The sequence below is a fragment of the Hippopotamus amphibius genome, chromosome 2 (genome assembly GCF_030028045.1).
Source record: "Hippopotamus amphibius kiboko isolate mHipAmp2 chromosome 2, mHipAmp2.hap2, whole genome shotgun sequence".
Classification (NCBI taxonomy): Eukaryota; Metazoa; Chordata; class Mammalia; order Artiodactyla; family Hippopotamidae; genus Hippopotamus; species Hippopotamus amphibius.
In genome coordinates this window covers 116000929-116073017 of record NC_080187.1, presented here as the reverse complement: position 1 = coordinate 116073017, position 72089 = coordinate 116000929, and the positions used below count along the sequence as shown (strand labels likewise).

Genomic DNA, 72089 nt, shown 5'->3' with positions numbered 1-72089 from the left:
AGACACTTCAAGAGACAGCCAATAACTAGGACAGGATTTAACAATAAAGCTCATTGCCTACATGGGGCCACCTCTTCCAGACTGGGAGAGATAGCTGTCTTACCTAACACACAGAAACAAACATGAAGAGTCAAGCAAAATGAGGAAATAGAAGAATAGGTTCCAAACAAAAGAGCAAGATAAATCTCCAGGAAAAAAAAAATGAAATGGGAAGATAAGTAATTTACATAATGAAGAATTCAGAGTAATGGTCCTAAAGATGCTCACTGAACTCAGGAGGAGAATGGAAGAACAGAGAGAACTTCAGCAAAGAGATAGAAAATATCAGTGTAAGTACTAAACAGAAGCCACAGAACTGAAGAATACAATAACTGAACTGAAAAGATACATTTATAGGGGTTCAACAGTGGGCTTAGATGAAGCAGAAGAAAAAAATTAGTGACCTGGGAGACAGGACAGTGGAACTTACCCAAACAAAGCAGCAAGGAAAAATAAAAGATGGCTTAAGGGACCTGTGGAACAACATCAAGCAAAGTAATGTTCATATTATAGGGGTCCTATAAGGACAAGAGGCAGGGAGAGGAGCAGGAAACTTATTTGAAGAAATAATGGCTGAAAACTTCCCTAACCTGGGTAAGGAAACAGATGTCCAGATCCAAGAAGCCCAGAGAGTTCCTAACAAGAGGAACCCAAAGAGACCCACACCAAGACACGTTGTAATTAAAATGCCGAAAGTCAAAGAGAATCTTAAAAGCAGCAGGAGAAAAACAATTTGTTATGTATAAGGGAACCCCCACAAGACTAACAGCAGATTTCTCAGCTGAAACCTTGCAGATCAGAAGGGATTGGCATGATGTATACAAAAGGCTTAACGGAAAAAACTTCCAACCAAGAATACTTTACCCAGCAAGATTATCATTCAAATTTGAAGAAGAGATCAAAAGTTTTCTAGACTAGCAAAAGCTAAGGAAGTTCATCAACACTAAACTGGCTGTACAAGAAGTGTTAAAGGGTCTTCTTTCAGGTGAAAAGAAAGGTTACTAATTAGTAACTAGAAAACATAGGAAAGTAAAAATCTCACTAATAAAGGTAATATATAGTAAAGGAAATGGATTAATCACTTATAAAGCTAGTATGAAGGTTAAAAGAGAAAAATAGTAAAAACTATACAATAATTAGTTAATTATGGATACACAAAAATTTTTTAATGTAAAATGTGACATCAAAAATATAATGGGGAGTGTAAAAATGTAGACTTGTATAATGTGTTCACATTTGCTATCAATTTAAAATAAACTGTTATATATAGAGACTGTTATATGTGAGCCTCATGGTAACCTTAAAGCAGACACCTATAATAGATACACAAAAGGTAACGAGAAAGGCATCGAAGCGTAACACTACAGAAGATCATCAACAACAAGAGAAGAAAGCAAGAGAGAAGAAACAGAGAGGAATTATGAAACAGCCAGAAAAAAAAAATTAACAAAATGGCAATTAGTACATACCTATCAATAATTATTTTAAATGTAAATGCACTAATTTCTCCAACCAAAAGACATAGGGTGGCTGAATGGATAAAAAAACAAGACCCACCTATATGCTGCCTAATCTAGTAAGAAAAAGAATCTCATCTGTCTGGGCAGGTTATACAGAAGGTAACAAACAACTACTTCTTCTGAGAGCAGACTGAATACTGCTACACAAATTTGTCATTTTAAATAGAGAGAAAATGACATTCTAGTACTGTGTTAATGTAATATTTTAGCAGTGAAGAATTCATGAGGTTTTTCTCTTTATCTTACAAATAAACTCATAAAAGCTGAGCCGACTTTGCCAACATTTTAATGGCTTTCATTGCTTCTCTTCCGACTCATCATTTGCAGTTATTATAAACTAAGACAGTTAATTTTCTTGAAACCGTCGAAACTTTCTCTGCCCATACAAGTTTGCTACTGTCTTCTTTAACTTGCTGTACAGAATATTTGCTTTAAGAAGAAACTACTCTTTTTTCCCACTGATAAATAAAAATACATCCCGTTACTTTGTCTACATATTTAATCTTTTAATCATTGTTCCCAGAATAGCTTCAACACTCATTTTAAACCAAAATGTCCGATTTATTTTTCGCAAAGAAAATTGAAAGATAAGTAATAACTGTTTCATGCACAATCTTGTTAGCATACCAGCAAATTTCATGAACACACAAAAAACAACTACCTACAGCTACAAGCACCATTTTTACACCTTCAAAAAGTGGCAAAAATGAACATGTTAAGTAAAGAAAAAGTATTTATGTGAATATGAAAGAATATGTGAATAATAAGAAAACATAAATATGTAACTAATAAGCAAATACTGGTGACCAATATTTCAGTATTCTATTTTATATAGAAATTATCCAAGTATTCAAAGATTATTTATTAATTAATCCAGTGTAATATTAGTACAGTGTTTTAAAGTTAACTAAAAAACTTGGAAACGATGTCTAAGCAGATATGCCACTGAGTATAATTACTATTGACAAAAGAAGTCTGTTAGAATTATATTTCAGTTTAATTGAATACAACTTTTTTTTTTGCATTGGTTTCACCACACCCCCCGCATGCTTCTCAAACATGTAATCTCAGAATTTACAACCACACAGCAAAGTAGACCCTATTAGCCCTGTTTAAAGATGAATTAACTGAAACACTTGGATGGTAAGTGGTGGAACCTGTATTCTATCCTCAATCTATCTTGCTTTCCAACTTGCCAAGCTACTTCTGAATGTCTGCGTAACTTGAAAGCTCATATTCCACATTTCACACTTCAACACTTTATTATATATCCTGCCTTATATTATTCACTGATTCATGTGACCAGTCTTAAATAAGTCAGTGACATTTAGTCTTTAGAATACATTAGGATCACTTAAGTGCTTACTTAAAATACATGTTTTTGTTCTCCCTACCACACCCAAGGTTCAGTTTAGTAGGTTTATGGTAAAGCCAAGGGATGTGCATTTTAACAACTTCTTTCCTTTCCCCACCCCCATGATACTAATTCAAGTTTCTTTTTGAGATACATTGAATTAAACTAAATTTGAGGGACAGAACCATTATATATTGTGCAAGGACTCAACTGTTGGCAAATACTGATATATTTCTATTTTCAACTGACAGTTTATTGGTAGGTTATTAGATACATTGTTTTCAGCTGCACAGAACAACTCCAACCAAAGTGACTTAAATGTAAGGACATTGATTAGCTCACCTAAAAAAAAAAATCTACAGTTTGGTTAATTTCGAGGCTTAACAACATCAAGCTCCCGGTTGTTTCACGGTCCCTCCCTCCCTCCCTCCTTCCCTCCCTCCCTTCCTTCCTACCTTCCTTCCTTCCATTCTTTTTTTTTTTTTACCTTTTCACAGCCTTCACTCATTTCTCACACCCCTGCCCTTTGCCACCTACCAATCTGTTTTCTGTACCTATGAGCTTGATTTTTATTTTTAAATTTTTATTATCATATTTTTTAGATTCTACATATGACAGGTCGCATGGTATTTATTTGCCTTTTTCTGCCTAACTTAGTTCACTTAGCACAGTGCCCTCAAGCTCTGTCCATGTTACCCCAAATGACAAAATTTCATTCTTTTTTATGGCTGAATAACATTCCACTGTATATGTATACTACCTCTTCTTTATCCACTCATCCATCTGTAGACATTTAGGTTGCTTCCATGTCTTGGCTGTTGTTGATAATGCTGTAATGAACATGGGTATGTAGATATCTTTTTGAATAGTGTTTTTGGTTCCTTCAGATAAATACCCAAAAGTGGAATTACTGGATCACATGGCAGTTCTATTTTTAATTTTTTGAGGAATGTTCATGCTGTTTTCCATAGTGGCTGCACCAATTTACATTCCCAAAAATAGTGCACAAGGTTCTCTTTTCTCCACATCCTTGACAACATTTCTTATTTCTTGTCCTTTTAAAAAGAGCCATTCTGACAGGTGTGAGCTGATATCTCATTGTGGTTTTGATTTGCATTTTGCATTTGATTTGCTTTAATGATTAGTGATGTTGAGCATCTTTTCACATACCTGTGGCCATCTGTATGGAAAATAAATATTTAGATCTTCTTCCCATTTTTAAAATTGGATTGTTTGGTTTCTGTTTCTGTTTTTTTGCTATAGGATTGTATGAGTTCTTTGTGTGTGTGTATATATATATGTATATAGGATATTAATCCCTTATCAAATACATATTTGTGAATATTTTCTCCCATTGGGTAGGTTGCTTTTTGATTTGGTAATGGTTTCCTTTGCTGTGCAGAGCTTTTTAGTTTGATGTAGTCCCACTTGTTTATTTGTGCTTTTGTTACCTTTGCTTTTGGTGTCAAAACCAAAAAATCATCACCAAGACCTATGTCAAGGAGCTTACCTCCTATGTTTTCTTCTAGGAGTTTTGAGGTCAGGACTTGATGTTCAGATCTTTAATCTATTTTGTGTTTGTTTTTATGTATAATGTAAGATAGCGGTCAAGTTTCATTTTTTTGTATGTGGTTGTCCAGTTTCCCCAACACCGCTTATCAAAGATATTGTCCTTTCCCCATTGTATAGTCTTGGCTCCTTTGTCATAAATTAACTGACCGTACATGCGTGGGTTTACTTCTGGGCTGTTTATCCTGTTCCATTGATCTATGTGTCTGTTTCATGCCAATTCCATACTGCTTTACTACAGCTTTGTAATAGAGTTTGAAATCAGGAGCATGACGCATCCAGCTTTATTCTTTCTCAAGATTGTTTCAGCTGTTCTGGGTCTTTTGTGTTTCCATACAACTTTTATAATTTTTTGTTTTAGTTCTGTGAAGAATGCCACTGGTATCGTAAGTCCCCTACATATGAACCTTCAAGTTGTGAACTTTGAAAGATGCAAACGTGTTCGCATGTCCCATCACATAAGTTAGTACAGTACTATATAGCTGACTGTGTTAGTTGGGTACCTAGGCTAACTTTGTTGGGCTTATGAACAAATTGGACTTACGCAGTCTCTGAACGGAACTCATTCGTATGTAGGGGACTTACTGTATTTTGACAGGGATTGCATTGAATCTGTAGAATGCTTTAGGTAGTATGGATATATTAATATTATTAATTCTTCCACTCCATGAGCATGGAATATCTTTCCATTTGTTTATGTTTACTTCAGTTTTTTCCTTAATGTTATGTAGTTTTCAGTGTGTAGATCTTCCACTTCCTTTGAGAAATTCACTGAATAAGAGTGTTTCTCTTTGCTGGTATTTTTATAGGTAGTTAACTCTGCCTGTTGAAGCAAGTAGCGTGGGTTTTATAGTGAAAAAAAAGTACTGTCTTTCTCATCCCATATTTAATATGTTTAGAAACATATAAAAGCCTAATATTACTGACAAGTTTAATATCTTTAATTTTTAAATTTAAATCATAAACTAGGAATCTTTAGGTTATTTGCAACAGATATCCACTTCTGCTTGCTTAAGTTGAAAGAGGAAATTTACAATGAGGATATTCAGATATGTTGAGAAAGCAAGGAGATTTGAACAACCAAGCCTCGGGAAGAGTGAAAACCAGGGTAACTCGAGGGATCTCCTGTGGTTTCTTAGTTCCAGTTGTCTCTCAGAGTCCAGTTGACTGTTGGATCTATATGGTCATCCTGGCAGGTTATAGAACAGAGCAGTAGGGGCTTACTTCACAATCAGTGTACATGGGTGAAAATATAAAATTCAGGAATGATCCTTCCTCCAAATAGATGTTCCAAAGAATTAAAACATTTTGTTTTATACACAGGTGAATGAGTCTAAGGGGATACCCTTTTTTTAAAACTCACTGAACTTATGCATCCTCTTTATCCTAGTACTTGGCTATAAAGAAAAAAGTATACAAAAATAGAACAGGCTGAGTTCAACATTTTCTTTATATTTTGTTTGGGAAAATGTCGGACATAGTGTTTGTCAGAGGCAAATGTTTCCAGAGAGCTACAGTTAGTGGCTATAAAAAGATTAAGAGAAGCGTCATATTGAATGTTACCCTTAGCCAGTAGATCTAGCTGAAGAAGAAAATGACAAAAGAAAGGGATGTTCTAGACTACAAAGGATATGATGAAAAGTCAGAGCTCCCAGTTTGGAGAAATCAAAAAGGCTGTGTTTGAGTTTTAACGCCACCTTTCTATTTGTACTAGCAGAGGGAAATGGATTTGACAGAGCCTAGGGCGAGCCGGCCTGAAGCACTATAGTAGGTACCAGTCCAAGAAAGGTTAAAAGGATCATGTTACCTGAGGTCTCTGGAAGGGCCCAGAGGAGAGAACATTGTGCTTCATACCAGACGCTAATAGTAGCTAATGATAACTGAGGGCTTATTATGTGCCAGATACCTACGTTCTCTTGCTTTATTTCACTTAACATTCAAAATAACTTAATGAGATAAGCACTGTACTTTACTCCAGTTCACTGAAGTGGCCTCACAGAAAGCCCAAGCTTTTGGACCATGTGTATTTATTCTGATTTTCCCTATAAACAGATGTCAGCATAAAGAATTTAAGAGGAAAACCAGTCCCTTCCTTGTTAAGAGTTTACCCTAAAGTATACTAAGTGATGACAGTTTCTCAAGCAGCACCCAACCTTAGTGAAACACTAACTTTGTGCCATATTAAAGATGTGTAAGTTTGCTGGGGTTATGAATTTGATTATTTTTTAAATGGCTGGCAGTTTAGCAGATCTTTTTTGCCAAACCCCTCAAGGCTTCTCTTGCAATTATAGAAAAGGGTGCCTCACGCTTTGGCAAGTGTGAATAGTGCTCATTTGTAGGCTTATCCAAAACAGGGGATACAGCTATATGTTCTCATTTCTATTTCTATATATTAGAATCAGCAAGGCTATTCATTATTATTCTGAGCATGTGTAATAAAATTACTAATGATAAAATTATAATTGTTAATGAATTTGATATTTCTGTAATTTATGTATTATAGCTTAAGTAAAATATATAACGAATGTAATTATTAATTACAATTAATGAATTTAATAATAACAAGGTAATTAATACTTTGTAGAACTATGAATTTTCACATCACATGTATTTTTTTTCCCTGTGCGCATTTTGTGTTTCCTGAAACCTAACTTGTACTCGGATTATTTGAGTATCTCCCCCACTATCTTTTAGGCACAGTTAGCCAGGGACTATAACTTAATTGTAGACCCAGCATTTGTATCAGTGGCATCTTCCCCAGTTATGCCACGAGTTAGTAGTCTTTAATTTTTTGTGCATCAAGTACACCACTTTTACAGTAGCTTGGGGGTAATTATTCTCCATGTCTGTTTCCCTATCACAACAATGCCTTCTATTGCTTGTTTCTATTCCAGGGCCTATAAATTGCTCCGCCGTAGTATTTTTGAAACTAGACGTTGTGTACCACCTCCACAGTTTTTGCCAAATATGTCATCTATACTGTTAGCTAATTAATATTTTCTTTAAACAAATTCAAGACTTTTATCTAAAATTTATTTGCGAAGGAATGATGTAACTACTGCAAATGGGAAGCCAGAAGAAGGCAGGTGATTCTGGTTTCCCATTTGCAATAGTTATATAGTTCCTTTATAAACAGATCATATTTATGTAATTTATAAATATAATCATCTATCTGATAATCAGATAAACATGATACACTGAAAACAAAACTTTGACTTTATTTTCTTACCTGCCCTTAACTGAAATGAGGAGAGAGAGAGTAGCAATTATCAGAGAAGCATTAAATATACACTGACACTGAGACTTTATCTTTGATGTAATAAGGTTAGTCAGAAGGAAATTTTTAAAGGAGTAATTTTCTTATGATCTAATGCTATGTTATTTAATGCCACTTTAAAAAATACCCATAATCGTCTTGTTTCCAGCCATCGTCCACTTTGGGAAACATGCCTTATAACATGGTGCACAGACAGAATGTGCATCAGCCCTAAGCTTAAATCCCCTCTTTTTAATCGCTTGCTTTTTGACAAGTGACTTAATTCCTTTAAACCTTGATTTCTTACTGTAAAAGAAGAAGAAGAATATTTGCATTTCAAGATGATTTTGAGAATATATGATGTAATATTCGTAGTGTGTGTAGACTTGTGCCTGGAATTTATTGAAAAAAAACGTGAACACCTACTACGTGCCAAGCACCCACCTTTGGTGCTTCAGGATCTAGAAGAGCACATGACAGAAAAGAGCTCTGCTTTCATAGAACTTAATTCTAGTAAGGGAAAATCAACCACGAACAACTCAAGGTCATTTCAGGCAGTGACTAAAGCTCTGAAGTAAATGAAACAAGGCAAGATGAGGTTTTTTTAGAACACATGATCTTCTTTTAGAAACAGGGGACATTTAATTGATCATGTTACACAAATTAAATGCATTTGGGGCTTTATCACCTACTTTTGGGGAAAATTTTAGGAATTTTTGTATGAAATCCATATTATATTTATACATAGATTAATTTCAGTAGGTAATTTCTTAAGAGAAATATTTTTTTGGAAAAAATTCTAAATTTTTTTTACAGTATAAAAAATAGTGAACCACCATCTTAAACTGAACTAAATGAACCTTTTATAGACTATCCAGAAGTGGGAATTTACTGCTGAATTCAACAATCAGCAGATTTCCTGAGTGGTGCAGAGCTCCAGGTCAGAGTGCTAACGATGACAGAATGGAAAACCAAGATGGAATAATTAGATTTTGCATGTAAAGCACAGGATGGATTTATACAGATAAAGAGAAACAAGTTCTGAGAGTTCAAAGACATATTATTTGTCCTGTGAAAGATAAATTTGAGGCATTGCAGATTAATTTTGGAGGGCTAGGAAAAAAAAAGTATCTTCCAATTCCTTTGTCACTTTTCCACTTTTGTCATTTGCAATGGCTTTGAGTTGTATTGCTCTTACTGGACTCTGTTAACATCTTTCCAGTGTCCCAAATGGCTTAATATTGGAATTAAGATTTTGAAGATCGACTCGAGGATGGAAGATGCCTTAGAGGACTGGGACGGGGAGGGTGGGGGGGACTTGGGGGAGGGTGGGGGGCAGTCAAGGGAGGGAGGGAATACGGGGATATGTGCATAAAAACAGATGATTGAACTTGGTGTACCCCCAAAAAATAATAAATAAAAAAAATAATAATAATAAAAAAAAGATTTTGAAGAATCAATTAAAAGAGTATCTAGTTGGAGACATGATACCCAATTAGGAATATTGAAAAGGCAGCTACTCTGCTCCTGGTGTCTTTCATCTCAGCCATTGTTGAATCTTGCTTCTCCTTCTCAAGTAACAATAACTCTTTTGATCTCTATGAAAGAAGGGAGGATCAAGTTGATCCTCAGAATCCATAAATGAATCTCTTACCCGCTCTACTTCTTCAAAGATCCAGCTAAAGTTGACCTGCAGTCAAGTTTTCACTGTAATTACCAGGCACAAAAGAAAATTGCTTCCTTTATTATCATAACTGAAAAATATCATTTCTTTCTTCTTCCATTTTTTTTAATGTTACATTTTAAATCAGTGAGATTCATGTAAAGTTTATTTTTCCTCTGGCAATTCACTATAAGAGACTTTCAAAGTAATGCCAGTTTTTGTTTTTTTGGTTTTTTTTTCCTGTCAAAACCCCTACCTCTAGAATAAGTAGTTCAGTGCTGCTTGTCCATAATTTACTTTAGAAACATAATGATTTCTATTTCCCAGAACAGTAATTATGAGTGTTTAACAGACTAGATGATGTAGTGGAAAAAGCTCTGATCTAGTTCTGACCCTAGTATTTACTATTTGTCCTTCAGCATGTGAAATCTGAATTCCGAACCTCCAGTTACGTATCTGTAGGACAACAGTATTTTGTTTTAGTGTTATTTGGAAGGAGAATCAAATGTGGAAATGCATATGTGCTGCTTTTTAAACAGACATGAATGCTACAAGTAAGTTTCCTGTTACCATGGCACTAGAAGAAAAACTCAAGCAGCACACAAAGGCTCATAAAGCATTACTACAATGGTTAACCTCATTTTTTAGTGTTCATTTTATGAGGCCGCTTGTGTTCATTTGGACAAATGTCATTTTGGGAGCTTGAATTATGGTGTTGAATACCTCAGTTCTGCTCTAAACGAATCCATGGAGATGACCACTGAGATACCAAACACAGGATGAAAGAGCTGTTCGGATCCACACCTACCCCCACTCTTGACTTATGTACCTTACCAGTGGACTGCCTCAAAGGCTTCATGAAAATTTACTTACAGCAATAATGACATAAGTGACATACCGTCCATAATCATACTGATTCAGTGACAAGTCTGTATGAAAACTGGGGGGTCGACCTGCCTCACAGAACCCATTTCTGTCTCTGTTTTCTCTTCCACCAAACATACCAGCCAGGAAAGCCTCTGATGCACAAGGCCACCGGGGATTTTGTCTGTGTAGCTGTATCATCCAGAAGCTCTCTGAAATCCAGATGAATTCAGTGATTTCAAGTCTATAGCAAACTGGAGACCCTTAAAAGGCTAATATTAAGTTGCATTTTACTTTGTGGAGTAAGGTGGAATTGAGCAGAGCTGACTGAGGAAAAGATTTCAGAAAACAGAGCCTAACAGGTAACAAGCCACAGTGATGGTTAATTTTACGTCAACTTGACTAGGCTGTGGTGTACAGTAGTTTGGTCAACATTAGTCTAGATTCCCAAGCAGAAGGATTTCAGCCTTAAGACTCCAGTGTAGAAGCCCTGCCTGAGTTTCTCACCTGCCTGACCAGCTTTCAGAATTTGGACTCAAGACTGTGACATTAACTCTTACTTGAATTTCTAGCCTGTTCGCTTGCCCTGCAGATCTCAGACTTGCCAGCCCTCATGAACATTTAAACTAGTTTCTTATGACGAAGTGCTTGTGTATGCTTTCTCTCTCTCCCTCTCTCTGCCTGAAATAAACAAATAAATAAACAAATTTCAGTACAACAAAATGAAGGGGGGAAAGTAGACAACAGTTTAAGGTGTAAATTCACTCACTACATAGTCTCTTCAAATTTCATCTACTTCTAGTTTTCCAACCTTTACTTCTTGCATCCCAAGTGTCTAACTTGAAATTCTGCCTCACTAAAATTCTATGTTCAAGATGCCAAGTTTCTAAATAAAAGTTGTGTTTTTTTCCTGCCAAATTCTAATCTTATCTCAAGGATAGTACCCTCTGATCTTAAATTATAACCATTTGCAGATCTCCTTAAAATCTATGTGTGTGCTTTGGCAAGAAAGCCAAAGTTGCTATCTATAAAGACATAATGAAGCTGTAATTCATGTTCATTCTGGCAAGCCCAAGACACCATTTTTTAAGAAAATGAGAGAACACAGAAAGGAACTAACATTTAGGAGACTGGCATAGAGTTGTTTGAAAAGATGAAGAGAAATGATCACTGTGGGTGTAGTCTGCGTGTTGCACATGAACCCGTCAGGAACAAGCTGACCCAATTATCTGGCCATAACTGTGCCAGGCTCTTTGGGTGCAGAAGCCTGGAATCTAATGAGAGAGACCAAGCTATCACATACTAAGCATTTACATAAATATTTTCAGGCTCACAAAACCTTTTGTTCAGATGCATGAATAAAATAGTAAAGAAAAAACCACCAAAAGAAAAAAAAAAAAAAAAGAATAAGTTGAGCTGCTTGTTCAAGGTTGTAGGAGTGACCAGAGCAGGGCCCCACTGGTTTCCCTCAATTTCCTACTGCTTCAGCCCTGCTCCTGGGGGCTCCGGAGGTGCTGTGGAGGGGCTACCTGAGAACCATTGAGAAATCAGTATTTCCTATTTTCTCCATTTCTAGAACCCAAGAATTGTACGTGTGTTATTTCATTTAAACACATTTGGTTGAATCACTAGGGGAAGAAAAACAAAACACATATATACACAGAGAAGTACTTCAGTTTCAGAAATTTTTAAATTAAAACGTGCGTGGCTTAAAGACTCCATTGCACAAAAATTATGCGAAAATGATTACAAGGCTATAGAAATTCAGAAGAGTAAATGACAGTGTGACTGAACAAATCAAGACAGCCTTCACTGGGAAGCCAGCACTCAATATGTCGGATTCGGACAAGGAAAAGGACAAGAAGGGAACCATCTAGGAGTGGTGACAGCGTGAGCACACGTGCTGGAGCAGGAATGACAGAAATTGACATTGGGAGACTCACCAGTGTGGAGTGAAGAGGCTGTGTGATGAGTAGTTGAAATAATTGGATAGATTGAGAAGCATTACTGGGGGCAGGACACCGGACGTGTTGGATCACCTCTGAACATTAAGCGTTTAGAACTTTCCCCAATACATACTGGGTGTTTAAAATTCAGTGTAAAATGAGGAAGTTTTATTGGATTCAGGAGTTAATGGGAGAGCTCTTTTTTTTTCAATTAGAAAAGCGCCCTGTGCTGTTTGCTCCTATAGACCTCATATTTAAACTATGTATTGTTAATGCAATTACATTTTTTTTCTTTTTACATTTTGGCTGTGCCACAAATTGAACCCACACCCCCTGAGTGGAAGCACGGAGTCTTAACCACAGGACCACCAGGGAAGTTCCAATGCAATTATGTTTTTAAAGTAATAATCCAATGTTGATTTGAACTATTGGGTTCACAATATTATAAAAGCACACATTCCCAAACCCCCAAAACTTTGCAGTTATGGTGTTAAATGGACTAGAGTTAACCAAGTACAGAGACATGTGTTTTCCACTACCGCAAGTTACTTTATTTTTCTGTCATTCAAGTAGTTCATCATAGCCTTGATGGTACTTGGGATTTATTTTAATAAGGTATGGTAAGACATGCAGACTAGGAAATGAATGTTTATGAAGCAAGAACTCTCACAGATCCCTAGAAAGAGGAGGCACAGCACACCCTGCAGGGGGACCGCACAGTTGGTCAGGAGGCAGAGGGCGTGGAGGACATCATGGGCAGGAGCCTTTACTGTGGTTTCCAAGGGAAGGCACAGGTGAGGCCGTGTAAACAGGTTCACGATTGGCTAGTTTGAAGAGGCTCAGCAGTCCCTGGGGGCGTAGGGCTTCATTGTCTAGTACAGTAAATCCCCTATTTATGAACGCGTCCCCTTCTGAGAGAGCGTTTGTAAGTCCAATTTGTTCGTTAGTCCAACAAAGGGAGCCCAGGTACCCAACTAACATAATACTATACTGTAATAGGTTTATAATACTTTTCACACCAATAATATATAAAAAACAAACACAAAAAATGAAACATTTTTCATCGTATAGTACAGTAGCTTGAAAAGTACAGGAGTACAGTACAACAACTGGCGTACAGGGACTGGCATCGCGTGAACAGGCAAGAAGATTTACCGACGGGAGGAGGGAGAGGAGGTGGGAGGTGGTAGAGCTGAAGGATCGTCCGCAATAGAAGACGGAGGGCAAGCTGCAATTTCACTCATGCCTGATGTTCATGGCACAGGTTCTGGTTCCCTGCTGGATTCAATTCTATCCACCTTCTTAAAAAAACGATCCAGTGACGTCTGGGTAACAGCTCTTTTTTTCTCATCATAGATGACACGGTAGCACTGTATTGCATTCTGACCAGCTGCTGCAGCCTTCGTGTACCATTCTGTGTTTGGGTTCTGTGCCTCCAAAACTAGCAGTCCCTCCTCAAATAAAGAAAACCCCCTTGCCATTTCCTGTGTCGTGAATCTCTTCAATTCTTCAGTTACCTCTTCCTCTTTTCTCTCTTCGTCCTTTCTCTGGGCCTCCCATTCCATCAGGTCTTCATTAGTAAGCTCTTCCTGTTGCACAGCAAGGAGTTCAGTGACGTTGTCCTCCTGCAGATCTAGCTCCAGCTTCTCACTGAGGGTCATTAAGTTGCTGAAGACCTCTTTGGACTCCTCATCCACCTTCTCAAATCCAGGAAAATAGTGAACAAACTGCAGGCAAAGGTTCTTCCAAACCCCATTCATGGCAACAGCCGTAACCTCACGCCAAGCAAAGTCAGTGTTTTTATGGCCTTGTAGATGTTATAGTCCTTCCAAAATTATCACAGGTTTGTTCCCGATTCATCACTTGCCTTTACTGCCTGACGAAAAGTGTGACATCAATAATATTTATTGAAAGTCGCTATAGCTCCCTGGTCCATAGGCTAGATGAGTGATGTAGCATTCGGTGGCAGATGCGGTACTTTGACACTGGGATGAAAGTTGTCCATGAATTGGGGGGCAGGGGGAGGTGGCCCGGAGATTGTTGAACAGCAGAAGAATGTTGAATGGGACGTCCTTCTCCAAGCAATATTTCTCTATCTCTGGGATGAAGTGGTAGAAAAACCAGTCCTGGAAAATGGCCTGTGTAACCCAGGCTTTGGGGTTACTCTTCCACACAACAGGGAGAGAGCCCTTGGCTGTGTTTGTAAGGGCTCTTGGATTGTCTGAATGATGAACTAAGAGAGGCTTCAGCTTCATATATCGCTGGAAGCATTGCCACCAAACAGTTAGCCTATCCTTTGCTGCTGTATAGCCCGGCATCAGCTTTTCCTCCTTACTGATGTAACTGTGGTCTGGATTCTCTTCCAGGACAGACGTCTCTCATCCACATCAAAAACCTACTCAGGTAAATATGTGCCTTCATCAATAATTTCTCAAAGCATTTCAGGAAATTCTTGGGCAACTACAGTATCTGCACTTGCTGCCTCACCACCTACTTTTACATTGGGAAGTTTGGCTGTAGGCTTGAACCAATGAAACCAGCCATGGCTGGCATCAAAAGATGCGCCCTCTGATTCTTCGCTGTGTTTCTTCTTCGAGTCTTCATAAAACCTTTTAGCTTTCTCTTGAAACAGCATTAAGCTGAGCTGGACTCGATGCTGATGCTGAACCTGCATCCACACAGTGAGAAGTGTCTCCATCTCCTCCATCACTTTTCCACACTTCTTTGGTATTATTGCCGACATCATCGGCACAGCAGACTTCACATGTTCCATGATCTTGTCTTTGTTCTTTGGAATTGTGCCACTAGTCGAACGATTCATGTTATAAAAATGAGCGACGTCTACCATCTTTTCATCTCACTCCACTCAATTTTTTTCACTTTTGTTTCCATCGTTATGTATTGGCGCTTCTTAGCAGTACCAGCTACATCACCATCGCTTTTACACTTGCTTCTGGACATCCTGGGCTTGAAATAAAGATACTGTACTACTGTACTCTATATAGTACTGTATGGTAAGGTACACAAAAGTACAACCACTTGTAGAGGATGCCCGCACCTGAAAATGTACGCCAGACACGTGAACTAACGTACGTGATTGGACGTGTGAACGCATGTTTGCATCTTTGAAAGTTCGCACTTGAAGGTTTGTATGTAGGGGACTTACTGTACCTAGCCTTTGGAGGAATTGGGACAAGGGGATATCGGTCTGGAGTGTAAGAGCCCAATAAAGGAAGTCATTGGGGATGTGGGCTCTGGATTGTTTGGTTTACATTTGAAAGGTGCATGCAAGGGAGAGGTTTTTTTTTGGTTTTTGTTTTTGGTTTCCTAAGAATTGGCTAACACTGGGAGGGGCAGTTCTTTCACGCTAGCAAGGTGTCAGATGTCAAAGCATCAGAATGCAAAAAAGAAAGACGTGATTAATACAGTCATATAATGATGCACGTGTGCAGTCCAGGAGTTGTGACCACCTAGTCTATAGCTCTGATCTACTAACTAGAGACCAGAAAATCCCAAGTTGTTATACATGAAGTAGGCCCAAAACACTGAAAAACTGCCTAGGGAACCATTTATAAGGCATGAAATAGACCTAGCCTTGAAGCACTGGGACTGACTCCGATATTCCCAATATTCGTGCTGATGAAGCTCTGTGCTACTGATATAAAAGTCTTTCTTTAGGCTGGTAGCTTCAGGGGGCTAGATAGGGGGCAGCTGAAGAACATGAAATGAGAATGACAAGGGCAGGAAAAGAGCTTTAAAAATGTTTATTCAAGGGGAGCCATCAAACTAAAAATATAGGAGCTATGAAGACAGTAAAAAACTAACCATTCAGAAGATGAATTCATTCCAGATAAAAATGAAAAAAATGAGCAGTCTTAAAATGACTTTGTCTGTTTAAAATGCTGTCTTAGTCTGCTCAGGCTGCCATAATGTAATACCAAAGACTGGGTGGCTTAAACAACAGAAATTTATTTTCTCACAGTTCTGGAGGCTGGGAAGTCCAAGATCAAGGTGCTCGCAGGGTCTGCTTCTGGTGAGGGCTCTCTTCCTAGCTTGCAGAGGGCTACCTTCTCACTTTGTCCTCATATGTCGAGAGGGAGGGGGTGTGGAATCTGATGTCTCCTCTTTCATAGGGACACCAGTTCCAGTGTATCAGATTACCACCCTTCTGACTTCATTTAACCTTAATCATCTTCTTAAAGGCTCCATCTCTAATACAGTCACATAGGGGATTAGGGTTTCAACATATAAAATTGGGGAGGGGACACAATTCAGTTCAAATATGCCTCTAGCCACTCCAAATTCATGTCTTTATCATGTGCAAAATACGTTCATTCTGTCCCAACAACCCCCAAAGCCTTAACTCATTCTAGCATCAACTCTTAAGTCTAAAGTTCACAGTCTAATCTAAATATCATCTAAATGAGATATGGATGAGACTCAAGGTACAGTTTGTCCTGAAACAAAAATTCCTCTCCAGCTGTGAACCTGTGATACCAGACAGTTTATGTGCTTGTGAACTACAGTGGTGGGGCAGGCATAGACATTCCCCACTCCAGAAGAAAGAAATGGGAAAGAAGGATGGGGTGACAGGTCCCGGGCAAGTCCAAAACCTAGTAGGCAAATTCCACTAGATTTTAAGGCTTGGGAATAATCCTCTTTGGCTCCATGCCCCACCTTCTGGACCCACTGGGGTGGCAGTCCTGTGGCTCTCTGCTGGGTGGGGGTCTCATCTCCAAGCCTTCAGTTGGAGGTTGGCTGGCCTGTTGAAACCAAGGTGATGGCCCTACCCTTCGAAGCTGAAGAGGCAGCGCCAATGATCTCTGAATGGCCTTTGGAGTAATGCTTCCCTTTTCTTAAAGAATAGTGTACATTTGCACCCACATAGCTCTGCGGTCCTGTCTTGTAGAATCTAAGGTTGACAGCCTTCTTTCATTTCATCCTGTCTCAGTCTCCTTAACTGGCAGTGTTTCTGCTAGTAGAGTCCCATCTCTATCCCTTGTTTTTGCTGAGGTAGCTGAATAAATTTGTGATTCTAATCCCTGCTAATCTTCCTTTCAAATGGTTGTTTAGCCATATCCTCAGTGTTTTCTTCAGTACAAGCTTTCTCATTTTTTATAAAATGGGTAGACTGAGAATTTTTTAAGTCTTCAAGTTATGGTTCCTTTTTGCTTAACAATTCTTTCTTTAGTTCATCTCCCTCTTCTTGCATTTTACTGTAAGCAGTCAGGAGGAACCACACTCTTCCTTTAACGTCTTTGCTGAGCAAACTCCTCAGCTAAATACCCATTTTTTTAGATTTTATTTTATTTAAAGAAATTATTTTTAATTTATGTTTTATTTTTGTGTTGGATCTTTGTTGCTGTGAAAGGACTTTCTCTACTTGTAGCAAGCAGGGGCTACTCTTCATTGTGGTGCTGGGGCTCCTCAGTGCGGTGGCTTCTCTTGTTGCAGAGTATGGGCTCTAGGCATGCAGGCTTCAGTAGCTGCAGCACGTGGGCTCAGTAGTTGTGGTGCATGGGCTTAGTTGCTCCACAGCATGTGAGATCTTCCTGTCCCAGGGCTCAAACCCATGTCCCCTGCATTGGCAGGTGGATTCTTAACCACTGCAGCACCAGGGAAGTCCCTAAATTTTATTTTTTAATTGAAGCATAGTTGCTATATAATATTACAGAAGTTACAGGTATGTGAATTAGTGATTCACAATTTGTAAAGATTATATTCCATTTATAATTATAAAATATTTACCATATTTCCCGTTGTACAATATATTCTTGTAGCTTATTTTATACCTAATAGCTTGTACCTATTAATTCCCTCATGTCCTGTCCCTACTTGTAACCACTAGTTTGTTCTCTGTATCTGTGAGTTTCTTTTTTGTTTTATTCACTAGTCTGTTGTATTTTTTTAGATTCCACATATAAGTGATACCATGTAGTATTTGTCTTTGTTGACTTATTTCACTTAGCATAATGCCCCCCAAGTCCATCCATGTTGCTGCAAATGGCAAAATTTCATTCTTTTTTACGGCTGAGTAGTATTCCATTGTATATATGTACATTCCGTTCATCTGTTGATGGACACTTAAGGTGCTTGCATGTCTTGACAATTGTGATTAATGCTGCTATGGACATTGGGGTGCATGTATCTTTTCAAATTAGTTTTTGGTCTTTTCAGATATATACTCAGAAATGAAATTGTTGGGTCATGTGGTAGTTCTGTTTTTGGAGGTTTTGAGAAACTTCCATACTGTTTTCCACAGTATGAATGAATGCACAGAGTGAGAAGTTAGAAGTTTTTAACAAAGAGAAAATATAAAGAACAACCAGCCAGAGAGGAAGAATACAATAACTGAAATGAAAAATACACTAGAAGAAATCAACAGTAGACTAAATGATACAGAGGAATGGATCAGTGATCTGGAAGACAGAGTAGTGGAAATCCTGCCACTGAACTAAATACTCATTTTTACTGCTTGCAAGTTCTGTCTTCCACAAAACACTAGAAGACCAGATCAGCCAAATTTTTTGCCCTTTATAACATGGTTATTTTTTTCTTACAGTTTCCAGTAACATGTTCATTTCCATCTGAGACATCACCAGAATGACCTTTACCATCTATGTTTCTACTAACATTCTGTTCATGATTATTTATGTATTCTTGAAGAAGATACAGACTGTCTCTAGATTCTAGCAAGGGTTCAGAAAGAAAAGAGGAGAGTTTGAGAATACATAAATAATCATGAACAGAATGTTAGTAGAAATATGGATGTTAAAGATCTTTCTGGTGAGGTTCAGAAGGCAATACTGCTTTCACAGCAATTCAGGCTTTTCCTAATATGCATCTCAAAAACTCTAGCCTCTACTCACTACCCAGTTGCAAAGCCCCTTCCACATTTTTAGTTATTTACTACAGAAGCATCCTACTTCTTGGTACCAGGATCAGAGAGGAAAAGGAAGGAATGACCTCTGTTTAAAAAGATAAAATCATATATGTGAATAGGAAAAAGATCCAATTAGTAACCCCAGAAACTATATCAGCATTAAAAAAGTCATAAAACTGAAAGCATAAACTCTGGAATGAACAAAGTTAAAGACTTAATAAACTGGAAGAGAGAACTAAGAATTATACCCAGGATGCAGCATAAAGAAAAAAATTGAAAAAGTTTTGAGATATGGTGTTCTTCAAGAATCCTTGTTTCGTAAAATTTTAATGGGATTCTAGCAAAATAGAGGAATATTATAGCAGCATATTCAAAGAGATAATGCCTGAGAAATTTTAATGTGTATAAATAAAAATCAATAGGGAAAACACTAGTCTACAGTTTACCAATCCAAGAAAAGTTAGGAAAGGAGGAGAAATGAAGCCGTGAGAAATTGCTGATGAACGTAAACCATGGAATAAAATGGTGAGTGTAACTCCAAATACATTATAGTGACAGTAAATGTAAATGGAGTACATGATTCTGATTAAATTAAAAATCAAATTATTAGCTTGCATATAAAAAGATCAGTTACATGCTCTTTATAGGAGACACTGACACACACATACACACATTGCCACACCCATGCATACCTACTACCCTAAAACAGAACATTGAAAAAGAAAAAAAGGAAAAGAGATATGCCAGGCTATATGGACCAAAAAAGAGCTGGTATAACAGTATCGCTCAAAATACAAGATGAAGCAAAAGCATTAACATGAATAAAGAATATGTATGAAAAGAGTATAAAAATTATAAATTTATGTATACTTAACGCAGACAAGCTGTAAAACACACACACACACACAAAACCTACAGAAACTCAGAATTACAAAATAAAGTTGACAAACTCATTATCATAACGGCAGAATTTAACACCTCTCTTAGAAACTACTTATTTGGAGAATATATAACAAAGGATTTGAATAACACATATAGCATGATTTTGAACGTATATGTCTCTGTATCCAAAAGAGAACCCAACAGAGAATGCATTCAACATTTTAAATGTATAAAATTTACTATATACTTTCAGTCATAAAGAATCACAGTGATTCACATATCATCTGATCACTATGTAATTAAATTAGAAATGAAGTATTATAAATAGTAATGGAAACCCTGAAAAAATAAAAAGCCTAAACAATGAATGGATTAAAAAATAATTCACAAAGAAATTATAAAATGTATTAACTGAATGATGATTAAAAAAACTAAATTACTAAAAAAATAAAAATAAAAAATTTATGAGATGTAGCTAAAGCAGTACCTAGAAGTTATGAATAGTCTTAAATGTATTTATTATAAGTAAATGAGCTAGCATTTAATCTAAGAAGCTAGATGAAGAACTCAAAAGAAGAGTAAGAAGGTTGAAGCAATGAAAGTATAAAAACAACACATTAATCTAGGAAAAACATTAATGGAGATAATTTTAAAAATCTATTCCTTTGAAAGCTAGTAAACTAGTCAAGTCTCTAGAAAGTATGAGCAAGATAGATATATTGGGTTGGCCCAAAAGTAACATCTCATGGGAAAACCCGAATGAAGTTTTTGGCCAGTCCAATACGTACGTAGATTAATGCGTGATTCTTATCATGGAATACTACTTTACAGCAACTAGACTGAGTGAATCGGGCCTGCATGTATCAGTATACAGAAATCACAAAAACATATGTTAAGGAAAAGAATAAAGTTGCTGAATGATAAAAATTTCTGTTTTATTTATTCATTGGATAAAGTTTTATGTTATATATAAAAATGTATATATGTGTGTGTGTGTGTGCGCGTGTGCATTAGTGTGTTGCGGGTATTTATGTAACAAAATTACCTATTAACATTCTATTTCTTAAAAAAATGGAAGCATACGGCAAAATGTTAGCATTTAAAAACCTTTTAAGCAATAAAATAATATACATATGCTTGAAGTCTCTTTTTCACCTTTCCTATATCCCATTCTCTTCCTTTCATCCACAGAGGTATCCGTTATCCTGAAGTCAGTATCGTTTTGTTTTATTCTACTTTTCCAACTCGTTTTATACCTCTGCATTTCGGAAAAACTCCCACTGTCACAAAGTAGTTTCTCTTTTCCCATTTTAGGAAACTATAACTCCTCCTTTGAGAATTTTGTTTTCTAGTAGTTTCTTTTACATGACAAAGGAATGATTTCATTCTTTGGAAAGACTTAGCCAACCAAATGAATACTGACATTTAGACCCAAGGCCAAAAAGAAATCAGTGTCTTCCTAGCACCAGTTATGCTGTGGACATGTAAAGCATAAAAGTGGAAAATACAGTCACCATTCACTACAGATCTTTAGAGTACCTACTGGCTCATTTGGCTAGCATGGGAGGAATGATGGAGAAATATGAAAGGCATTGCCCAATCCTTTCTGAAAAAAGATGGCTTTTTGTACAAACATATACCCCATCCCCCCAATTCTTACATGTTGCTTTTGTGGAATAAAAGTTGAATATATGTATTATACATATTATATATATTTTTCCATTCAATATATCATAGTAATTAATTACCATAAAGAGGATTAGTTTTCTCATAAAGGTAGCCTATGAATAGCTTTGTTTCTGAAATAAAATAAGATTTTCATCCTCAGTATCTTTGCTGTACTTTTGAAAATGTTTCATCTTAATTACATCATTAAATGCAGGTTGATTGATGATTATACAGATCTTACCAGCTGGTAAAGACCAATATCAGAAAGTCTTAATTGCCTTTTGTACATTCTGGATCAGACAACTGGGTCCTTTTATAGTTTATCAGTTCCTAAATTTTCTAAAATTTAATAAATTGACTTTCTCAATGATACATTATACTTGAGCATCCTGAGGGGGAAAAACATTTATTGACCATTTCCACATGGCAAGAATCTCCTCTATGAGTTACAATTGGCAAATTAGTTATTTTCAGCTTTTCTTTACCTCCTATTATTTCTTCTTTTCAAATTTGAGGGACTTTTGTATATCTTTATTGGCTCAAAAACTCACAGTTGCACTGCCCAACTATGTTTTTTGCCCCCTTTATTATGGAATTGTTGCTATTTAAAAGAAATTTCACACAAGCATGTAATTATTCCCAAATACATCACACCAATATCCCATTTTTTGCAAGATGAATAAAACTAGTATATCCCAGAACCTGTGAATAGTACACTGTGAAGATATGACTATATCTAAAACACTTTAGTCAAACTGATGTCTTACTGCCACCCACTGAAATTCCATTTGTGCTGTGTTCTACCTCTTCAGGTTTAAAATTTGCAGTCATTACCAATCTATGTAAAATTTCTATATTCTTAGAAAAGCTCACAAATTCAGACATTTTTTTTAGTACACATTTAGCCAGGCGTTAAAAGTAATATAAAACTAACACAAGGTATAACCATTTACCACAGGAATTTGGATTTGTTGAGCTATGTATAAACATACCAGCATAATTCCTGATGTTGCAAAGCAGCATATGAGCCAATGTCTAATGAAATCAAATGCTCGTGCATTATTAAAAAAAAACAATTAATTTGAGCTGGAATGGTCAAGGACAGCTTTGTGAAATTTCTAGGAGAGTAGAACCCAAGTGGCTACCTAGTCTGTGGATATGTAGAGACCAAGGGTAGTTGATAATTGTACGTAGAAACATGAGTGTATCTTGTTCGGGAAACAGTGGAGTGTCTGACCTAGCTAAAGAAAAGGTTCTACACTGGGAAATAGTGAAGAGAAAACTGATTACTGGAGCAGGTTGCATTGTGGAGGATCTTCTATGACCTAAGAAGATAAATGTAGAGCAAAGTTTATTAATATATTCATTTATTAATTCATTCATTAATAGGGTTCCTCCCAAAGGATCTCCCAGGTCAAATAAATGTGGAAAATACTGTGTTTTCTGTACTGTGGGTCTTCTCTAAGACATTAATATGTTAATGGGCATTTTGATTTCTGAAAAGAAAATACAGCATTTCCCAAACCTATGTGATCATGGAACCCCTTCTAGGAAAACAATGCGTGGATCAAGTATTCAACATGTATTGGTACTAATCTCAGTCTACAAACTGATATATGTAAGATATGTACTGTTCTATACTTTTAAATAACTCATTTGATTTCTAGTTTAATCTTTTGTTCCCAGATTGGCAGAAATTCAAGATCGGTTTTCTCCATGAGTGTGTCCATGTGCTGGAGTCTTCTAGTGCCAAGGAGTTAGGAGGTTATGGAGTGGGGAGACGACATGTAACTTATCCTCTGTGTCATCTGTGTATGCTGGGCATCTGCTGAGATGTCCTAATTCCTATCTGGTCCCAGGGAATTGGTCTGTACAACTGTTGCTGAGATGTGTCATTCAATTCCAGTGGCTTTGTTCCTTCCATACCATTCTCAGATTGATGGGAATAACTTCACTGATGTGTTCCATGTTGAGGTACAAGAAATTCTGCATGAATGTACAACACCCCATCTTTCTTAGACATGTCATTTAGTTGTTCTGTGAGGGCTTCCTGATTCCTCTTGGTTTCTGTTCAGGAAATGGGTCACATGTTCCGTACATCGAATGGTTTTGGGCTTTTCCCATGAGGTTTCCACCTAAATCTTTACTCTGTGCCATGAATTGTTTTGTTTTGTTTGAAATAAATTTTCAAAACTGATAAGCAACAAAGAGCTCTTTTCCCCTCATATTCTTCTGTAACTTCTGTTCCCTGAGGAAATGATCTAGCTGTCTCTTAAGACAGCTTAAGACAGGGAGAAGGGTAGAGGCAAGAAATATCTGAGGAAAAAAAAATCAATTATTGTTTCAGAGATATTTTCTACCACACTTCCTAACACCCCTTGGGAAGTGCTGTTCTGAAGAACGGAGGGTTGAAAGTGGATGAATAAAGGGAGGTGTGTGGTAGTAATGCTGTCGAGTTATGATTTTCATGTCTGGTAGATTACAGGAATAGCCCTCAGTAAATAATGAATAACTCATTGTCTTTGTGGTCTTTTGTGGAGTCCTCTCCTACACTGACTCTTGAAAAGCCTCTCGTGCTGTTGGGAACTCTTCTTCCACCATGTGAAGAAGACTGGCTAGCTTGTTGAAGACAATGGGGGTCGACCCAGAGCCAACAGCAACCAGCAGACATGTAAGTCAGCTCCAGGTGAGCTGCCAGCTGACTGCAGGGTGCGTAAGTGATCTTAGTTGAGACCCAGACTGCCAGATGAGCCACCACCAGTGTTAATATGAATCATAAGCAAATAAAATGGTTGTCTAACCCACTTTTATTAATATAAAAATGTACAGTAAAATACAAAAAACATAATATGGTAGGAATAGAAGATAGAGGAGATATTTTGTGGGAAGATTTTCTCAAATATGCATACATGGGATCAAGACAAAGAAAACTCAGATGGGATGAGCTGCGACCTTGTAAGGTCTTCACTTTCATTCAGTGATCTACAGTGTTTTCTTGGTTTAAGGTGCCTCATGTATATCCTTCTGCCAGGAAATTCATTTATTTCTGGACAGGATCTGAGGATTTAATCCAGACTGAACAAAATCATGCACATGTTTCATGAAAAGAGTTCTCAAAGAGATATTTCTTTTAAGCTCTTTATTGGAATATACTTGCTTTACCTTGTTGTGCCAGTTTTTGCTGTACAACAAAGTGAATCAACTGTATTTACACACATGCTCCCATATCCCCTCCCTCCCGTGACTCCTTCCCAACCCTTCCTATCCCAGCCCCCTAAGTTGTCACCCATCATCCAGTTGATCTCCCTGTGCTATGCAGCAGCTTTCCCCTAGCTATCTATTTTACATTTGGTAGTGTATATATGTCAATGCTACTCTCTCACTTCGTCCCAACTTCCCCTTCACCCCCCACCCCGTGTCCTCAAATCCGTTCTCTACATCTGCATCTTTATTCTTTCCCTGTCACTGGGTTCATCAGTACCATTTTTTTAGATTCCATATATATGAGTTAGCATACAGTATTTGTTTTTCTCTTTCTGGCTTACTTTGCTCTGTATGACAGACTCTAGGTCCATCCACCTCACTACAAATAAATCAGTTTCATTCATTTTTATGGCTGAGTAATATTTCATTGTATATGTGTGCCACATCTTCTTTATCCATTCATCTGTTGGTGGGCATTTAGGTTGCTTCCATGTCCTGACTATTGTAAATAGTGCTGCAGTGAACACTGTGGTACATGTTTCTTTTTGGATTATGGTTTTCTCAGGGTATATGCCCAAGAGTGGGATTGCTGGCTCATATGGTAGTTCTATTTTTAGTTTTTTAAGGAACCTCCATACTGTTCTCCATAGTGGCTGTACCAATTTACATTCCCACCAACAGTGCAGGAGGGTTCCCTTTTCTCTGTATCCTCTCCATCATTTGCTGTTTTTAGATTTTGTGATGATGGCCATTCTGACCGGTGTGAGGTGATACCTCATTGTGGTTTTGACTTGCATTCCTATGATGATGAGTGATGTTGAGCATCTTTTCATGTGTTCGTTAGCCATCTGCATGTCTTCTTTGGAGAAATATCTATTTAGGTTTCCTTCCCATTTTTGGATTGGGTTATTTGCTTTTTTTGATATTGAGCTGCATGAGCTGCTGGTATATTTTGGAGATTAATCCTTTGTCCGTTGCTTTGTTGGCAAATATTTTTTCCCATTCTGAGCGCTGTCTTCTTGTCTTGTGTTTGTTTTTAGTTTTTGTTTTTTTGGCGCATGGCCTTAGTTGCTCTGCAGCGTGTGGTATCTTCCTGGGGCAGGGATTGAACCCGTGTCCCCTGTGTTGGCAGGCGGATTCTTAACCACTGCGCCACCTAAGAAATCCCTTCTTGTCTTGTTTATGGTTTCTTTTGCTGTGCAAATGGTACCTAAGTTTCATTAGGTCCGATTTGTTTATTTTTTATTTTATTTCCATTATTCTAGGAGGTGGATCAAAAAGGATCTTGCTTTGATTTATGTCATAGAGTGTTCTGCCTGTGTTTTCCTCTAAGAGTTTTATAGTGTCTGGCCTTACATTTAGGTCATTAATCCATTTTGAGTTTATTTTTGTGTATGGTGTTAGGAAGTGTTCTAAGTTCATTCTTTTACATGTAGCTGTCCAATTTTCCCAGCTCCACTTATTGAAGAGGCTGTCTTTTCTCCATTGTATATTCTTGCCTCCTTTGGTGCTCATATGTGCGTGGGTTTATCTGTGGGCTCTCTATTCTGTTCATTGATCTATGTTTCTATTTTTGTGCCAGTACCATACTGTCTTGATCACTGTAGCCTTTAGTACCGTTTGAAGTCAGGGAGCCTGATTCCTCTGGCTCCATCTTTCCTTCTCAAGATTGCTTTGACTATTTGGGGGCAAGACTGAACCAGGAAGAAATAGAATATATGAACAGACCAATGACAAGCACTGAAATTGAGATGGTGATTAAAAATCTCCCAAGAAACAAAAGTCCAGGGCCAGATGGCTTCACAGGTGAATTCTATCAAACATTTAGAGAAGAGCTAACACCTATGCTTCTCAAACTCTTCCAGAATATAGTAGAAGGAGGAACACTCCCAAACTCATTCTACGAGGCCACCATCGCCCTGATACCAAAACCAGAAAAAGATGTCACCCAAAAAAGAAAATTTCAGGCCAATATCACTGATGAATATAGATGTAAAAATCCTCAAAAAAATACGAGCAAACAGAATCCAAGAGCACATTAAAAAGATCATATACCATGAATGCAAGTATTCCATGAATACCCTGGAATGCAAGGATTCTTCACTATATGCAAATCAATCAATGTGATACATATTCACAAACTGAGGGATAAAAACCATATGATCATCTCAATAGATGCAGAAAAAGCCTTTAATAAAATTCAAATGAGGTATTATAGGAAATACACAAAAAGGAAGGGTCAGGTGTGATTATGGGGAATTCTAATCTTCAGTGACTTTGAAAATTGTAGACAGGTCGCTAAAGAGAGGAAAAGGAAGGGTCAAGTGTGATTATGGAGATTATAACCTTCGGGGACTTAGAAAATTGTAGACACGTCGCTGGGTGGACCCATGCTAGGCGGGGTCTTGGCATCATCCTGCAGTTGTGCCTTTTTGTAAATCACTATCTCTCTCACTGGCTTGGATTCAAGAGGTTGTTCTGTTGTCACTGATGAAATGAAAAACAAACAGTTATCTAAGGATAAGCATCTTCTCAGATACTAGGCTCATCTCAATGCCTGATTAAATGGCTTTTCCTAACGGTTTCCTCAAAGCAGTGAGGTAAATGTCATAAAACCAAGAAATGTGAAAAATATGAAGGAACTCATGACACATGTCCTCAGGTTCTGAATCTAAATGCTGCCGCATAAAATAGACTGCTATCAGTTAGCTGTGATTAGCTAGGCTCAGTCAGAACTAGCTCTGATCTCATGGAAACTTCTACTGGCCCCATTAATTGCTTTTTTACAAATTTATTTTACATCCATTGTTGTATTGAATCTTTTCAATAATCCTAAGATTTAGACATTATTTTTATTCACATTTTAGAGACGAAGAAACTGAAACTGAGCTAGAATAACTGGCTGAAGTTAACGCAGCTGGTAAGTAGAGGCACATGAGGTTATAGTCTGGAAAGGCTGTTTGATGTGAAGTCAAGTCCTTTTTCTCTCAGTGATGCTGGTTCTTTTCAACCTATTTCAAAGACACGGGGTACCTGTGGTACGTCAGGAACCACTGACCAGAAAAAGGAGAGAGAGGGGAATAAACCAAGCAGTGCTCTGGGCCTCTCACTCTGGTTTCAACCAGAGCACATGTGATACATATATCAGTCCCATTTAAAGTTTTGTTTGAAAAACCAAATGCTGTATTATACCGTGATGTCTCCTAATGCTGTGCTTGCAACTTCTTGCAGTTAGATCTGTCTCATCCTTTCTTTGCTCTCACAACAGTGTGAAACCTCACCTGACCTGGAGCACATGGAAATCGTTGCCCTTGGGATGTGCTTTAGGCTCCAGGACAGCACAGTCTAAGGATCTGCCGTGACCCCTGGCAGCCTTGCTGTCTTTCTCATCAAGGCCAGTTAAATTATTCACAGTACCTGCAGCCTTCTCACGGCTATCAGTGATATCACTACTATCACAACTCATTGGGCTCTCTTCAAAGAGGGAAGTGATATCTTCTCCAAATATCTTGAGGCAGTTTTCAATGAGAAATTGTACAAAAGAAATCTGTTACACAAAAGGGCAAAAAACAAGGTATTATTTTACCTATGGCATAGTGGTAAATCACACTTCATATATGAATCTTGGCTCTAACAAAAAAGCAAAATAATCCTGAGAGAAATTCAGACTTGATTAAAAAAAAAAATATATATATATATATATACACACACACACACACATACATATTTATAAACCAGTTTTCTCTAAGAAATAACCAATACTTTCAAGAGGACTTTGGACACAGATTTTAAAATTCTTTCAATCAGTGGGCTAAAGTTATAATTTGTGGGCTAGTTTAAATAGCGAACATTTTTGTAATGATGGTTACGTCTTTAATACTAGGATAATTTTCAAGTAACCCACATAGAATGTTTGGGGCCAAGGTGTATATTCTCTTATTAAATTTTATTTATTTGTATTTAAAAATTTTTCCAGTTTTATTGAGATATAATTTATATATAACATCTTATTAAAATTTATAAAGTATCCAATACAGAAAAACTTGTGTGGTTTACTTCAGTTAAGAAATATCTGAAATATGGGAAGCAGAGATTTCAGTGGTTTTTTGTGAAAGAAGGAAGCAGCTGGAGAGAAAACGTCTGCTTGTCTAACTGCATTGCCTTGCCTCATGCTTGCTCTGGGTAAGCTTGGGGGAAGAGCTGTGATCCTATTAGGCATGTTGTGGCTCTGTTAGGATGTTCTGAAATCTTTTACTAGTTTCTTCATCCTGTAGTGGAGGTGAAATAGTAGCCAAGTATTTTTCTGAACGAGCCAGCGGGAGGCCAGCGTGTGTGGAGCCACAGGTGCTCACGTTGCCCGAGCCACCTAGGATGTGCCAGCAGTGACCGGAGCCGCAAGGTGTTGGCATCACTATGTAATGATGAAACCATGGCTTGGAAACTTTGCCCAAGTTTACACATCCTTCAGTGATTAGGCTGAGAGTTGAACCTTGGCTCTTAGACTTCAAAGCCCAGATTCTTTTCTATCATATCATCCTACTCTCATCTTTCTATTGTTTGGGACTCCTAGATGGAAAAGGAGAAGTGACTCAACTGCTCTCAGCTTCCCGCTTAATAGCCCACCTTCCCATATCCCACCAGAGAAGGACTCTGCCACTCCAGGGGAGTGTAATTAAAATGTGCACCTTAAAAAACTGGTCCATCAGAGTTAATACCACAAACTTCAGGTTCAAAGCAGGGACTCCTTCCCATAAGGCATAAAAATGAGAGATCTTATTACCTTTTTTCTGAAGTCGTTTTCTAATGCTGAGCTGCCAGAATGAGGTGGGCAAAGAATGCTTGGGGCTATACACACTGATAAATTGTGAGCTGTCATCTGGTTGGATGAGGAATTCTGCTCAATGTTGCGTAACACTCCAAAAAGGTATTGCAAGAGAACTACATTAGCTCTTGGCAGCTGGCCTAAAAGACTAAAGGCAGAAGAATGCACTTCTAAATAAAACAAGTCATTTTGCTTAGGAAGTGGAAATACAAAGACAGAAAATAGAGGACTTCTTTGTATACTATGTACACATTCCACTCTCACAGAGTTGCAGGCGTGAATGCATACAAAAATGTTTCATTGAATTTAATTCCTGATCCAGATAAGAACTCCTCTGGTTAGTTATGTGTTTGACAAAGTTAAAATCATATACCCCTGGCAGATTGGTCCTTTAGCATCTCTTTTTAGACCAGTGGATTTCATCTCCAGCAGTTTCATGTATTTAGAAGGTATAAAATGGTCAAGGATTCCATATTAATAAGATTAGGAGAAAAACACGAATTCAATATCAGCAGTAAGGCATGTGTCTATTTTTTATACTGGCTGCCATGGTTAGGATCAAGTGGAACCCTTTGACATTGGTCATTATTTTAGTGGACAAAGCTGTAAACTATAAGCTAATATTTTCCTGAGAGTATGTTGGTTGCATTTTTGAGGTGTGAACAGGGTTGAGTAATTATTGCATCATTACCTCTGGGCTGCAGCTATTTTCTCCTCCTCGTTCCCCTGGTCAGTAACACCAAGCCATTTATCATAGAGACTGGCCGAAAATATACTTCCTTGGATATTTCGAAGAAAATCCTTACATGGATAAAAATATATATATTAATCTTAAGTTAAATATGTTGGAGAAATTACAGAGAAAACATTTAGTTGAAAAATTGAGTTCAATGCCCATTTCCTTCACAACTACACAAACTGTGATCCACACAGAGCTTGGCTCTGATTCTCCATAGACTTGCACATCCAGAAGCATTGCTTGGATTTTCTGCAACTGAAATTAGAAGCATAAAAGTAGAGTCTGGGCTGTAGAGAGAGTGAAGCTAAAGCCCCTTCTATCACCTGGAACTTACTCTTTGTGTACATGTTAGCACAGTAGCACAAACTGACAAGGTCTGGTGATAGCTCATCCTAAATCGTATTAGTTTTTTGAAAAGAAATGCACATACCCATTTTGCTTGTTTACTTTAGACACAGTGCTTGCTCTTAATTCAAGCAAGAGAAGTTCTGAAACAAAAAAACAACCAAAAAACGCACTCCCACATGCTCTTGCATCTTAAGAGAGAACTGGGCTTTCTGACTTGAGGTATGTGTGCTCCTTGGGAAAAAACTACTCTAATAATAGTTTCAGTCTTCCTTTTTTTTTATAACTATATAAAAGTTTGTTCTGCAGACTTCTAAGCAGCAGGTGTTGAAATATATCAAAATCCCCAGTGGGTAACTACATGTTACCTCTTACACCTCCTTGAATGGAACACATCCTCCTAAAAAAAGGAAGTTAAAAATTTAGATATATAGCAGCTTCAGGCCTCTGAGTATCAGGCTAGTGATATGCAAATGTAAGTTTCCCAAGTGGAGGCCTGGAAAATTTGTCCCTTTAGAGGGCTGAGGAACAAGTCTTAATATCATAGAATTGGGCCCATTAAAATTTATGAAGTTGTAATCTTCTGTGCAAGACTGAGGGGAAATTATTGCATTGCCTTGCTAGTTTCAAAGGCACACCTTGCTTCCACTGATCTTAATATATAGCCCGACTTCTCTTAGTAGTAGTTTGTCCAGGAAGTGCTTCTAGGCAACTATCATGATTATAATCCAGTAACTGTCCACTTGTTCTGATACTTATTGAGCTACTCTTTGTGCCAGACACTCTGCTGAGTACTGGGGATAGAGCAGTGAAGACAATGGACAAAGTCTCAGTTTTCTCAAACCTTCACTGTGTTATTGGTATACAATACCCACTCACGGTCTTTAAGTTCTTCACTGTTTCCTACGGAGTGACCCCAGTGTCTTTGGAGAGAAGCAGCACTCCAGCTTTGGCTGGTTCTGGGAGTCTGGGAGGGTGCAGCAGGGCCTTTGCCTCATGTGTACCAAACTGCATGCACTTGGAGTGTGTGTCTCCTCTCTTTCCTGGACCCTGTGCTGCAGAGTCCACTGGTGGGGCTGAGTGTCATTAAGCCAGAACATGACCCATGCAGAACATGCCAAGGGTATCTGCTGTTGGACCTCTGTTTACAGAAAGTTTAATGGCAAGCTCGGTGCGGTACGCATGATACATTCATTTCTGATTGAGGCCAACTCTCTGGTTAGTTTGACACATGGCATCATCAAGGTCAAGGTTGCAAAGTCTGATCCTCCACCAAGGTCCGTCAACTTTAGGAAGAGAAAACTTTGGGAATGTCTAAGAACCGTACCCATGAGTAGCCACCCTCTTGCTAGTCTGTGTTTATAACACGGAAATAGGTAAGAGCCTACTAACTCTTGCTAGAAAATCAAGTCAATTCCATGTGTGTACCTTACAGAGGGCAACACTTAGCTTGCTGTTTGCCTACCTAGTGTGTATTATTATGGTGCGAGTGTAGTAGCGGTCAACTCTAAGTCATTTCTAAACTGTCGCTCTTTATCATATAATCGAATTATGACCGAACAGTAATAGGGGACAGGGAAAGACCACATGTTACTGAGTTCCTAAGATAATTTTAATAACCTGTTTACTACATTAACATATTTTTGTTCAGAGCTACTAACAAGTAGAATGTAACTAGACACTTGTAATTCAGCTGTATCATTTCAAACTCAATCTATTTTTGTATGAATCTATTGAATTTTCAGAATTCCAAACTGATTTTGACTGCTGCACCCACTTTAAAAGTCAGATTTATAGGAAAAGGCACGTGGGTAGGAGCTGGTTACCATGTAACTATAACCGCAGGTGGTGGGTTAAACATAACAAGTATTAACAAAGGATGCCAAAGGTGGTACAAGGAGGAAAAAGGAGGAACAAAGGGTGGAGTCATCCCTACACTAACTTTAAAGTAAAAGGCATTGAGAGACAGGGGAAGGAAGATGAAATGGTCAGCGATTTCAGTGGCCTCACTGAGCATTTTTTGATTTATGGTAAGGCAAATGTTTACTTACTGTGGTAAACTTCTGTAACTGTTTCCAAAAGCTTAATATGAATTTTCTTTAATATGAACTTTGCCTTCATTAGTGGCAAGGAAGTCATTACAAGCAGGAGGCTTGTTTTGGTAAACACTCTGTGTGTATAAGTGTGTGTTTTGAAATTTATTATTTTTATTCTTTTGCATAGAGTGTTCAGGAGTAAATGGGGGAGGGTGTTGTGTGATGAAAAAGGAAAGTATATGTAACATGTGGGGCTTTTAACACCCAAAGTAGCTTCCTCCAATTCTGACTTGGTGAAGTTTTCTTTTTTTTAAGAACTTTTATTGAGATATAGTTAACATACAATAAACTGCATATATTTAGAGTGTACAATTTGGTATTTTTTTTCTTAGTAATGTATATATGGCAGTCCCAATCTCCCAGTTCATTCCCCCCCAACCCTCCCCACTTGGTGTCCATATGTTTGTTCTCTACATCTGTGTCTCTATTTTTGCCTTGCAAACCGGTTGATTTGTACCATTTTTCTATATTCCGCATATATATGTTAATATACGATATTTGTTTTTTCTTTCTGACTCATTTCACTCTGTATGACAGTCTCTAGGTCCATCCATGTCTCTACAAATGTCCCCGTTTTGTTGCTTTTTACAGCTGCGTAATATTCCATTGTATCTATGTACCACATCTTTTTTTTTTATATTCAAATTGTTTTATTTTTTATTTATTTATTTTTTTTATTATTTTTTGGGGGTACACCAGGTTTAATCATCTGTTTTTATACACATATACCCGTATTCCCTCCCTTCCTTGACTCCCTGTACCACATCTTTTTTATCCATTCATCTGTTGATGGACATTTAGGTTGCTTCCATGTCCTGGCTATTGAAAATAGTGCTGCAGTGAACATTGGAGTGCATGTGTCTTTTTGAATTATGGTGCCCTCTGGGTATATGCCCAGTAGTGGGATTGCTGGGTCATATGGAACTCTATTTTTAGTTTTGCAAGGAACCTCCCAACTGTTCTCCATAGTGGCTGTATCAATTTACATTCCCACCAACAGTTCAAGAGCATTCCCTTCTCTCCACACCCTCTCCACCATCTACTGTTTTTAGATTTTCTGATGATCCCCATTCTAACCGGTGAGGTGAGTGAAGTGTTTTTATATTACGCCTGTTAGGGTTCTTGGGCAGTCATGATGCAGGACCAGTCATATAGCTTCAGAGTTACTCTGTGTGGATAATGCTAGAAATTTCCCTACCTTGAAGACGGATGCTGCCACAAGAACGGATTCCTCATCCAAGTTCACTTTGTCCCCAGAGTTTATCTTCTCCTTTAGGGCTCTGCATGATTTTATACCGCCTGGTTTACTGAAGATGCCTTCTGTGAGTGGCCCTTTTTGATTGATAAAGTAAAGTATATCCTATAGAGAAAAAAAAAGAAAACTGTGCAGCATTTCATATCTACAAGCTCAGAGCACAAGCTTGCCCCCTTTTTGACAGAGCTGAGGTGTATGAGGGTACAGTGCTAGAGCTGCAAGGACTGGAGTCAATTTGAAAGTTTTTTTCAGTGTCTCTAAATATATTTTCTACCCAACAATCCATTTTACATTCATACACTGAAACATTTTACACACTTGCTTAATCAGATTTTCCTTTTTAGTAAATTTACACTGTCAAACTTCTCTGCTTTGAGGTGTTAGTAGAATCATCCTCTCCTCCTCCACTGTTCCTTTCTCAGTATTACCTAATATAGATGCTCCTTCCTAAGTGTAGAAATCTTTTTCCATACTCATTTCCCATTTGTTTTTTCTTTTTTCCGTGACTGTACACCCCATTTCTACTTCCGGTATTTCCTCCCCTCTCTTAAAACAGGCTCGAAACCCTTCTCCTCCTTCTCTGATCACATTCCCTTCCCATCAGTCTTTCATTTCCTTTTGCTGTGTCTTCAGGTCCTGTACTTACAGGGTAGAGAGATAACAGATGTTGGAGTCAGGTAATCCAAGCACTCTGAACTCTGTTATGCTACTCATCTGCTGTGTGACTATGGGCACAGCACATACTTTATTGAGGCTTTTTTATTTTTCATTTATGAAGTGGGGATGGTAATTATCATAGTTAGCCCCAAATTTGCTGTGAAAGGTGCAAGGACTGGGGTAGGAGCTAGCATGTACCTATTAATAGCGTGATAAATTTCTTCATAGATAGCGTAAGAATCCCTGCATCTAGGACAGTGCTTGGAGGGATAGTGGACCGTGAGCAGATGTTAACACTGACAATTCAATACACTACTTTGAGATAACAGAGGCCAAACTCTGTGACTTTCATTTGACACATTCTGTCAGGATTAAATGATTCATATTTGCCAGAGGATATCTTTATGCTTAAGCATGTGAATTACAAATGAAATCTCTGTGAGATGTTTTGAGTGGTAAGGTGGAGTAGACTCAGCTGAAGGAGACTTGAGACTTGTATGGAGTTCAAGGAAGGAGATGAGACTATAAGGATGAGGTGGGTTTTCAGAGATTCATATGCACAGAGCCCGTTACAGTTGATCTGACCAGGTGCAGGTGGGTCTTTGCTGAAACCAGTGGAATGGCCAAGAACATCTTTTCCTTGTTGTATTTGCCTTATGACTCTGCGGTACCTAAATCAGATCCTATTCTTTGAAATAGTGTTAACAAAACTTCTCAGTCAGAGCCAGGGGCTGTCTAATGACGTCTCCATTTGAGGGTGGATTTGGATGAGAACACTTGATCTCTCAGAGCTCCCCTCCTCAGGAGGGCTGCAGAAGCCCAAAATGAGACCTACTCGGATTGGGGTGGGCAGGCTGTCATCATCGCACACATCCTCCAGAGAAACTCCGAAGAGCGGTTTTGGCTTTGTGGGCGGTGGGGCTGGGCCCTGGCTGTCCCGGCGAGTCCTGAAGCTCCGCCAGAAGGCCCAGTTTTTGGCAGAACTCTTCTTGACTGTCTTTTGGCCTGCATCTAAGGAAGAAGTGAGATTATTACGAATAGCAGTGTAGTTTATTTAACCTGATTTCCACGGTTTACATTTTACAGCATATTCATTGCAGTGGCCGGAAGAGAGAAAAACTGAGTCATTTGTTGTACAGAATTTCCCACATTCTGAAATTGGCTACTTGCATCCTTGTGGTGTTCATGTGTTCTTCTTCAACGTATCCTGCAACCCAGTATTTAAACTTAGAGGCTTGATTAGACTCAGGACTGATTCTCCCAGTGACAGTGTTCCCCAGACAGTGCTATCTACTGCCTCTTAACTGTGTCCTGAGGCACTTAACCTGTATTATACAAATTTCCTGATGTTAAGTGTTATCAGTGGATTCAGGTGTCAGATCTCATTTTAAAAGCTAAAAAGATTTGGTATTCAAATCAAGCAGAGTTTGGTAATCATTTACTTTTGTAGTAGGTTTCTTCCCACTCTTAGATTTCCTGTTTGGCTGAGTACCCAACCATGGTCAACTTTCTCCCGTCAAGAGGATCTGCCTGTCATGACACATCCTGCCTGACCCCACTTCTCAGCCAGCTTCTGGACCTCTCTTCTGGGTGGCCACAACCCTCTGGCAGCTCTATAGATGACTTTCTGCAGTCAGGGTCCTTGGGAAGTAGTCATTAAATGCTGGCTATATGGTAAGATGCCAGGTGGCCATCTTCCTGTAACACCCTACCAGCTACCCAGGCCCCTGTCAAAGGAAAGCTGAAGACAGGCTTTTAAAGAAAAAGTGATCATCAATGAAAAGCTGAGTTCAAAATTTCTACTGCCTAACTGTGAGTATTTTCTGGATATTTGCTTAAGTAACCTGTTTAACATTTACTTAAAAAACCTGCTTAAATAACCAACTAAAAAAGTCAACAGAGGTGCCAAGTTGTAGGAAAATAAACAGATGAGCAACATTTTACCAAATATCCTTAAATGCCCATCCACTTGGCTTTCCTGAGACATAGTGAGTGCATCACCATGTCCACTCATGTGGACGGAACACTTCTGGTTCTGGATGAGAGAACCAGAAGGCTCCTGTTCTGCCAGCTAGTTGGATAAGTTACTTTAAACTCTTTGAGCTTTGGTTTGCTCAAATTTAACATAAATGATGCTACCTACACTTCATTGAACTACATAATGTAATGTACTACTCAACACAAGACATGGCTCATAGCAGCCTTAGCAGAGGTAATTTCCCCCCCCTCAGAGAGCCTAAGGCAGCCTAGACATCAGTCTCCTCCCTGCAAAGCAGACCCCACCCCATTCTTCAGTTGAGTTTGCAGCCTGCAGATGTGCAGTCATGAACGAATGCCACCAGTCCACCTTAGGCTCTTCCTGCCCTGGCATGTATACCTCCATCATTTTAAAAGGAGAGAATGAAGAAAGCAAATACATTCTTAAATCCAGGAGGAGATTTTTCTACCTTAACATGTACAGAAGTTTAAGATACATGTTTAGATAGGTTGAGTTGTTTTATGCAACCTGGTTTCCCTATTCTTAACCTGACTGTATTATTTTTAAAGCTATCCAAATGTACTCATGTATTACAACTGTATTCATTCACTGTTCAGCTTTAATAAGAATACTCCTAAGAAGAGTGCTCTATCCCTTGCTATAAAGCTATATATCCAGCTACTCTATGAGCATAGACAGAAAGCAAAATAGACATTGAGTCCTATACTTTCTCAAAGATACTTTCAGGCTTAGTTGGACCTCTCATAATGTACATTAAAGTTCATGTTGCCTCTGTGACCAATCAAAATATATGCTATAGCCATGAAAAATATGGAGACTAGTAAACAAGCTAACCTTACAACCTCATCTTTCTTACACAGTCTTGGCAAGATGTAGTTTAGTGTTTCCTGATGCTCAGATTAGGGTTTGAATATTAAAAAAATATATAATTTTTGAAACTTTTTGCTTACAGAATAACAATCATAACAATAAAAATACTTTAAGTAGGAATTCTATTCTGGCCCCAGTACTTCCCAGATTAATTAAGAACATTTTATTCAGAGAAAGAAATATCAGTGGGACAATATTGGAATGGTAGGGGGAGAAAATTGCAAGAGGGAAGATTTTTAAAAACCCCAGCCATAAACGTTCAGTTCCAATCGCAACCTGGGTCTGAAGCAAACATGGAAATGAGACTGCTGTGGGGGTAGAATTAAGAGTTCAATTCTAACCAGAACCCCCAGAGCCACTTCAGCCTAAGTCCAGAATAGATTTGAAGTCTTTTCTAAGCCATACAGTCATCTAACCACCTCCTGTGAAGGCACGAGATGCTAGACACAACATGGGGAACATGTGTTCCCAGGCCATAAGAAGCTCATACTCTAATAAGACATACAGATGTGTACAGATGTAATTATATGTAGGCAGTGCTCTGGGGATACAGAGAAGGGAGATGTGTACCTGGAGGAATTAAAAAAAAAAACAAAACCAAAAAACCAAAAGCCAAAACCTTCCTGGAAGTGAGTTGGATCTTGATTTCAGACCTTTGGTGTTTCTCTGAGCTTGATTCTGTGGGTATCGGGGCCTGCCTATACGGTTCCCTTAACCCCACATGGAGAATTGGCTGTATGTCATGAGTTTGTTTACAGCAGGAGAGACAAGAGCCAAGGGAAGACACTTACAGGAAAGGAAGGGGCTCACCTTTCCCCTGCTGATTCCTGGCTTGGTTCCTGGCTGTGTGCTTGGGTTTCAGGATAAACCGGCCTTGGATCTCTTGGGACTCCTGCTGCAGTGGGAAGGCCTCCTGGAGGGCAGAAGGAGAGGTGGAGTCCTCCGATCCCCGCTGCAGGAGCACAGTAGCTGGAAGATGGCTCATTTTAATTCCATAGGGATGTTCATGCCCTATGTGCAGAAAAATCTACATATAGATTCAGGCTGATATGATGGGTACAGTCAGACCTACCTTACCGTGAGCAAGTGCCCCACACTGGTGTGGCTGCTGTTCTTCTGGGGCTTCTGGGCAGAGAAGGCTGTACTTTCTGAGTAGGATGTGCACTGTCATGGGGGACACCCTGCAAAAAGCAGGTGCCCAAGCAAATGAGTTTAAATAGTAAAGAGAAGAATGTTTTGAGACACCTTGCTTGGTTTGGAATGTATATATCCATCCCTGCATTGCACAATGTTGACTTTTGTTGTGTTTCCATCTGAGAATATTGAAGGCCTTCTAGTTTCTGCCTTGACACTCACTAGATTGTACATCTCAGGCAAGCCTTACGTTCTTCCTTTGAAATGCTCACCCTCACATAGACTGATAAGGAGCAAAGTAAATATATGAATAAACATTGGTGCTTAATATTTTTAAAATGATTGGACTATATACGTTAAGAATTGCTATGATCACTGTTCTCTCACACATGTCAGTTTAACACACAGATTTTTCATTTCCTTTTGTCAGTTCAACAGCCAGAGCTATTCCAGAGCAGCGGGGTGGGTTGCCTTTATGTTTCCCTCCCATTGCTGCCTTCCCTCCGTGGGGGGGGGGGGGTTCCTGCGAGGCAGTGATCAGAGGCAAGGCTGCGCGGTGGTGGAAACCCGGAAGCAAAGTGCAAACCAGTGTTTACAGAGTGGAAAACCGCACCAGAAATCCTCAGGAGTTGCCTGCCAAGTGATTTGTTTTGCTCTTTCATGCTTTACATTGCTTCCTCTCCATAGAATGCCCAAAGACCCTGTGTTGTGACGTGGATTTCATTTTTTAAGAATAGAAGGAAAGTTCCTTTTCCTTTGTTTCTGATTTATTATTGAATGTAACTTGGGGAGCTCTTGCTTTTGCTTTTCATCTAACATAAGTGCAATGTCAGCGTTCTGGTCAGAGCAAGAATCACAGTGACTTCCATCCTTTAAAGCAAAAGAAGCTTCCATGACAGCAATAAAATACAACCAAATCACCAGGATAACCAGGAGCTAATCCGTAACTGTGAGTTGAGAGCAGGTTAGGAAATGCATTCAGGGTGACTGCTGAGGTAGCATCATGAAGGCAAGGTTCTTAGGAGTCCTTAGAGCCAGCCACGGTGCGTGAAGCTGTTCTAAGCCTAAAGATTGTCATTTACATGGTTTTGTTTAAATGAATGCATTTCATTAAAATAAATATATTTAAGTATTCGATTTTTTTCACCTTATTGCTGGTGGACTTTTACAAAAATGTCAACATTAAAAAAGAAAAACACATGAAATAGGTGAGGGGAGTTTGTCCTCAGCTTGGTGCTTGGTGACTCCATGTATTTCTGAGACTGGGAATATACATATCACAGAAAAAGCTCAGTTGATTAGATTTTCTAGATCACTTGAAAACGTTCTTCAGGTCACTTGAAAGAGTAAAAGCCTCACAGGATTATTGAACAGATTAAAAAAAGAAAAAAGAGGGAATGCTCTAAGATTTCTAGCAGAAATCATTGTCACCGTTACTGTATTGCAAGTTCTGCTACAGGTTTTGTCCTTTCCTTTGTTTTATTCCCTCCTTTTTTCACTGACCACACTGAACAGACTTGCTGATCTAAGAAAAGCAAGTCTTTCCTAGCTTTAGAAAAGCTAGATTATTTTTAGCTATTATTATATTATTATTATTTCTAACTATTATATAATAACTATTGTAGGAAAGATGGAATCTACGTATCAAAAACCTCAAGAGCAATGCTGGTAAACAGCTTGAGAAACAGCAAAGTACAGGTGGTTTAGTCAGTGAAGACTTGAAGAATCTGAGTGTGATTATCTCATTCTCTTTATGATGCTGAGAAAAGTTTTGGGCACAGAGCAGATTATTAAATAAATGTACTCGGGTACAGAGGCATGGCTGGATTTTAGAAGAGTCTCACAAAATAGAGACTGCTTAGTAGTTAGGAAATGGATCAGAGGACTTCAAGACTGGAATATGAAAAGTATAGGGAAGGTGGGAAGGAGTCGCAGGAGGGAGAGGATATGGGGATATATGTATAAATACAGCTGATTCACTTTGTTGTACAGCAAAACTGGCACAACAATGTGAAGCAATTATATTCCAATAAAGAGCTTAAGAAAAGAAAAGTAATGTATGAGAAAAAGAAATTCCAGTTTGTGTTGCTTTCATACCTAAGTAAGTAAGTACGTAGGGAGGTAAATCAATGTTTTCAAGACAAGTCTGTTTGTCAAGTGAAAAAAGTAAAGAAGAAAAATTCCCATTTCTCTCCCCAGCTAGACCATAAGTTGCTGAATGAAGAGATGTTATTAGTGCTCAGGATAGAGTAAGTGCTTGGAATTAGTTAATAAATGTATGAATAAATATTGCATGAGATTTTCATTTTTAAGGGTATTTAAGTTCAAGACTGATCAGCTGTTACTTTGAGACTTTAGAGTTACAGTTTTGAACCCAATCAACCCCATCTTAGGTTTTCCCTGACACTTACCGATGAGTGGGTATGAGGCCTCTTTCTTACCAGAACTGGCCCACAGCTGGTAATCTTTCTCAGAGCCCTTGGAGACAAAAAGAACTGTGTGTCACAGCAAATCTTCCCAGTAGGTACTTGAAGAACCCATTTCCTTAGCACTTTTATACTTCCAAAGAGAAAGAATTTGGGCCAGTATAAATGCTATGTGGTGCATGGGGGTGGCTACAATTTTTGAGTTAACAATGCTGATTTCAGCATCTCCTGTCTCTTTCGCAGCCTCCAGTGGACCTTCTGAGATTCTTGTCCTTTTTGGTAAAGGGTGGGGATCTATGGTACCACAGTGCAATTAGCCCCTCACTTTGTGGGCGGCCCATGGCATAAAAAAAATCGCAGTAATGCCCCTTCGCTGTGGAGGAGAAGTCTAATCTCAGGAGTCCTGCTTTCTGCTGTCTCTAGATTCCTTGGAGAATGTTGGCTTTTGGCTTCGAATATCCCAGCCCAGACAAGCATGTTGTCCAGAGAGCCACACACTCTGCCATGACCATTCCTGAGCAAAGTACAACTTGAAAGGCATCATAAGCTCAGCAACCATGAGCAAAAGGAGACAGATGCCCAAGAGGCTTTGAGTAGATGGCAGAATCAAGTCAGCCCACTGGCTCTGATGTAGATGAGTGCCATTCAAGGGAGAGAAGGGACAAGGACTGTAGCCTAGAGAGTGTCAGATGCAGAAAACAATCACTGCCTAGGAATATTGGATATCCCATTTGAAACAAGCCTAAATTATAAAAAATGCTGAATTAAAGAGTCCTCCAGGAGAGGATAAAGCAAAAAAATGTTTGAAATAGAGTTGTTGGTGATAGGTACTATGCTTGCCCTTGACTTCTGATTAAAAACCATGGCCTTGCCATGAAGGAGGCAAGGTCCCAGGTAGTGGAAGCAGTCACACACACACACACAGCTAAACCTGCTCAAAATTGTATTGCAAATAAGAAGTGAAAGCTAATAAAAAATCTTTTCTTTTAAGGTAAAGATTGAAAAAACTATGTTGGAATCCCTTAAATCAGGCATACACATATAATAACAAATAACCCCAATTCTTCATTAAAATAGAAATTTTTTCTTGTCTAGTGAGATTGATCACTTTAAGCAAAGGAAAATTACAAAAATGAAATAAAATGAGCTGTAACATTAATGAGTCTCCCCAGCCTTATCCCTAAAACCACTCTCTTGTAAGATTTAATTCTTATTCAGGACATACATATCAAATAGGTTAGAAATCAATGCAGAGGAGTACTTCACCCAGTGCATATAAATTCAATTTTATTTATAATGTATTATTAAATTCCATTTTTACAGAATCAACGCTTTCTTATATCAAATTCTGGCTGCCCTGAGTTTTTAAGGGGCTTTATTACACCACTGAGTCAGACAAAACTTAAATACAAACATTTTAATTATGTCATTTCACAATAGCAAGACATTTTCGCATTTATGTATATATATATATATATATATATAAATATATATTCATATTTGTATATATAAATTTTATATAAGGAGCCGTGCTTTACAAGTGCTTTTTTCAATTCTGTCCATCTGAATGTCCCTCTCCCTCTCTTTTCCCCTATGCACCCTCATCCCCATAGCCATCTCTTTCACCAAAAAATTCTTACAAGCCATAACAGTCCTATCAAAACATAAAGGAGAGGGAGTCGCGGGAGGGAGGGAATATGGGGATATGTGTATAAATACAGCTGGTTGACTTTGGTGTACCTCAAAAACTGGTACAAGAGTGTAAAGCAATTATATTCCAATAAAGAGCTTTAACAAATAAAATAATCAAAATATCAAAAAAAAAAAAAAGGAACAGACACTTGAAAGCAAAACAAGATGAAAGTGATGTGTACACAGATGCCCCCAGATCCATGGTCTTACTCAGAACTTATCTTCTTTACCAGTTCACAGGTGGCATTAGCCATCTAGTTCTCAGGACCTGCATCAAGGGGATGTAGTGTCTAGCCAGGTGGTCTTTACGTCAAATTTACAACAAAACATATCATTTAGGATTTCTGATGCTGAGATTGAGTCCTCAGGTGGCAATCAGGATAAATAGGGATGGGACTAGAGGAATCAGGAATGAAGATACAGAAAGAACAGTCCTAGAGAGGAGGAGATGTTTAGAATCTTATAATATTTTATTGCCTATATATATAATATAGACAATAAAAAGCACATGTTTTCATTAGCACTCTAAAATTATAGCCCGATTTCATTATGCTGTGACTTTCAACTCACACAAAATTTAAAATGAGAATACAAGAATAACATGCATAGGCTAATAATATAGCTTTGCTGCCTTCAACTTCTAAATTTAGGGGACAAAATATGACTTACATATCTGTAATAATCAGCTGTCTTATGATGGTAGGTACATTACACACACACACACACACACACACACACACACACGAATCTCAAAAATCAAAGTTGGTTTTTAACTAAAAATAACTTTCAGGTACTTACAGTTATTCCTAGCTTTGAAAGTGACATGTTGATAACATCATTCACTGTGTCTGAATTTGTTACTGTTATAGTTACAGACTGCAAGAAGCAAGAAAAATTGCTATAAATAAGTTTTAAACAGGTGAGTAAATAACTATTGTCAAATTATTATCCATATTCTAAAGGCAAAGCTTGTTTTCAGGTAATGACAATGTAAAGCGCATGTAGAACACAAACCCCTAATTATAGTTGATTTCCATTTCTTTATATAACATGAAGCTAGCTAGGAGAAAGCATTTCAGTAAAACAGATATTTCTCTTAAAGGATTTGTGGCACACAAAATATAGAAGCTTAAGTAAGAAAGAGAAAGACAGAATTCTGAGAGGGCACATGGGCTGGTCTTCAGCACCTTAAGGCTGTGTCTATAATAGAGGAAGGATAGTTTAAAAAGAAGGATCTGGACCCTCTTCTCTCTTCCTGAGTTGTGTTTTTATAGTATGGTTTTATTGCTTTGCAATTACATAGTAAAGTAAATTAGTAAAATTAGAATAAGAGCTGGCTGTAAAATATATTTCTAAAAAAACTACTATTTATTGAGTACTTTCTCTGTGTCAGGTATCATGGGTACTAAGATTTTCATGATTGAAATCTGTTGAGGACTTCCCTGGTGGCACAGTGGTTAAGAATCCAGCTGACAATGCAGGGGACGCAGGTTCGATCCCTGGTCAGGGAAGATCCCTCATTCCGAGGAGCAACCAAGCCCGTGTGCCACAACTACTGAGGCTGCGCTCTAGAGCCCGAAAGTGACAACTGCTCCACCCGTGTGCCACAGCTACTGAAGCCTGCACGCCTAGAGCCTGTGCTCTGCAGCAAGAGAAGCCACCGCAATGAGAAGCCTGCGCACTGCAATGAAGAGTAGTCTCCTCTCGCTGCAACTAGAGAACGCCCTCGTGCACAGCAACAAAGACCCAATGCAGCCAAAAATAAATTAATTAGTTAATTAATTTAAAAAAAGAAATCTGTTGAGTCAATTAAATAAAATCAATGAATCTAGGAAATGAGATTGAAAATTTTAAAGATTCCAGTTCCATTCCAAACTCTGCCAGTGAATAGGGTATTTATAATAGCTCTACCACACATCACATTAAGAAACTGCTCCAAAAAAATAGGAAGACAATTTATAGAAAATTAATATGAGGTAATAATGATTAAAATTTTGCAAACTTGGTGAAAGACATAAATTTACAAATTCAAGAAGTTCAGAAAATGCTAAACAGGCAGATTCAAAAAAGACCATGCTTTGAAACTTCATCGCCACGCTGCTAAAAACGAAAAATAAAGAAAAAAATCTTGAAAGCAGCCAAAGAAAAATGACAAATCACATACAGGGGATTAATGTTTGAGCACAGAATACTCATCAGAAAACACAGAGACTAAAAGACAATGGAACATCCTTAAAGTGCTGAAAGGAAAACATTTGCAAACAAAATTCTATAGCCAGCAAAAATAGCCTTCAAGAGTTAAGGTGAGATAGACTTTTTAAAAAGTCTTTATTGACTTTATTACGATATTGCTTCTGTCTTATGTTTTTTGTTTTTTTTTGACCCTGAGGCACGTGGGATCTTATCTCCCTGACCAGGGATTGAACCTGCACCCCTTGCATTGGAAGGCAACATCTTAACCACTTGGCTGCCAGGGAAGTCTCCCAAAGTAAAGACATTTTTAGATAAAAGAAACTAAGAAAATCTGTTAGCACCAGATCTGTACAAGAAAAGCTAAGGACAGTTTCCTCAGGATGAAATGAGGTAGTACCAGAGGGAAACTTGGATCTTCAGGAATGAAAAACATCAGAAATGTTTATTTTGTGTAAATTATATATAAAGTTGATTTTTTAAAATTTCAAGGTGATTTTCTGTGAAAAATTCTGAGTGTAACCCGCTGCCACAAATCAAAGCTGGCAGAGATAAAGAGTGGGCTTTGCTACAGGAGAATTCTCTAGTCTCATCTCCCTCAACCATTGCATTTATCTGGTGCTCAGAAACAGATCAGAATATTTGCATGGCTTTTGCTGTTGGCCAGGAAATAACTGTCTTAAACTACCTCTTCTTCTGTCTGCAAATACTATTTTGTGTGATCTAGAGCTACTGTAAACTAGAGCAGAACAGAATGTCATAAAAAATACCCAGAATATCTTGTCACTGTAAATGTTTTGGCTACTACAGTACACGTTCAGAAATTAAATTATATACAGATAACTGGGGCTAATGCTGTGACTCTTTTTTTTCTCCAACAGCGGAAACAAAATCAGGTAGAAATATGCTGGTAATTTCAGAGTGTCATCCCTTTCAGCTCAATTTGATCCTGACATTCTTCAGAATGAAAGACCTTTCAGAAGACTTCTGCATTTGACATGACTAAAAGGAACACCATCCCCTTGATCCTGTACTGGAAAGGGGACAGCACTGAGGTCAGCTGACAAAATGGGAACATGAATGGTTGATTAAAGTATTACATCAATGTTAAATTTAGTAAAGGTCATAACTGTGTGATGGTTATATGAGAGAAGATCCTCATTCTTAGGAGATACCTCAGTATTTAAGCATAAAGGGCCATGGTGTATGTATGACCCTCAAAAATAGTTAGACACATACACCTACAGAGAGAGAGAGAGAGAGAGGGAGGGAGAAATGATAAAGCAAATGGAACAAAGTGTTCATAAATAGATGAATCTAGGTCAAGGGTATGTGGAGTATTCTTTGCACTGTTTTTATTTTTGTTGCTTTTCTGTAAGTTTGCAATTATTCCAAATAAAAACATCACAGGAAAAAAAAAAAACTGTGGAAACAATCCAAACCACAATGTATGTAAGTAGCAACAATTAGAAGAAAAAATGTTTAATTTCAATAGGAAATACCTGCTTATGAAAATTACTTTATTACAGTGAACCACTAAAGTCGTTATTAGAAGAATCCAGAGAAATATTATGGACACTTAACGGTCAGTATTCTTTCCATGCTTAAACAGTGTAGCTATCGTGGATTCCTCTTGCTTCATATTGCCTAGGATTCACTTTTTATGAGGGAGAGTCAAAAATTATCCACACTCCGGTTATATTAAAACTTCTGTTGGCTGTACTGTCTTATCAGCGCTTTCTGTTCAAGGCTACTGTCTCCGCAGTCACTGGTGTGGAGGTGTGAACGTGTTACATCAGTTCATTTGTAACTGCAGTGCCATCAAAAATGGATGCCCCACTTGTGATCTGCACAAAAGAAGAGCAGCGTGCAGTGATTTGTTTTTTGTGGTCTGAGGGTGTACCCGGTGCCGATATTTATCGAAGACTTTGTGCGCAGTATGGAGAAAGTGTTTTGTTGTGACGAAGTGTGTATGAATGGATAGAGGAGTTCAAGGAAGGTCACACAAGTGTTAGCCATCAAGAAGGAGCCAGATTCACTTCTGATGAAGAAGTGAAGACAGCAGTGCATTTGAACATTTTTAATGAGGGAATACGAAAGCTTGTTGACGGACAAAGTGTGTTGAAAAGCGAGGAGATTACATCGAAAAATGATGTATTTGTCTTTTCTGAAAGTTAAATTCTACAGCCAGAGTGCAGATCATTTCTGACTCACCCTTGTGTGTGTGTGTGTGTGTGTGTGTGTGTGTGTAGACACACATTTTTATAGGAAAATACATGTTCCCACATAGTACTTTCTAAATACTCCCTCTCTCTTTCCACTCTCTTTCATTCTCCCTCCCTCCCACCCATCCCATCTCTCTCTCTCTCTCTTTCTCTCTCCTGTATATGTCTATCAGTTTCATTTTGCTAAGCCAAGAACTTGGAATTTCATGTTTGATCTTAAAAACACTTACACAGGCACAGTTCTTGATGTCCTCAGTGAAGATTTTGAGGGGAATGCTTTTTGGCTGGTCCTTCTCTTTGGCTAACTTGATGTACCTAATAAAATTCAGTAATAACCCAAAACAGAGTAGACGAATTAGCTATTAGCTTATTTTCAAATCAATCTGTGTTGCTAATATTTTAAATAGTCTTTTTTATTCTCAAAGCATATAGATAGACTCAACAAAATCAAATTAGGGGTTGGAAGAAAATATGCAAAAATGTTTCAGGAAAATAAGATATGACCCAGAAAATAACAGGTCTCCTTTGTCATGTGAGATGTGGGCAGCAGATCCAGTCCTCAAAGCTTTCCTGCCTAGATTGGCAGGCCCAGTGCCTTCCTGGGTTCAAGGGTAGGAAGTAGCAGTTGCTTTGAGAATCATTCAGTACAGTCAGTAACCTGCACTTATGGAAATTTAATATATGTTTTGAGAATAATGGTAGCTCCGGCCATCAGGATGGAGAAAAGGGAAAGATGAGAGTGATAATCAGAACTTCCTCAAAAATAAGCAGAACATACATGTAAATGAGAGAACAGTATTTGCAGTAGGAGCCATGATAAATCTACACAAGAGGGTAGTCTAACAATTCCTACCAAAGAGAGGGAGAAAAGTTTGGGGGCACTGCCTTGAAGAGATTTGTATTCTTCTATCATGGATTAAAGATTTAAGATACGTATACAAAATACCTTTGAAGGAAAGAGTGCCATTTTTCCTTTAGTTTGGAAGAACTGTAATATTAAAAAATGGGAGAAAAAATTACATGAAATACTTACACTAACATATTAAGACTTGTACTAACATATCAAGTGCCATTCCAGATAAAAATATCAGCAGCCAGTTGTTAACCGATGTGTATGCATGTGTAAGTTGTACCTTCCTCATAACTGGGCTTTTGATGGATGGACTCTGCTCTTTTTCAAGCAGTATTACAGCGATCGCAAGTAGATCTTAAGAGAAATTGGTTTGGAATCTAAACACTTGATTGCAGCTGTGTGATGCAAGCTGTGTCATCACGGGCAAGTCGCTTAACCACTCTGAGCTTCAGTTTTCAGAACTGAAGAAGGGTTAATTATACCTCAGAGTGTTCTTGCAGCTGGAAGTGCGATTCAGGTATAAAGAACATTATTATTCAGATTACATCATACTTAGGAACTGGCATTTGGATGGAATTGTCTTGTCCCAGAAACAAGAGTATCTTTTTAGGGAAAAAACCCTACAGTATTTTATTCCTTTATGTGTATAGCGTATAGCAGATTGTAATACATTAAATTAGTTTCTAGAAAACACGTTTTTCAGTACTGTGATCCTCTGATCGAGATCAATCTACCTACTGCTAAGTTATTAAAGAGTAGTAGTTTGTCTGCTAAAGTTTGTGCAGCATTTACTATCCAAAGCTGAAAATGTTTTAAGTCTCATTCATGTGTGGACTTATCACTTACTAGCTTTTATTTATTGTAGTAAATTTCACATAACATAAAATTGACCATGAGTGACCTTCAGTACATTAACAGTATTGTGCAACCCTCACCACTATCTGGTTCTGGAGCATTTTTGTCACCCAAAAGCAAACCCAGTGTCCATTAAGCAGTCACTCCCCATCCCCCCACCCTCAGGCCCTGTACCACATTTTGTTTATACATTCATCAGCTGATAAACACTTAGGCTTGTTTATTTGGCTATTGTGGATAATGCTTCTGTGAGCATGTGTGTATAAATTTTTGTGTGGATGTGTGTTTTCATTTCCTTTGGGTATATACCCAGAATATATATGTTCTCCAGGGGCTGCCACATTTTATTTTCCTGTCCGCAACGCTGCTCCTGCCCCCTCCATCACCATTTCAGGACGTGTTTTAATCAGGAAGTGGAAATGCCCACTTATCTCCGCAACCGACATATGTACATGACACAGCTTCTAATTACTCATGGCAGTCTGCGGGAGAGCAAAACAGCCAATGGCAAAAGCGCTAGGTGCCAGGCATTGTCATACATGCCGTATATGTTCTTACACAGATTTTTAGCCAGTATGACACGTGTGAACCTGCCTTTCGCATTCCCCCCTCACTAGAAAACAAGAATCTTGGACCCTCCCTTATCATAATCTTTGAATATTCCCAGTTGAAACTGCTTCCTTTCACTTGCAACATGGAAAAGATGTTAAGCCATAGGAGCTGATAATCTTTCGAGAAGTAAGTCATGGAAAGTAGACATGTAGAAAATGACACAAATCATGTTTCTTCCCAAAAAGCTTTGAAAACTTTCCTGAAGTCAACAGCTGCATTCTAGAATAGAGTATAAATTAACAACTTGGCAACATTTTCGTTGTCCTGTCTTTGTGATGGTGCCAGAGATTTTGGTGGAGTGGGGTGGGGGGGACAAGAAAGAGGAGTGTTGAGTGCCTGTGATGAACACTCAGTGTGCATAAGAATGAGACTTGAGGTGTGGTTGTTCCCGAAGGGCAGGCATAAGTGTTGCATGACCCCTGGGAACCCAGCAGTGTCGACCTAGGATGTCCACATTCCCCATCCTCACTCCAGCCTAAGGATGCGTCTTGGAAAACTGACCTGTACTCCATGAAATCATACCTTTGTTTTAGACTGTCACCCCTCTGCAGACACCAAATAAGATAACCTGTACACAGCAATGTAGGCGACCTAGTATTTGATGAAATGATGAATGTTATGTGTCTAATTAAATCCTGTTTTTAAGGGAATTAATTTGGGAATATAAAGTCAGTTTTTCAAATGTAATTGTACTTGCTCAAGAAAGATATTCTAGTGATTTAAAGACACAGATACTCCCTTGAGATTAGGGGGCAGGAAGTTGGAGCGGGTTCCTAGGGTCTTGCTCTCATGCTCCTCCTTCCCGATACACGAACACCATGAACACATGAAGATGCAACTTCCCAAGCTCACATGGCCCATTGAAAAACCGCTGGTCAAAACCAAAGGAAGTTATTCCAGTAGTTCCCACTATTTATGATCAATATGCACGTATTTGCACATAAAAACCGTTTTTGGGGAAAGTACAAGGCATACAGGTGTCATGGGCTGTCAAAAGGTGAGTCACTGGCGTGATATACGATCAGATTTCAGTGTTTTCCTTTTTTAACCCTTACAAATACAGGACCAAGCTGTAGGTCTTACCTGAAGGTGGCCACAAAGTTCACCGTGGGCCAGCCTAGGACAAAGGACTTCCTGGCACCAATGTTGGCTTCACCAACTTTGTCTGTACAGTTGGCAGTCCACATGGTGCTCAGTGGTATTTCATTTTTTACCTTAAAGTTCTTTTTATACCTGGAAAGAACCAAACAACACTTCTGTTAGTCTGTTTCTTAAATGTAATGGGAGAAGCTGTGTTCATGCTAAGGATGCTAGTTCTCACTGCTCCAGGGCAAAGCATGTCTCCTTCATCTCTGTTACTCTGTGTGCACAGCATAGCGAGTAGTTTGATAGACCTTTTCAAAGTGTGTGCTGAGCAGAGGCTGGTCCAGGAAGGCCCTGAAAACACTTCCTCGATGGCAGGAAATAGGCATTTTCTGAATGTTGAGTGTTGAGTATGGACCATCGTTTATATTTTAGAGCTTTTTTTAGAGAACCATTAACTCATTCTTATATTTGTTATTTATGACACTATATATTATATATGTATCTTTGTAATTATAATTTATTATACATTCACGTCTTGCCTACTTCAAAAAGTATTGAGGGGCTGAACAAAGATACATGGTACATGGTTTGTAAAAATAATTATACAGTCTTTTTCCTAGCAGAGACAGGCAAAATAAAAGCTGGGATTAGAGAGATTTAAAATACATTTTCAACCTTAATTTTTAAAAGGATTTTTTAGTATAGGTTATTTTAAGTTTCCTTTCTTAAGATTTTGTTCATACAATTTTCTCTTTGATTATAGCTAAAACTGAAAAACTGTTAGCATACAGGCTGAACCCCAACTGAAAAATCAGTCAGTCAATCTCAGACCAGTGGCTAGGGTGTCTCATGTGTAAGTGATAGACATACTTCCCATTTATCTCTGGGGAGTCAGAAGGTGATTGTCACCAGTGAAACTGCTTTCTGACAGTTTCTGCTGATTCTCTTTTGACTTCTGATATGGAAACTACCATATCTTTTGGTTAATTCACAAATTTAACACTTAGGTGGGCCTAGGATTTAGATCTTTACAAGTCCTATGAAAGATGCCTAGGGGACTTGGGCACACTGCTCTGGAACTCCCCACTAGCCAGAACCACATGTAGAAACACTAAAGGTAGAATGAGATCAAAGACACCGCATGTGCAGAAATCCCTGTGACTCTACTGATTCATGGAACAGTTAAAGCTACAACTCTTCAGTGGGATTTATGAAATGAAAATAATTTTGCAGGAAGCCCACTTGAAGGATAATCTAGATTCAGTGGGCACTATGAATTATAAGGAAACATACCTTATAATTCAAGGTGGCTTTTTTCTACACTTAATTTCAACAGTTTTACCCTATGTCTGTGTATTTTAAGATTTCTATGAAACACAATTATCAGATAAAATTCTTTTTCTACATAGTAATTCTAAAGACATTATGAAGCTAAAAATATATGGCCAATGGGGAAGATAGACACATATCTGCTGGATTTTATAGATTTTTTTTTCTGATGTAGATATCCATGTGTATTGACACCCAAAGTACTGTGCAGAAACTTCCCAATACACTGACCTTGCAAAAGTCATTTCAGTAATTCTCTTCTTAGTGAAATGAAGTGCCAAAATTATCCACTCCCTTGAAACCAAACCTAGGAGTTATCCAAAAGTCCAGAGCATGGTTTCCAATGTCCTATAACATTGAGCACTTACCATATGCCAAGCAGTGTTGTAAATATTTTATAAACACTATTTCCTTTAATTGTCAAACAACCACACCAGGCACTCTTTTTTAGCCCCATTTTACAGAGGAGGAAACTCAGAGAGGTTAAGTGAATTGCCAAAAGCAACAGAAACGGTTTGAACTCAGACAACCTGACTCATGAGCCTGTGCTCGTAACCACTTGGCCTCCATAGGTGTTGACCTGTAGGTCCCTGAAGAAGCCTCCTCCTCTTGCCTGTCCTCAGCCCCACCTCTTCCCACAGAGCCACCAGGCCTTCTGATGGGATTGTTCTTTTATTTGTGGAGTGAGATGATATATCTCATGATATTATACCAACAGAGCTAGATGCTAGCTTGGAAATGTTTAAACTGTATCACAACAAAGCTTTATACTACAGTGATTCTCCTAGGGTCTCATTGTGTTTCTTCACACTCAGTCACAACTCAGTGAGATTTTCTCAGTAGAAGTCAGAAAGAACAAAGCTAATGTAAACTAACTCGAGAAGAAGGGAGAGGAGGGCTGCAGTTTTCATTTCTATCGTGTGTCCCTTACTATGGATACCCCTCTCCTTTCCTTTACCTCAACCTTTATACCAGGGAGTAAGCCCCAATGGTTTGTGGAATTTATAGGAGTCTAGGGAGATTTCTCTTTACACAGGGGTGTCCCCTTAGATGCTTAGGAGAAGGGATTGTGGTGTATTCTGTAAGTATCTGTCATTTCACTGGTAAATTAATAGTAATCGTCATCTTTTGACCTAAATAAAATTCATTTTTCATTGTTTCTGTATTCTTCAATAACTAAACATGAGGATAGTGATGTCTAAAGACAGTGTGAGCTACGTACAGTCCCTTCCCATTTGTAAATTCTTCATGGACCTCTACTAGTATTAATATCTTAGTATTTACAAAGCAGATCCTGTTCTAAACAACAGAGGTAATAATTTTATTTGAAAAATAACTTATTAAGCATTCTAATGAATATCAAAAGTGATATTGAAGGTTTCATCTGAGTTTAATTCTTGAGAACAGAATTTTCTAGTGTATGTAGTATGAAAAAGAAAGGACAAAAACCTCAAAACAATTTTCACTGAATATTAACATCCCACACAACTGGAGAAATATAATTTCTTTGTGAAGAAATAAACATTTTAATCCCCCTTATTATTACATACAGGCTAAATTTTACTTATTCTGACCAACTACATAGGTAGCAATCAGCTGTTTATTCCATTTGTGTTGATTTCTGTAGCATCAGTCTAAAGATGAGTGAGTTTTCACCTGAAGTCTGAAGGTGAGCTGAGGTAAAAGGAAACTTCATTCATTCCCTCCACCCCTTCTTACGGCAAGTGGAAAAACTGGGTGCTAAACTCAGATTATTAATTGGAACAGACTGATTCAGGGCATAACACGGTCCTCCATCTAAAAAGATGAGGCACGACAGGGAAGAAGTACGTTTGTTATCACAGAAGGCTATTTCTTTTTTGTTGTTTCTTTCTGGAATAAAAAAAACAATTTTTCTTTCATGTTAATAATGATCATGACTATACCTAAATGTATTATGGGAATGATCTTGTAGGTAGTTTTCTAAAAATTGTGGAGAAAATTTGTGCAAGGTTGGCGGCACTCAGTCCTGCTAGTTATTGCAATGGAAGAATTGTGTTCCCCCCGCTCCCTGCCAACACCTTCACACCCTGACGCCCTCACTGCCAACACGACTATATTTGGAGATGGAGCTTTTAGGATATAATTAAGGCTTATGAGGTCATAAGGCTAAGATTCTAATCCAGTAGGGTTGGTGGGCTTGTTAGAGGAGGGAGAGAGCTTTCTTCCACTCTCCCCGCATCCATGCACTGAGGAAATGCCATGTGAACACACAGTGAGAGGACAGCCATCTGCAAGCCAGGAAGAGAGCTCTCATTAGAACTTCCCTACGCTGGTGCCTGATCTTGGACCTCCAGCCTCCAGAACGATCAGAAAATAAGTTTCTGTTGTTTAAGCCACCAAGTCTATGGTATTCGTTGCATTTGTATTCAGGGTTGATAGCAAAGTGCACCCAGTTGGTTCTGTCTCCAACATGTATTCCAGATCTGTCTGGCCTCATCTTTCATTGTCACTGTCAACCCCACGATGGAGCCTTTGTTCCTGTTCATCAGGACTGTTGCCTCCTCTAACTAGTCTCCCTGCTTCCACTCTTGCTTACCCAAAAGTCCATCATCTTCCAATAGTTAGAAAATTCTGCTAAAAATATATACTAGATATGGCTCCTATCCTAGTTAAACGCCCTTCAGCATAGTATTTCAACCCCTTCCAGGCCTGTGGAGACCCTCTGTGACCTGACTACCATATCACATCTAATGTCACGCCCCCTGCTTCAGGCTCCAGTCACACTGGCCTTCCCTGAACTCCTCCCTCCAGGGGACTGAGCCGCACCCACTTGGGCCTAGACGCCTAGGAGACTCATGCACCTTGGCTGGGGATGGTGGCTGCTGTTCACCCCGCAGGTCCAGTTTAGAGGCTGCCGCCTTGAGAGGTTCTCCTGCAAACCCCTCTCTAAGATGGTCCCATCTTCTACACGGTACCCTATCTCCCTTGTATCAGAAGCACTCATCACAATCTGTAATTTCCCCCTCTTATTTTTATCATCTGTCTGCAAGCCCCAGGCAAGAGAGACACTGTCATATTTTCCTACAATAAGGGTTAGCAAATGTGCAATTTTATGATCCTCGGGAGAGCATGTCATGTATACGCACTTGGTATTAGATATAAGCAACAAATCGCTGTATAAGAAGAGGTGCTGCTTCTGCCTCCTCCAGCCTCTTTTGAGTTCTACGGGGCTGTGGATCAGCAGGGTATGATTGGCTCCCTCAGAGGATGTAGTATTTTGGCTGTGGGTGTCCACCTCAACGGAAGGGCTTCTCCTGCAAAACACAAACACCATAGAACAGCTAGTCGCTGGTCAGATATGTGATGGAGTTTATGTTAAATGTCAAGCTCGACACACCTCTAAAAATTAGACTCAATCTCCCAAACAGGGCTTCATAGCTCAAACTCAGGAGTCAGTAAGTTATAGAAAGTTACTGAAAGAAATGAGGTCACCTAGGGAGTTGATATGGACAGAGAACAGTTTCAGGAACAAAACCCTGGGGCATGTGGACTCTTAAAGGTGGGGAAAAGAAGAAAGCAGCAAAGCTGGTCAGGAACTGTTAGGAAGAGGAGAACCAAGAGGCCAAAGGTAGAGAGTAGGACAAGAAGGTAAAAACCACCACCACCAACACACCAACAACAACCACCCAAAATAGGACAATTCGTGGCCTCATATAGATAAAATAAAAGGATATGGAGATTTGCAAAGAAGTAATTACAATTCAGTTTCACGTGAACATAAAAATGTAGATAACTGAGGATTCTGGAAGATTGACCCCAATCTTATCTAAGTATTCAAATTTGGGGGAAAATTCTCAAAGATCAGCAAATAATGCTGGAAACATCAAAAAGTTTCTAAGTATGGTAGTGCTTAGCTATTATTTGGTTGAGCTATGACTACGCTCTAACATAACTCTCAGGTCATGATAGGTAAAACAACTAAGTTGAACAGAAAATACTCTTTGATAAATAGAACAGACATTTTCATAGATCTACAGAAAGTTCTCCCCCGTGGAGCCAAAAAAGTGTCTCCTACTCCCCACTCCGCCCCAGGAATGTAAAGCTGCTCACTTGTGTTCAGCAGCACTGAATCCTATGAACACCAGTAGCTTTTCATGAAACCAGTGCTGAAGTTAAAAATTAGTTCATATGTCTTTGAGGAAATAAAACAAAACACTTCCTGTGACCACCATCTGTTTTGATGATCAAAAATAGTATATTAAAAGACTACCTGAGGCGGCGAAACCTTGACTGACCACCAAAAAGCTCAAAGTGCTTTCTGATTGACGCGAACATCGTTTTTTCTCCAATTCTTGGCACTGAAACCAGAGTATGTCTACAGCACTTGGCAGAGTACTGTGGACAAATCCACGAAAGCTCAGGATTCTGTAGTAGTCAAGATCACTGGCCATTATGATGTCAGAGTTTTGAGGCTTATGCTATAACTGACAAACGCCATACTTGTTTCGCTGACTTTGCTTCCACCTTTTCATATTTTAAAATTCCTCTTTTTATTTTGAAATAACTGTAGATTCCCATGCAGCTATATGAAATAATACAGAGTCTATAACCTTTTACTCAGTTTCTCCCAATGGTAACATGTCTCTAAGCTATAATACAATATCATAACTAGGATATTAACATTGAAACAGTGAAGATACAGCACATTTCCATCACCTCCGCAATCCTTTAAATTACCCTTCTACAGCTATGTAGACTCCCTCCAACTTTTACCACCTCTTTAATCCCTGGCAACCACTAATCTTTCTCCATTTCTTTACTTTTTGCCATTTTCAAGAATGTTATACCAATGGGATCACACAGTATGTAACATTTTGGGATTTGCTCTTGTCCACTCAGCATAACTGGAGATTCATCCAGATTGTTGCAGGTATAATAGTTCGTTTCTTTGTAACTCTTGGTAGTAGTCCAGGATAATGATGTATCACAGTTTGCTTAACCAACTGGGTTGTCTTCAGTTTTGGCCTGTTACAAATAAAGCCTCAACAAAAACTTGTGTACACATTTTTGTGTCAACATAGGTTTCCCTTTCTCTAGGCTAAATGCCCAGGAGTGCAAATGTCTGGTTGTATGGTAGTTGTATCTTTTGTTTTTAAAGAAACGGTCAAATCGTTTTCCAGAGTGGCTGTACCATTTCACATTCTCACCAGTACTGTATGTGTTTGTTTCCCCAAATCCACACAAACATTTGGTGGTGTCATTTTTTATTTTAGGCATTCTGATAGCTGGGTAGCTCCATCTCATTGTGGATTTAATTTGCATTTCCCTAATAGTTAATGACACTGAACATCTTTTCATGTGCTTATTTGCCATCTGTATATCTTCTTCAGTTTTACGAACCTACGGTAATCTGCTAAAAACATTTCCTGTAAAGACACCTTTCTCTTTCCACTAGAAAATTGACCATTGTGCAGTTGAGGAGGCTGCTGCACAGATAGTTTAGGTACCATGAACCCAAGCAGCCACAGTGTAACGGAAGGATTCAAATCCCGCTGACTCTGGAGGTCACACAGCCTCTGGGCAGTGAGGCCCCTAATCTTTTCTCACAGGGATGGTCTCTTTGCTCTGACAACAGTGAAGGACTGAAATTTGATTATGTAAGAAAGTTTGTGGTTTCCCTGGCAGGCTCCTGTAATAGTTATCTGAATACATGTCTTTTATTCCCCACTAGACTCTAAGGACCTCAAGGAATGAGTCTATTTTTTGATGTATCATTAAATTCTCACAGGCATTGGCACATTGGAGGAATTCAAAACATTTTATTGAGTAAATCAATGATATAGCTTTCTGCCCTGGATGAAGGAAAAAAAGAGAGAATCTAAAAGTCTCTCTTCCTTTTACTTCATTCATTTAACAGAGAGTATTTGAACCCGTACTGAAGGAAAGGCACTTGGTTAGGTCTGGGCAGCAGGGAGCAAAAGGGACTCTGGCCCAGCTCTCTCACAAAACCTAGATTGAAATGGGGGAGACAGAAATTAAACAGAATCTCACCAATAACTCTTATGTCAGACTCTGGTAGGTACTACAAAGAAAAATTAAAGAGTGAGATGAGCAATTACAAGACGGACCAGACACCTGACTTTGTGGAGAGGGCAGGCAAGGAAGGCTTCTTTGAACAGCTCCTGTGAAATGAGCTTTACAAGATAATTTGGGGGACTTCCCTGGTGGTCCAGTGGGTAAGACTCTGTGCTCCCAATGAAGAGGGCCCAGGTTCGATCCCTGGTCAGGGAACTATATCCCACATGCATACCACAACTAAGACTCCACATGCCACAACTAAAGATCCCACATGCCACAACTAAGACCCGGCATAGCCAAAATAAATAATAGATTTTTTAAAAAGATAATTTGGAATTAATTAGGAGGGTGGAGAGGAAAGGAGAGAGGTAAAGAGGGTTGGAGGGAAGGAGCGGAAAGAGAGAGAGGGAAAGAGGGAGAAGAAGAGAAGAGAAGAGAAAAATGTGTGTTGGGAGAGGATGTTTCATATTTCTTGCTGAAGGGATAGAATCTGAATATATGAAATTTCAGAGACGTGAAAGAGTTTGGTAGATTGGAGACACTAACAGAAGGTACGGGAAGGTGAAGTAAGTCAGGAAAGGTGGGTGGAGGCCAGAAGCACAGGTCTTTTTAGTCCTTTGTGACTTTGTTAAGGTCTTCACTCTTAAAATGAACTAGCATAGAAGCGGCATATAGACAGTGGCCTCCAGAGACTATTCAGCACTTTTAAAGGGACAGTGCTGGTCTGGACATGCTTGACTGTGATTAGAACCCTGGAGGCTCATTGGGCAACACTTTCTGGCCTCTCATCAAGCATTTGGCAGAATCTATTTAAGGCAAGAAATGTAGGCAGACATATCTCTGCACCTTGCCCAGTTCCCAAATTATCTCCATTCTCTGCCTCTCCCTTTTGGAGAGGTTAGGGGCCAGGAAGACATCTCCCCTTCTAGAATCTAGTCACTGGTAATCAGTTCTGATATTCGTCGAGGAGCTTTTTAGGCTGTCCTCTCCCAGAAATTTTGAGTTACCAGATCCAGAAAACCTGTATTTATAAAAAGTGTTTTGCGTGATCCTTACATAGGACCAGGACTGTGATTGTTTTTTTAGGCATCAGTTGAGGAAGAAGTATTCTTACACCATCTTCCCTTTCTAGTGAAGCAAAAGAGAGAACACTTCTCAGAAAGATCAAGGAAGTGTTCCTTAGTCATGTAATAGTAATCTTTAAATGTAATAGCTAAAGCTGAATTTCTTCCAAAATACCATTGTGAGTTCTTTTAATTTTATGAAAGAATTCTAAATGGAAAAACAGTGACGTGTGTTTTCTTTTTTTTTAAATTTTATTTAATTTTTTTATTGGGGTATAGTTGCCTTACAATGTTGTATTAGTTTCTGCTGTACAATGAAGTGGATCAGCTATATGTATACATATATCCCCTCCCTCTTGGATCTCCCTACACCCCCACCCCCAATCCCACCCATCTAGGTCATTACAGAGCACCGAGCTGAGCTCCCTGTGCTATACAGCAGGTTCCCACCAGCTATCTGTTTTACCCATGGTAGTGTATATATGTCAATCATAATCTCCCAATTTGTCCCACCCTCTCCATCTCCCTCCGTGTCCACATGTCCATTCTCTGTGTCTGCGACAAGGCGCGTTTTCATTTATTTCATTGAACACTGAACTTTTGCCCTAAGTATCAAATAGAAGAGGTGATCCTGTGACAATAGTACCAACATTTAAACACGTTGCAAAGACGAGACTATTCTGTTTTTTCCTTTAGATTTTTAACTCTTTGATTAAATGTCTGTATTGGAAAACAGATTGGGTATTGTCAAGAGCATGAGTTCTGGAATCCAGTTACCTAGTTTTGAATCCTTCCTTGTTCTTTACCATGTGGAAAGACTAGGAAAATCGGTGTGCAATGTCCTTATTTGTAAAATAGAGATGATGATAAAAGTACATCATGAAAATTAAGTGAGATTATACTTCAGAAAACTTACTGTGGTACCTAACACAGTAATCCCTCAGTTAATGTTAGTCATACTTTTAGGAGACTGAAACTTTGTATTCAAAGATAGCAAGCAGTATGGTGGATATTCTTCCAAGACAAAGACAGGGAGATAGAACAGCTACCAATGTTGACTGACTGACTACAAGTTGCCAAGCTCTTTGCCATGCAGTTTATGTACATCATCTCATTTCTTTGCAGCAGATTTGTGAGGTGAGAATCATTATTTCTAGTTTTAGAGATGGAGAAACTGAGGCTCAGGAAGGTTAAGTAACTGAGAACCATATACCGAACAGTTTAGAGTCACGTTTGTCTCATTTCAAAGTCAAAATGTTTGCACAACTGAACAATGTTTCCCCTCTGGAGGAGGGAAGAAAATATATTTAAGCCACATCAGGTTTAGGTTGGCTCCCAAATTATTTAATTGGAATGTATCTAAGTGTTTTCATTAACTGTCAGCATTTGCATTTGGTGCCCATACCCTACTCTGTCCTCCTTAAAATGGCTGGTTGTGGAACCCTTGGCTGGCAGCATGGACTAGCTCTCAGACAGGAAGTTTATATCAGCTCCCAAGGTGGATCGTCGACTCCTGTTACTTTAAGGAGCCAGATCTTGGGCTTCGGGCAGGCTGGGAGTAGCAGTCAGGACTGTGAAAGTGCTCTGATGATTCACCTCCTGATGTCTGGTTGTCCACGTCTCTGTGACACAGACCAGGCTATGAATGGTGGCTAAACCTTTCCCCTGCCTCCTCAGCCTACTCGCCATTCTGGGTCACTGTCTCTGTGAGTAATTTCTCTCCTGATTCTGGCACTCTGGACCGTCTACTACCTACTAATTGATTTTTACCTCCGCAAAAAGGGGAAAGAGAGGGATGCCCAGGCCTTGGCAGTGAGTACTTGTTCCACTACCCTTTTCTGCCCCCTGCTGACCATACATGGGAATTATGTTTAACCCCCAGGCCCTTGGTCCAAGCCAGATTCGTAATAGAGTGAGTGAATCCTGGCACACACAAAAAAACTAAGTAAATAAAATAAGTGATATTTTCATGCATTATTTTTAAAAGGCAAATTTCAAAAAATACTTTAAAGTATATTTCAAATTTCAAAAAAAATACATGATTAACAAAATATCTCAATGTATCCTTAAAGAATACAGTCATCCCTCAGTATCTGTGGGGGATTAGTTCCAGGATTCCTTGTGGATACTACAATCCACGGATGTTTGAGTCTGTTATGTAAAATGGCATAGTATTTGCATATAACCTATGCACATCCTTCTGTATGCTGTACATCATCTACAGAGTACTTATAATAGCTAATACAATGAAAATTCTAGGTACACAGTTGCCAGTGTGCAGCAAATTTAAGTATCGCTTTCTGGAAATTTCTGGAATTTTTTTGGAATATTTTGGACCTTAAGTTGGTTGAATCCGTGGAACTTATGGATGCATAGGGCTGACTGTACCATCTTATATGTACATAGACCCTACCATCCATCTTTTCACTCAAGGGACAGGTCTGATAGCAGAGTTGAAAATCATGCTAACAGTATTGATCAGTCTTTTTCATCATGCATATGTATGAGAAAAAAACCCCAGAAAGTGTAGTAGAAACCAGCAGCAAAAATGATAGGGTCCAAGTGGAACCGATATAACAGTTGACTCCTGAAGAAAACAGTTAATTAAGAGAACTGAAGAAAAACTTGATTAAAAAAAAAAAAAAAACCCAAACCCTAACATCTTCAGAGTCAAGAAGCCAAAGAATAGGTGGCTGGGAAATGAGAATAATCAAAGAAGAAAGATTTCTTGGAAATTAAAGGTATCATTGGCTAAATGAATAATTTAGTAGGAAGTCTTGAAGATTGGGTTTAAGGAATCCCATTTGAGCTTGACACTTGGAACATTCATCTTTCCATTTTAATGATATAGATTACCTTTTTTTCCTCAATAGGTAGAGCTATTCAGTCTTTCAATAAGGAGTAATTTAATAATCGGAATAATGTAAATGCTATTTCAGTTTGTAGAATCAACATATAAACAAAACTTGGAAGACAATAGTAGCTATAAAAGAGAATCTAATATTAATAACATTGATAATGTATAAAAATGGAAGTCTGACTTTTAAGGCAGCAGAGAGATGTGGAAGGTAATATCAGACAGATTTTTCTCACGTTATCTAGTAATGAATCAGATATACTATCTAAAATTGATGTAACGAAATATGGGGTTTAAGCATATTCTTTAAAATTATAGATAACCACCAGAAGAACCAAAGCACTATAACTGGAAAAACTTAGTAATGGATAAGGAAATATGAACTAAGTTTATCGTCTTTCAATAGATACTATCTAAAGTTGATGAATGAGAAGTGGAGGAATTAGCATAAGTTTCAGAGGTATGGTAATAACCAGCAACAGAATAAAAGATGTTTAAAAATAGGGAGTAAGGGGTGGTGGGATGAATTGGGACTTTGGGATTGACATATATACACTACTAAGTATAAAATAGATAACTAATGAAAACCTACTGTATAGTATAGGGAACTCTACTCAGTGCTCTGTGGTGACCTAAGTGGAAAGGAAATCCAAAAAGGAGGGGATATGTGTATACATATAGCTGATTCACTTGGCTCTACAGCAGAAACTAACACAACATTGTAAAGCAACTATACTCCAATAAAAATTAATTAAAAAAGTAGGAAGCTGGGTTAGAAATGGGCCGTGGGAGAACGAGGTCAGGTAGAGAACTTACATTTTTTAGTACCACTCTGTACTGTTTTATTTTTTTTAACTTGTGCATGTATTAATTTTACAGGTTAAAGTAAAAACTGAAAAAAAAAAACGCACAGAAAAAACAAACAAAAAAAATTCTGCAGCTGCAGCTCTTGGCACCATTTTCCTCCACAGCTGCAGTCTCTCTCCTTACACTGATGGTCAGATCCTACTGAGACAGGAATGCGTAAGAACAGAAAAGTTTCTACCCTGAAGCTTAGGTTTAGGTATTTTTTGTTTGTCTGTGCTTGTGCTCTGTCTTTTCAGTGGCCCAACCTTTTGGAATACTAACTTTTGACTACTTACATCTGTGATATCTAGAATCTCCGTAAAGTTTTGCTAAACTTTGGTATCCTCCTGTTACTTTTTCTTCTTTTTTTTGTTTTTTCAATCAAGGTAAAATTGGTATATAACATTTATACAAATTTCAGGTATGCAACATTATAAATCAATATTTGTATACACTACAAAATAATCAGCACTGTACGTCTAGCTACCATCCATCACCGTACAATTGCTCTCCTTCACTCACTTCACCCTTCCTCCAACCCTCTTCCTTCTGGTAAACACCAATCTGTTCTCTGAATCTGTGAGTTTGCTTTTGTTTTGTTTGTTTTGGTTTTTATATTGCACATAAAAGAGAAATTATATGGTATTTGTCTTTCTTCTTCTGACTTATTTCACTTAGCATAATGCCCTCAAGGTCCATCCATGTTGTCGCAAATGGCAAGATTTCCTTCTTTTATGGCTACACGGTATTCTGTTGTGTCTATATACATTGCATCTTCTTTATCCATTCACCCATCCTTGGACGTTTGGGTTGTTTCCATATCTTGGCTGTTGTAATAATGCTGCAGTAAACATAAGGGTGCATATATCTTTTCAAATTAGTGTTTTTGTTTTCTTCAGGTAAATACCCAGAAGTAGAACTGCTGGGTCATTTAGAAGTTCTAGTAAATTTCTGAGGCGTTTCCATACTGTTTTCCACAGTGGCTGAACCAGTTTACATTCCTACCAACAGTGCACAAGAGTAATCCTGACTCACTGGCCTCTATTGTGATCCTGGTGTTTTTTTGTTTGTTTCTGTTTTTTGTTCTTTAATACTTATTTGGGCTGCTCCAGGTCATAGGTGCAGCATGCAAACGTAGTTATGGCATGCAGACGTCTTAGCTGCAGCACGCAAGTGGGACCAAGTTCCCCCGTCAGGCACTGAACCCCAGCCCCCTGCATTGGGAGTGCAGAGTCGTACCCACTGGACCACCAGGGAAGTCCTGATCCTAGTGTTTTAATTTTTTTTTTTTAATTTTGACTCTAGTTACCTACGGCCCACCTGGGTCCAACTCAGCCTGCCTAGGTAGGAAGGAAACGTTTATGGAAAAGTGACGACAATTACTAGTATCAGAGTAAATAAAACAGTGTACATTATTAAGTTAAAACATAGTGCTAAGGAAGTAGGGTGATGGTCTCTACTCCATTCCTCACGTTTTCATGGAGAATAGTGTACTTCACCCCTACAGAGAACACACTTGGAAGGATCTGGGAGTAGAGGTTTTCTCTAGACCACAGTCTTGCATGAGACAATAGACAGGAGGAAATGAAGAAACCAGAATATCTAAATAAGAAGGCAATAATGTCTCACATGTCACTCTCTGAGAGAAAGTAGGCAACACATACGGGGGGAATCCCCACAAGCATCTCCCAAACAAAACAAAACAAGAAGAAACACAGAAATACATATATTATACATGTAGAAATACAACTGTTGGGCAGTTTCTGGTCAGTACACACAGATGCCCAGGCTGTGGACTCAACACTGGTGCAGCTGGCTGGCCTGCCATGGGACTGAAACCAGGTGTTCTCAGGTTCTCACTGTCTCCCACACAGCTACCACTAAGTTACCTGCCATGCTCTTTGGCTGAGAATAGCAACATCGAACAACATTCCACCATTCATTTAATTTGGGGATCATAATTTTGTTTGTGATAACTTCTGCAGTGGAGCTGCAGTTTCCTTTGTGGCTACTGACCCCTTGGAGAGTAAAACTAACCAGAGATTTGAATTTAAAGAGGCTGAAGAAGCTACATACCTATGAAAGACAGCTTGGGACACAGCTGCAGATGTGGGAACCCAGACAAGTACGTAAGACCCTCTGGCTGAGACGGAGCCAGTCGTATAAAATTGGGAATGAAGGCATTTGGACTTTAATTTCTGTGGGCTTTTATTTGCAAGGGGATTTAGTTTTGAGGACGTTGAATAATAAGAGTTTCCTATTGTTCAAATTTGGGACATGTTTATGTTGTTGATCCAGTCTTTATATTCATTTCATAAAATCTGGTGGATCTATTCTGGACAACATGACAGGAGATAATTACTGATAAGAATAGAATAGGGAGTGAATTTTGAGCTTAGGGTGCCGCGTGGAATCCTGGCTGACTCATGATGCTAGAGTCTTTTGTGGGCAAAAGGTGAAATGCCCATCAGCAGTTCCAGAGGGGAACGTTGTGTAGAAAGGAGCAGAGTGTACGATGGTGAGAGCACAGCAGCACTGTGAGCAGCTGCCTGCCCTGCTGAGAGGACGGCAGCCCTGGCTGACTTCTAACTCGCTTAAGAACAATGCCTTATGACATCGTTTCCCAGCCTTCCTTCATATACGCGCTGCTTTGGGATTTTTATTTATTTGCGCATCACCCATGCTAATACTGATACATTTTTAAAAATATTGTGTGTACTTTAAAATTCTTGAGCTCATGATATGTTAAAATATATTTTTTTCTGAATACAGATTAAAATGCATAATTACTAAAATTAAAAAAAATGCCTGTCACCATCACCCTGCTACCTGAAATCAACTGACATAATGCCAGTGGGACACACACACTGTAATACGCTAAAAGATGAGAAACCTGGCAGAGAAGGGGAGGGATGCGTGTTGCTTCACTCTTCAGGTTTCTGTTCTAATCCTGATGATGGAAAGTGGTACTGGATAAATATTTGGGGCCCCTCTCTACACCTTCTCTCTCGCACCTTCCCAGGCAACAAAGAAGAACTCAGTTTCTAAGACTTGCAGGAGCTCCGGTACAGCGTTTTCTAATTCTGCCCTTGGCGTTCAGGGAGCAGTACTTCTTACTCCCACGCTGGAGCTGGGCTTGAGTGAGGAAGACTGAAGTTCATTTGTGGAGAACTGGAGCAAACCTATTTCTGCTTTAGGCCTAAGCCTCATCTCCTACTCAGCTTTACTAGGGAACCCCATAATTTAGATGATAAGACATACATTTCAATCTCTGCTTCCTGGGTCTATTTCTCAACCTGGCTAAAGTCCATAAAGCAGAAGCCCAAATTCCAACACAGCATTTAGTTACAAAAACAAGTGAAAGAAATGAGAGAAGAAAACGAATGCTCCTGTTACACAACAAAATGTTTTGTGTTAATAAACATTTAGTGATAGCTTATTATGCAAAAGAGTTTTTTAAAAAGTTAATGTTCCTTGACACTCAAATATTGTGGCTGTGAGTTTTCACTTCTCCAGCTTGGGGTTAGAGTCGTGTGGTATTGTAGTCTCCTTGGCTGAGTCTGCACAGGGAAACAGGGGAACCCTTCTTTGTTCCCCAGTCTCTGAGAAGCAATGAGATACAGTAGAAAGAATATGGGCTTTGGAGTCGGGTCTGGGGATGTATTCTGGATGTTTCAAGTTGGGCAAATTACTTAACCTTCCTGAATCTCACTGTTTACAGGTATAAAATGGGGATAGTAACTCTCATTGGGTTGTTGTGAGGACTGAGATAATGCATGTGTAATGCACTAACTTGATGCCGGATCCCCTCCCTGCCCACAAATTGAGCTAAAGATACTCTAGGAAGGATTCTTTCTCCCTACTCAGTGTTCCTTCACGGTTATCCTCTGGGACTTACTGGGGATCAGCAGTTATAAAACCTTCATTCTGGATCCAGTCCTTCTCTTTCCACACTCTTCTCCCCTCACAGACCTGAAGTTTTGGAGCTATTCCTTACTCTGGAGGACTTGTCATTTGGAACTCAGACTTCATCATTTTCTTTGCTTCGTGGCTCTGCCTATGTCCTATCACCAGTTTCCAAGACCACAGGCTATAGCCCAAGTCTCCCACTTCCCCACCTACAAGGAACCAGGCTGAACAGGTGTAAAGCACCGAATTGGTATTTGGCACACAGTAGATGCTCATTACCTATAAATTTCTTTTCTTAGAGTCTGGAAGCTTTGAACTGTTTTCTACAGAGCTGTATTGACTATTATGATTGAGTACAGTGATCCAAGAACTGTATTTTAGAAATGAAATATTTTGGATATCACTGACTCAATCTTTAAAACCACTAACTTCTGCACTTAGTGAGACTGCCATTCAAATAGAAATCATATCCATGTCTAGGCATCCGCTCAATATGTCCATATCTAGATAGTTTTTAAAGACATTTTGAGATCTTTCCCTTGCATAGAAAGAGTATGGTTTGCCTCCTTATGCTCAGCGGCCTTTTCCAGCACAGATAAAATTCCAAGATAATAAAGATTTTGATCTCATGCAAGTTCCTTGGTGCAAACAGGCTTGCATAGCAAAATGATGCAGATAAACGTGGATGAAAATGGACTTTACACAAATAAATGAAACTATATTATGTTTCTCTAGTATAAAAATAGATCAAATGGCAGGAGGACAAAAATAGGTGAAGTGGTAACATAAACTGACTTGTGAAAAAAAGCAGTCAATAGAAAATGACCTCAAGATGATTCAAAGGTTGGAATTAACAAACAGGGACTTTAAAGCAGCTATTATAAGTGTGTTTAAGGACTGAATAGAAAATATGGTAATAATGAACAGATGGACATCTCTGTAGAAAGAAAGAAGTATTTTAAAAAAGCCAAATGGAAATTCTAGAACTGAAAAATACAAAAGTTCATTGATGGATTTAACAACAGACTGGAAACAACAGAAGGGTCAGTGAACTTGAAGATAGATCAACAGAAAATATCTAGTCAAAAGGACTGAGAGGACAAAAAAAAAATCTATAAAAAAGTTAACAGAGCCTCAGTGTTCTCTGAGTCCAACATCAAATGGTCTAACATATATACAATTGGAGTTCAAAGAGAAGTGAATGGGGCAGAAAAAATATTTAAACACATGACCAAAAATTTCCCAACATTAGTGAAAACCTTAAACATACACACATAGTGTGAAAATGACATATATTGTGAAACTCATAAGGTGAAAAATGAAGGCTGGCTGACTTCTCATGAGAAAAATTAAAACCAGAAAAAAGTGGGAGAACATTTTAAGTGTTGAAAGGAAACTACTATTAACTAAGAATTGTCTAGGCAGTGAAAATATCTTTTAGGATTACAGTCAAAATAAAGGCATTTTCAGATAAACGAAATCAGAGAATTTGTCACCACCACACGGGTACTAAAGAAGAGTTAATGAAAGCTCTTCAGCTTGAAGAGAAAGATAAGAGATTCTACAGAGAGGAGTAAAGAGCTTGGAACATGGCTTGAGCACATGCACACATATATAAAGAATAAGGAAATGAATCCAGAAAGATATTGCTATGATTTATGTTAAGGAGTTTTATAGTGTTTTCTGTTTTCCTCTAGGAGTTTTATAGTGTCTGGTCTTACATTTAGGTCTTTAATCCATTTTGAGTTTATTTTTGTGTATGGTGTTAGAGAATGTTCTAATTTCATTCTTTTACATGTGGCTGTTCAGTTTTCCCAGCGCCATTTGCTGAAGAGACTGTCTTTTATCCATTGTATATTCTTGCCCCGTTTGTCAGAGATTTGGGTTATGACGGCATCTGTGTGCTGGGATGGTGATGCACTGCCCCTCCTCCCACTCGAGAGGGCATGGAAGTTTTGTGTCCCCCACCTCGTTCCTTGCCCTATGCATCTCTTCTGTTTGGCTATTTCTGAATTGTATCCTTTATAATAAAACTGTAATGTTAATTATAGTGCTTTCCTGAGCTCTGAGTCATTTTAAGAAATCATTAAATCTGAGCAGGGAGCTCCTGAATCTGTAGCTAGCCAGACATGGATGTGGGGATCCTATTTATGGCTGGCATCTGAAGCGGGGACAATACTGTGGCACTGAGTCCTTAACCTGTGGGGTCTGCACTAACTCCAGGTAGCTAGTGTCTGAATTGAGCTGGAATGTAGCTCAAAGCTGGTGCAGGAGAAGTGAAGAACTGACTGCTGTTTGTAAAACCAAACAAGGTCTCAAGGTCAACATCTGTGGTATTCCTGCCAAAAGTGCCTAACTTGTATCTATTCAAGGAAAACATTCTACAAGATAACTGCCCTGTATTCTTCCAAAATACATGTTAAGAAAGATAAACACTGAGAAACTATTCCAGATTTAATGGAGACTAAAGAGATAGAACAAGTATATGCAATATGCAGTCCTGAATTAGAGCCTTGATCAGAGGGAAAAAAACAACTATAAAGGACATCATGGAACAACTGACCAAATTTGACTATAGAATGTCAGATAAGAGTACTGTATCATAAAATTTCCAGATTTTGATTAATGTATCAAAATTGTGTAAGAGAATATTCTTGTTAGAAAATATATACTCATAAAAAAGTCTCCAAATGGTTCAGAAAAAAATAATATGCATATATTACTTACATGCATTATATATAGAAAAAGAAAATAATAAAGCAAATGGCACAAAATATAAACAGTTGGAGAATCTGGGTAAAGGGTATACACAAGTTTGTGATGCTGGTCTTGCAACCTTTCTGTAAGCTTGAAATAATATAAAAATAAAAGATAAAAGAAAACGAAAACGGAAATAACACAGTAGACTTGCCAAATTATATGTCGGTTTTCTTCCGCAAAGTGGAATACCTAAAGATTATTAGAACATTGAACAAAGTTAGAGCAGTTCCCGAACTGTGTTTCCTGGAGTACAATTATGCCATGACAAATTTATCAAATTTATCAAAATTAATAATTTTGATAAATTAAAGACTTATCAAAATTAAAACAGTTGCTGTTGTTCTTTCTTTCCTCTGAAAATTCATTTTAGAAATAATTTCATTCATCAGAAATTCACTTGAGTAGCAAGTGAGACCTGTAGGATGAGAGCTGGTGAAGATTTGTTTATCTGGAGAAGGACTGAAAAGGGAGGAATAAAGTAGGGGTGGGTGAAGGCCACATGAGTGGCAATGTGACCCTTCCCTAAGACCTTCCAAGTTTCCTCCCTAGAAATCATGGTATCCATGGAGAGGCTGTCTCCAGGAAACAAGAGAAGAGTACAAGTTTTGCATTCCAGTTGACTTAGGAAAAAGGGTTGTTTAGACAATGTAAATCCTTTGACATAGGAAATCTTGGGGAGGCTTATGGCTTCCACAGGTCATGGAACCAGGGGTTCAAAGCAATTTGTGATGGTTAATTTTCTGTGTCACCTTGACTAGGCGAAGGGATACCCAAGTGGCTGATAAAATGTAATTTCTAGGTGTGTCTATGAGGACGTCTCCAGAAGAGATGAACATTTGAATCAGGAGAATGAGTAAAGAAGATCTTCATCAATGCAGTGGGCATCACCCAATCCCTTGAGTACCTGAACAGAACAAAAAGGGAGAGGGAGGACGAATTTGCTTTCGGAGCTAAGACATCCATCTTCTCTTGCCCTCCTGCTGTCCATCAGAGCTCTTGGAACTAAAGCTTTTGGACTCAAACCAGAGTTACACAATTGACCCCTCCCTGATTCTTAGGCCTTCAGTTGATTATACCATCAATTTATCTGGTTCTCCAGATTGTGCAGATGGTGGGCAGATTGTGGAACTTCTAGGCCTCCATATCCAAGTGAGCTAATCCCTACAATAAATCACTTATTTATCTCTGGATATCCTACTGGTTCTGTTTCTCTGAAGAACACTGACTAATACACAATTCAATCTAGATATTAGATGATATCTAGTTTTCACATATGAGGATAATGCCAACACATTTATATAGTTGTTCTGATTACTATGTGTTAATATCTTATTATTAATAAACACTGTGCCACAGTCAAGAAATTTGCACGAATGATGGGGCTGATGAAGGAGGAGATGATGTGTGACTGAACACCATTGGTATTTGTGGTCTAATTGAAACTCACTGGTCTAAACTGTGGACCTTGTCTTCTATTTTAAACATATGAATGTGTTATTTTATTAATAATAAAATAGTTGAATCCCTAAATTTATATCATTCTGTTACAAAGTTTTAAAAAGCGAATCAAAAGTTGACCATTTCTTACAATTAATCTATCTAGCAGACTATTTTTTTACTCTTAGCTTCAATCTGAGCACTACTTTGTTTCACGGCCACTTCTTGGATTTCTACTGCTACATTATTAATTTTTAAGTGTTCTTTGGTCTCATAAGCTGAAGAAATGTGTCATTTTCACAGACACGTATTTAAAGAAGTAGGACTCAGAAAACATAGAACGTACTTTCATATTCTGACTATTTTCATAAAAGGCTATGAGACAGTATTTTGACTATTCAAATTATGAGTGGGCTAAGTGATGAATTACCCACTAGCCAACTGATTTCCACTGTTAATACCAGTGTAAATTATGGCCCAGATCAATCCCACAACTTCTAATGAAATTCCTGGGATGGGAATAACTTCGGCAAGGCCTCTATAAACACAGATCAAGGGTGTCAAGGGTGAAGCAGCAACATGAGAAATCCACAGACTAAGAGGCTTCAGTCTGGGGTCACTGCAAATCAAGGACACTGAGCCTATTTTAGATGGCAGTACAAGAATTAAATCATTACTAACTGCAAAACAAAGATTACACCATCAAAACTCTAAAGATGGTAAATAGATTAAATAACGTGCATATAAGTGAAGAAATTCTCAGGGCTGGAGAAATTTAGGACCATGCAAACAGATGAAGGCTTTCTCAGCAAAGCTGTAGCATATTTATGGTCCTACTGTACTTGGGACTATAGTGCCATTGAAAAGCGGAAACCCAGCTGTCACCTAAGAGAGAAAGGGAATTCTGCAAATTTGGCAGCGATCCTTCAGCTGTGTCCTTAATACCCCTCTTGGAGTCTGCTATGCTGTGACATTACTTAACAGAGCTCAAAGAGGTCATGGAGATAGCTCCGTGAAGAATCAAAATTGAAAAGACTGCTGGTATAGAGTGGATTCTGAAAGCTATCTCAGGATTTAGCCAATCTGAACTATCACATCTTTCCCCAGATACCTGCCCTCAGTA

The 72089-nt window shown here is 38.5% G+C and overlaps 2 protein-coding genes across 2 annotated transcripts in view; both read right to left on the bottom strand.

Moving 5' to 3' along the window:
- Nucleotides 1-27031: 27031 nt before the first annotated feature.
- LOC130844440 (rho GTPase-activating protein 20-like) lies at nucleotides 27032-56350 on the bottom strand. The gene is made up of 14 exons (XM_057720687.1): nucleotides 56286-56350; nucleotides 55162-55329; nucleotides 50702-50851; nucleotides 48245-48286; nucleotides 47529-47613; nucleotides 43682-43759; nucleotides 41177-41243; nucleotides 38442-38642; nucleotides 35598-35773; nucleotides 34049-34210; nucleotides 30362-30471; nucleotides 29629-29818; nucleotides 28266-28395; nucleotides 27032-27335 (listed from the first exon to the last, which is right to left on the bottom strand). The coding sequence occupies exons 1-14, from the start codon at nucleotides 56348-56350 to the stop codon at nucleotides 27205-27207; spliced, it is 1755 nt and encodes a 584-aa protein (XP_057576670.1). The 3' UTR covers nucleotides 27032-27204.
- Nucleotides 56351-70370: 14020 nt separating this feature from the next.
- Nucleotides 70371-72089, bottom strand: part of LOC130844438 (cGMP-specific 3',5'-cyclic phosphodiesterase-like) — a 7943-nt gene continuing 6224 nt past the window's right edge. Inside the window, exon 3 of the mRNA XM_057720685.1 lies at nucleotides 70371-70433. Within this exon, the coding sequence (XP_057576668.1) occupies nucleotides 70371-70433 (63 nt within the window). The remainder of the gene's footprint in view (nucleotides 70434-72089) is intronic.

Bases quoted from the DNA above. Each gene is read 5' to 3' on its own strand.
- LOC130844440 (XM_057720687.1), bottom strand. From the start codon at position 56,350: ATGTTCGCGTCAATCAGAAAGCACTTTGAGCTTTTTGGTGGTCAGTCA. The intron at 34,211-35,597 runs GTAGGTCTCATT...TTTTCTCTATAG, and splicing joins GCCTGCCCACCCCAATCCGA to GATATACTTTACTTTATCAA. The intron at 28,396-29,628 runs GTAATAAGATCT...TTTGTGTAACAG, and splicing joins AAAACGACTTCAGAAAAAAG to ATTTCTTTTGTACAATTTCT.